We start from the raw sequence: 72,089 nt of genomic DNA, 5'->3' as shown, positions 1-72,089 counted from the left end.
CTATCACATTCTCTATAACAGTTACTGAATTTGCCTTATAACAAATTGATTTGATAATTAAATAAAAATGAATGTGACTTACAAAGCATAGCAAAAGAGCTGGGAGAAAATTCACCTTGCTATCTTATAAACTGAAGGAGAAATGCATAGAAAATGACCTTGCCCAGCAATTACCCACATCATATAATAAATTTATTTAAGATCTTAATATCTTTATAGGTAATCATTCATAGTTCTGTTGTATAGAAAATAAATATTGGATTACATTGTTGGTTGCATCAATGGTACACAGGAAGAGTCTTATTCTACTTACTAATCAATTTATAGATTGTTCAATTAATTCATTTGAAGGTCTTTCAGTTGTAAGATGTAGGGATTTGGGGGATCCAATGTACTGCCTGGCAGGGAAGCCTGACATGCTGTAGTTCATGGGTCACAAAGAGTCATACACGACTGAGTGACTGAAATGAATTGAATGTACGGCAGTATGATTATAGTTAACAGTATTATATAATAAAAGTAGTTTAGAGGATGGCTTTTAAATATTCTCACTACAAAAAAAAATGGCAATTATGTCAGATGACAGAAGCATTGTTGATGTGTTTTCTTTAGTTGCTCAGTCATGTCCAAACCTTTTGCGACCACAGGGACCATAGCCTGCCAGGCTCCTCTGTGCATGGGATTTCCCAGGCAAGAATTCTGGAGTGGGTTGCCATGCCCTCCCCCAGGGGATCTTCCCAACCCAGGAATCGAACCCAGGTCTCCTGCATTGTAGGCGAATTCTTTATGGTCTGCGACACCAGGGAAGCTCACAAACACTGGAGTAGTTTGCCATTTCCTTCTCCAGGGGATCTTCCTGACTCAGGGATCAACCCTGCATCTCCTGCATTGGCAGGCAGATTCTTTACCACTGAGCCACCGGGGAAGTTGATAAAGGTATTAGTCTTTGAATAAATGACAATTACATGCTGAATCCTGTTCTCTGAATTGGGAAACAGCAAGTAGATTAGTTCTTTATCCAAAGGGTTCCCAGAGTTTTCTAGACATACAAATTATTACCAAGGAATAATAATTCAATACTCAGCAAATAAAATAAAATATCCAAAATCAAATAATCATTAAATGGCAGAAGGGTGATTCTGTAAACCAAGGCCTCTCTCCTCTATCATTGCATCATTTGGTTTCCATAATATCTAGACTGACACATTTCTGAACAATTAAATATTTAGAATCTATTCATGTCACATTAAATAACCTGTACATGTATTGAAATGTTACATCCTCATTAAAAGCCCATGTTCAGTCAAAACTTAAAGTGAAGTCACTCAGTCCATGGAGTTGCAAAGAGTCATACCAGGCTCCTCCAACCATGGAATTTTCTAGGCAAGAGTACTGGAGTGGGTTGCCAATTCCTTCTCCAGGAGATCTTCCTGAACCAGGGATTGAACCCAGGTATCCCACATTGCAGGCAGTCACTTTACCATCTGAGCCACTAGGGAAGGCACTTAAAGGCATGCAAAATATAATGAATATGACGCCAAGGAATATAATTACATATAAATTATTTGTTCAAAAGACTCAAGTTTTGCAAATGTGCTCCATGCTCACACAAACATATGAACTCTCACAGATGCTGACTGGAAAACAAGCATCAAGTTGTTGTTTTCACAAGGATGTTGCCTAATGGAAATATTCATAGCAGTTGTTTTATTTATTTTAATTTTTATTTTCTAAATCCTTAATAATGGCTTTATTAATACTTCACTTAATGAAAAACTATGTAAACATATATAATTTTTCCTGAAGTATTAGGTGCAATTTCTCTTTTTTAATTGCACTGACATTTTAATGGCTAACTAAAGTGAGGTCAGTCCAAAAGATTCATTTTAATATAACAGAAATAAAGGAGTTAAATCTTATTAGTTTTCTATTAGAAGAGAAGTGGTGATTGAAGAAATATTAGAACTGATTTCATTGACCTTTATTATATAAATATAAACTTAATTACTTTGAGAACCACAAGTAGTATTTCCCAAAGTAATTGCACATTACATATTCAATGTATAATGTACATATATATGTAGAAAATATATTTAATGTAGCTGTCAATAAATGTGTTTTCATAAATTTTTCAGGTATAATGTCTCATGCTTTATTCCCATGGGATTAAAGTAGAAAAAAAACTGAAAATAAAGTCACTGAGCTGTTAATAATGCAGAGTGGTGCCTTTCAGATTGCATGCTCAGTGCTTTCAATTTAAAATGAAAGAAGCATCTCAGGAGAACTTATTTATATACTGGGAAGGATGAATGCAATTAAAATAAATTGGCTGGCATGGGTTAATTACCTTTTTCTTACATTTCTCAAGTCTTTTCCTTAAGCACAGTTTATCATTTAAGTCGACATAAGCCTCTGTAGAAACATCCACATGAGAACCAGATTTTCACTAGACATTATTTACTTGTGCCATTTTCAAACCATTGGATCACTTTTCACAAATCATTATTACAGTCCTCGAAATTCTAATTTAAATAATCCTATTTCTGTCTGGTAGACATTGAATCATGAATATGGAGTAACTTCACCTGACTTCACTTGAAATTCACTTAATTTTCAACTCTGTTGGCTGTGAGGTGAGTAGAAAATAATTTAGTTCAAAATTGCAGTACAAGGTGTTCTTCATTCCTAAGAAGAGAAATTCTTTATTCAGTGGATTAAATTGAGCTGTGATTTATCTTACAGATTCATATAAGATTGACTGCATTTAAATTATCAAAATATATTTTTCCCCTTTGTACATGTGTCATTGTTTTATTAATTTTATAATTATTTTATGATTGTTTGTGATATCACAGATTGGTCAAGTTCCTGTAACCTGACTTAAATCAATTTCCAGAGGTAGACCTGAGCATTCTTCCCCATCTCATCTCTCTCTCTCTGACTCTTAAAAGCTAAAGCAAGCATTACTTTTTTGATCCTTATCAATACATTGTTGATGTATTGATAGTTGTATCACTTGGTATCTGATTGTCTTACTATTTGATTATGCAATTCTGCTATCAAGAATATACCTGTTAGGAATGCCCATATATACGTGCAAAGGTCTTTATAAGACAGTAACCAACTCAATTTATTTATAATAAATTGAATTACCAATGCATTGAATTATAACAAATTGAATTATAAATAAGTTGACAATTTGAATATTCACACCAATAAGAAAATGACAAGCTGGATGATTTTATTTTTGTATTTTAGCTAATTCAAATAAGGAGATTAAAAATATAACTATTAATTAAATATATTTGTGATCTTTTTTTTATTGAATGAAGGCAATTTTCCAAAACATTTTTATAGTCAGATTTCAATTATGTAAATGCAGCAACAATAAGGAAAAGTATTGGTGTGTGTATGGGTTTGTATGAATATGTCTTTTGTTCAAATTATATAGAAATTGACATCAACTCTTTGAATCACTGGATAAATTATTTTTCCATGTTTATGTTCCATATTATATTTTTAAGCTACATATACACTATTCCTAGAGGCATGGTTTTGAAAAGCATTTTAAAAACTATATGACATTCTCCCATAGATATTAACATAATAGCTGCTCCTTCCACTTACAGATTTGCCTTATCCAACTAAAGATATTTCTTCTGACCTTCAACAGTTTAACCATTTGTACAATTCCAAATATATAATTGCCCTCTTGCTCCTATTATCAATTTTTCCATTAATATTTAAATCAGCCAATTCCTGTTACAAAGCAGATGCTCATGAAATACTGTAATGTACCCATTATATGAGGGAATGTCTTCCCTGGTGGCTCAGTGTTAAAGAAGTCACCTGCCAATGCAGGAGATGAGAATTTGATCCCTAGGTCAGGAAAATCCCCTGGAGAAGGAAATGGCAACCCACTGCAGTATTCTTGCCTTGGAAATCCCATGGACAGAAGATCCTGGTGGCTATATAGTCCATGGGGTCACAAAAGATGCAGACATGACTTAGTGACTAAACAACAGCAACAATGTGACAGAATGCTTTAGAAATTATACATAGTTACCTCCCCTGTAAATGAACCCCAAAACTATAATAATCACTATGTGTACTTGTAAAGATACTGCCCTAAAAGATATCATATCTAAAGTTAATCTAAATTAACATGTCCTTGAGACACTTAGCAAGATTTAGTAAGCAAAATAACTTGTTTTACTTGCCTGGAGAATTCCAAAGACAGAGAAGCTTGGTGGAATACAGTCCATAGGGTATCGAGGAGTTGGACATAATTATGTCGCTAATACACACAGATGAAGAAAATAGTCTTCATCTCAAATGAAAATAACTGAATGAAAAACACAATTATCAATTTAATTTGTATATAAAAGCAAGGAACTTGGTTTTATGAAACCATCAATATTCTTTAATAAACAAAATATTATATTGGCAAGTGTTTGAGTAATATATGAAAAATTGAAAGCAAATCTAGATTTTGCAAAATACATCCTTGATACAGTCATACACATTTATTAGGACATACAGAATCATTAAATTAATCATATTCATTTCACTTAAATTATTTCATTGCTTTAAAAGTGGAGCAATTAATGTACAAGGCAGATTTTGTACCACCGGTGCTTTCAAAATAGAGGACAAATACAACATTTTAACAGAGCTTTACCAGCTGTGCAGACTGTTAGCTCTCTGGCAATAACCTCAGTGTAGCACACACTCTAAGGAGCTTAACTTATCTCCTGTGGAGAGTAATACTAAAACAGCATGCATACTTGAAGTCCTACGTGAGCAATGTCTTATTTCAATAAAGAATAGCAGACAGTGTGAAGTGAAGTGAAGTTGCTCAGTCGTGTCTGACTCTTTGCGATCCCATGGACTGTAGTCTACCAGGCTTCTCAGTCCATGGGATTTTCCAGGCAAGAGTACGGAGTGGGTTGCCACTTCCTTCTCCAGGGGATCTTCCTGACCCAGGGACTGAGCCCAGGTCTCCTGCATTGCAGGCAGATGCTTTACCCTCTGAGCCACCAGGGAAGCCCCATAGCAGACAATAAACCCCCTGGTATTAGATTTTGTCCAAATGAACAGTTGCTTAAAAAGGCCATGTCCAGAAACCTAACCTTAAAAAAATGCATAATCTTTGTCCACAATCCAATGTCTCATGAAAAGTAGCAAAGTCTTCAGATAGAGAAGAAGTGATTTTAGGAGTATGCTCTACTGCCTTACCAAAAGCACAGGTAAGGCTGGTTGCAGCTCACCAGCAAGATCGCTGCTTCAGGCCAGAATCCTTCAGTGACTCAGCAGCTGGAAATGCTGCTTGCTGAGAGCTCATAGCTAACATCTTTACCTGGAGCAGTCTTTAACTTAAGGAGGTGCTTATAGGCTTCCCAGGTGGCATAGAACCTGCCTGCCAATGCAGGAGACTTGAGAGACACAGGTTCAATCCCTGGGTTGGAAGATATCCTGGAAGAGGGTAGGGCAATACCTTCCAGTATTCTTGCCTGGAGAATTCCAGGGACAGTGGAACCTGGCAGGCTATAGTCCATGGGGTTGCAAAGAGTTGGACACTAAACAACAACTAAAACATTTTAAAATTATATGCTTTGATGCTTTGGGGCATTTACTATGTCTGATGTTCTCTGAGCTTACTATATCTATGGTTTGGTATAAGACAAGAATTTGGGGAAATTCTCAGCCATTATTATTTCAAAGCTTCTAGTTGCTCCATCCATTCTTCTTTTTCTAGTATTCCTTTCACACAGCTGTGGGGAAATAACACCTATCAAGAGGGCGTCACTCGGGCTCTCCAGCCCTGCGTCCTCTTGCCCTCACCCCACATCCTGTAAACAATGACTTTGCATGGTGACCTAACAGCTGCGGTCACTTATAGAACTGCGCATGCACACCATGATGTACTCACTTAGCCAGGGGCCACATTTTTTCTGAAAACCTATAAAAGCCCCACCTGAGAAACCCCTTTTGCTGCTGTGCCAGTCCAGAGAGAATAAACATATCTGTAGTTCCTGTGGCTCCTCGAGTTTCTTCCAGCTTCCCTTCTCATGCCTTGTCTACCCTGGGTTCAGCGAATAGTGTGAACAGTGAGACAACAGCTTTTGTAGTCTTCCCACCGTTCTTGGATACCCTGGTGTTTTTTCCAGTGTATTTTTTTTTTTTTTTAATTCTTTTCAGTTTATAAGAATTCTTTGATATATTCTCTAGCTCAGAGATTTATTTTTCAGTTTTATCTAGTCTACTAATAAGACTATGAAAGATATTTCTGCTACACTATTTTTTCATCTCTAGCACTCATTTTTGGATTTTTCTTTGAATTGTCACTGCCCTCCTTTAACTATCCTTCTTTCATGCTGCCTACTTTTTTCCATTTAGAGTCTTCAACATGATCATCATAACTGTTTTAAATTCCTGGACTGGTAATTCCAATATTTTTGCAGCCAGGTCTGGTTCTGAAGCCGACTCTAGCTCATAAAATATGTTTTTCACATTTTGGTAATGCCCCATAATTTTTTCCTGATAGCCAGAGATGGAGATGATGCACAGAGTAAAAGGAACTGCCAAAAATAGGCCTTTAGTTGTGAGGTATCGTGAGGAATGGGCAGAGAGGGAGGGAGCATACTATAGTCGTATAGCTAGGCCTCAGCCTTACTGAGCCTGTGCCTCCAGACTGTGAGCTTCACAAGGGTTTCTCATTTTCTTTTTTTCTCCACGTTAGGTGGAAGAGGCTGATGAGAAAGAGCTGAATGGTATTTCCCTTTCTCCAGGTCAGTTAGGTTTTCAATACACTTCAACAGGTTGGGCTGTGGTTAATTAGTTTCACCTGAGGGTAAAACTCATTCTGAAGAGCAGAAGTATTCTAGTGTATTTCAGAATGGCTTATTTTCTTTTGCTCTGCCAAAAGCCTGAGGGGATTTTTCTCCAATATCTATTGTGAAAATTTGGTTGTTCAGTTCAGTTCAGTGGCTTAGTTTTGTCTGACTCTTTGCGACCCCATGGACTTCAGCATGCCAGACTTCCCTGTCCATCATCAGCTCCTGGAGTTTACTCAAATTCATGTCCATTGCCTTGGTGATGCCATCCAACCATCTCATCCTCTGTCATTCTTTTCTTATCCCACCTTCCATCTTTCCCGGCATCAGAATCTTTTCCAATGAGTCTGTTCTTCACATCACGTGGTCAAATTATTGGAGTTTCAGCTTTAGTATCAGTCCTTCTAATGAATATTCAGGACTGACTTCCTTTAGGGTTGGTAGATTGGATCTCCTTACAGTCCAAGGGACTCTCAAGAGTCTTCTCCAACACCACAGTTCAAAAGCATCAATTCTTTGGCGCTCAGCTTTCTTTATAGTCCAACTCTCACATCCATACAAGGCCACTGCAAAAACCATAGCTTTGACTAGATGGGCCTCTATTTGAGCTGGAGGTAAATCTCACAATATCGTGGGCAACCCATTCATAAGGAAAGAGTCTTTAACTCTCAGACTTGTCCACACTGAGCCTCCTTACATTCGTTAGTTCAGATTTTCCTACCCTGGCTCTGGTTCCTGAAGTGATTTCTCCATGTCTCTCTGTTCTGCTCAGCTGAGACTCCCTGTTTTTGCCTGTCTTTCTCTCCAGTCTTGTAGGAAGATGTTTGCTTTTACTCTTGTAAAATAAGCTAAATTAAGCTCTGCTTATATGAATAAACTAGCTTTGTCTGCTGAGGGAATTTTCAAGGCTGGCCTCCATTTGTTTATTATTTCTAACAGAAACAACAAGCCCCACAGAGGCTTAAAAGTCATCCATATTTATGAATTTGTATTTAGTAAAATACCATTTTATTTCAGGTATGTTCTCTGTGACTTAATTTATTAATTCTGATAAATATTACATGGCAATTATCATAGGATAATGAAAAATCCAGCATTTTGCAACATTAATAAAAATTAACATATAATATTTTAAACATTGTTACATGAATATATAACACTTGCTCTGGATGAAGAGATTAAATCAAAAGTCAGTTAACACTAGCTGAAATCCTTGACAACTTTATTTTCTAAATCTAAATTTAATGGATAATCTTCATATCAATATGGTTAAGATTAAAGATAGAAGTTTTCTGCCAATATAAAGCTGTATACGTATTTCTGGGGGTTAAGCATAGTATATATTTATTGTATATTTGAAAACCATGATTTCCTACATAGCAAAAATTATATGTAGAATTCATACAAGTTGCATATTCTTCTTTAGGGGCTTAGTTGCTAAATTGGACGGTAGTATTTTATACAAAGTAACTCTCATATTAAAAATACATAAAGGCAGGTTAACTTCTCTCAAGGCACATACAGAGAAAATTTGACCACTTTCTTAAGTTAGAGATGAAAGGACCCAGTTATGTTTGATGTCAGTCGTCAGTGAAATCCTGAGGCGGTTGAAGGGTCCCTTTTCTGCATTTTCAGCTCATTCCAAGTCTTGCAAAAGGATAGGTTTCAAGACCCTCACCTATTTGAATAAATAAGATGTCTGGAAGGCCATTCTTCATTTAAATGCATTTTAAATTATGTGGAACTCTAATATATGATCCGCTATGTGACTGTTATGTTTGTGGTCTCTTTGTTTCCTTTCCTCTTTTGTTACATTTCTCATACTTCCTACTCCTATACAATGATTAAGAAATAATAAATTTTAGAAATTTATCATATAATTTAAACACAGTTGGGATCTTTCTAACCTAGGGATCAAACCCAGATCTTCTGCATTGCAGGTGGATTCTTTACCAGCTTGGCCACAAGGGAGCCCCAAACACAATTGCCCATTAAGATAAAAAAAAAAAAAGATATTGTTGCATTAGCTGTTCAGTGTAGCAAACTGCTTGTATTTTCATTGCACTACCTTTTGAATATGCTATAATTATATACTTCCATAAATGTGTATAATATGACATATATTCCATAAAATAATTTCTCACTATGTATTAAACTATATTAATAAAAGTAATCTTGTGAAAAAACTAAGTTGTCCATATTAATAGCAGATGACAAATTTAATAACTATTTATTTTATTATTTTCTTTCAGAATTTTAAATGCACAATGCAAATATGTGCCATATGATTGAATTTAGTGGCTTAATGGCAAAAAAATCTGTCCACCAATGCAGAAGACATTGGAGACCTGGGTTTGATTTCTGGTTGGGGAAGATCCTCTGGAGGAAGAAATTGCAACCCATTCTAGTATACTTACCTGGAAAGTTCTATGAACTGAGGAATTTGGGGAGCTACAGTCCATGGAGTCACAAATAGTCAAATGTGACTGAGCACACACATACAATTGAATTTAGAAACACAAAGAAGTCAACTCAGGAATATGCTAAATTTTGAACATTACTATTTGAATTTTGTTGTATATGAATTGCATTTGCTTTCAATACTAAAGATAACTTGTGAGGGAGATGTTATTCCTTAGTGTTCTGCATGAAACACAGTTGAGTTCTCCTTTGTATATTGGAAAGCTATGGAAACACTCTTCACATTATCCCTTCACCATTTTTATCCATTAAAAAGATGAACATAAAAGGGGGAAAAAAAAGGTAAAAAAAGTCTAACAAAGCTGGACATCATTAAATTTAATGAATTTATTGAAATTTTGAAGCGACATAATATATGGCACACCTATCTCACATTTCCCTGAATTCTTTATATTCCTTCCTGAATTCCTTCCCACAGGATATAGGACTAAATTCTTGTTTCTTTCTTCCTTTTTTTTTTTTTTTTTTTTAATAATCTCTGGCTCAAAAAGACCCTACACAGTTAAATCTAGGTTCCACCATTGTCAAATTGAATATTCTGTAAATTATAAAAATAAGGATGTTGAAGTCTCAACCTTAAGAGTGGATTGCCTAGTTTCTCTTGAATTTCTGTTTTTTTTTGTTTTTTGCTTCATCTGTTTTAAATTTAAGAGCATATACTTTAAGGGTTATTGGGATGTTGACATCTTTATTATTATGCCAAATCTTTTTATTCCTAATATTTTCCCTATTCACAAAAGTCCTTTGTCTAAAATTAATATACTTATCCAGGCATTCTTTTTTATTAACATTAGTGGTGTACCTCTTAGAGTATAAAATGGCAACTTGCTCCAGTATTCTTGCCTGGAGAATCCCATGGACAGAGGAGCCTGGTGCACTACAGTCTACAGGGTCACAAAAAGTTGGACACAACTGAGCCGCTGAGCATAACAGTATTTCTTTCTCCATTTATTTAATTTATCTTTCCTTATAGTTATAATGGGTTTCTTGTGGAGAACATATATTTGGATCATGTTTGTTTAATCCACTCTGACAAAATAAATGGCTTATTTAAACTATTTATACTTAATGTGATTATAGATCTTTTGTGATAATACCTATTTGCAGCTGTTTCTTAGTCATTCTAATTATTTTTTAATTTCCTCTCCTTTTTGTTTTCTCTTAATTAAAGATTTTTTTTTACTATATTTTGTCTGCTTTCTTAGCATAGCAATTATTCTTATTTTTAAATTCTTGTAAAGTTTTCAAATACATTTTAACTAACGTAGTTGAATTTCAAATAACACTCTAGCAATTCATTTATAGTCCTCCTACTTTGTAACATAGCATTTCTGTGGATGATTTGCTGTCATTCATTTTACATATCTCCATGCTACAATTCACACTATAGTTGCCATCATTTTATGTCAAATAGATTGGAAAACATTGGAAACAGTGACAGACTTTATTTTCTTGGGCTCTAAAATTACTGCAGATGGTGACTGCAGCCATGAACTTAAAAGATGCTTGCTCCTTAGAAGGAAAGTTATGACCGACCTAGACAGCATGCTAAAAAGCAGAGACATTACTTTGCCAACAAAGGTCCATCTAGTCAAAGCTTTGGCTTTTCCAGTAGACATGTATGGATGTGAGAGCTGGATTATAAAGAAAGCTGAGTGCTGAAGAATTGATGCTTTTGAACTATTGTATTGGAGAAGACTCTTGAGAGTCTCTTGGACTGCAAGATCAAACCAGTCCATCCTAAAGGAAATCAGTCCTGAATATTCATTGGAAGGACTGATGCTGAAGCTGAAACTCCAATACCTTTGCCACCCGAGGTAGTGAACCGACTCATTGGAAAAGGCTCTGATGCTGGGAAAAATTGAAGGCAGGAGGAGAAGGGAACAACAGAGAAAAGATGGTTGAATACCATCACCGACTCCCTGGATATGAGTTTGAGTAGGCTCCAGGAGTTGGTGATGGACAGGGAAGCCTGGTGTGCTGCCGTCCATGGGGTCCCAAACAGTCAGACAGGACTGAGTGACTGAACTGACTGATACTACAATTGGGACTCACAGGTGGCTCAGTGGCAAAGAACCCAACTGACAATGTAGACATCTCTGGAGCTACCATTTTGATCCCTTTTGGAGAAGATCCCCTGAAAGAGGAAAAGGCAACCCACTCCAGTATTCTTACCTGAAAAAAAAAAAAAAAAATCCCATGGACAGAGGAGCACAGCGGTCTGCAGTCCATGGGGTGCATAGAGTTTGACAGGGCTGAGCCACTGAGCATGTAGACATGCTATAATTGCCCAATACATTCCTACTATTATTATATTGCATAGATAGTCATATCTTGGATCAATTAAGAAAAACAAAAGATTGTATTATAACTTTATTCTTTCCCTGATATTTTTTTCTTTATTTATACCTGAATTACAGACCTATATAATTTCACCTTAAATATGTTATTTTAATAACTATTGCAGGAAATGTCTGCTGGTGATGAATTTCTTCCATTTTTGTTTCCCCCAGAAAGTCTTCTACTTCATTTTGGAGGGAAAATTTTGCTGAGGGTAAAACAGAAGGCTGTTTTTATTCATCTTTCTTTCAATGCTTTAACCATTTCACTCAAATGTCTTCTAGATTCCATAGCTTCTGATGTGAAGTTTGATGTAATTCTTAGCCTTGCTACTAGGTCGGTAAGGTTGAATCCTCCAGCCTTACCTCCCCCTCTTTGGTTGGATTCTTTTAAGATTTCCTCTGGGTCTTAATTTCCTGTTATTTTAGTATGTATCACTAAGCATAGATTTTGGGGGCAACTATCCTGTTTGGCGGTCTTCCCAGTTGGCTCAGTGGGTCAAGAGTCCACCTGTAAAGCAGAAGATGCAGATGACACAGTTCAATCCCTGAGTGCAAGAGTTGGAGACGATTGAAGCGTTTGAGCATGCACTCACACAATCTGCGTGGTGTTCTTTAGAGAACAGAGTCTTGAATCTGTGATTTGGTGTTTTTCTATTTTGGAAAATTCTTTGACATTATTATTTCAGTACTTTTTCCTGTCTTGCTATTTTTTCTCCTGTTATGTCAAGTACACATTACCCTTTGGAAATTGTCCCAAAGTTCTTGCATTGTCTGTTCATTATTGTCCCCTATTCTTATTTTCTTTTGCACTTCAATGTGGAAAGTTTCTATTGACATTTCTTCCAGGTTACCTATCATTTCTTTGGTAGTGGTCAAACTGTTGATGAATTCATCAAAAGTGTTCTTCATGTCTGTTACAGTGTTTTTGATTTGTAGAATTTTCCTTTTAGTTTCTTTCTTCTTCCATTAATGTTCTTGGTATATGAAGCATGGTTTTACAATTTTCTTCTGGCAGCTCCATCACTTCTGTCATATCCGTTTCTGATGCTTGTTTTGTGTATTCACAGACATGCAATTTGGTGGTAATTTATTGTTGAAAATCAAATGTGATGTTTTGGATAATTGGAACTGAGGTAAACAGTGCTTTAGTGTAAAGATTATGCTACTCTGCCTAGAAGCTGGGCTATGGCTAACCTTTGCTATTGCTGTAGCTGCCAGTGGTTTCAGTGTCCTCTATTACCATTGGTTTTTACTCCCTTGTTGTCTTTGAATTAATTAAGAGCTATTCCTTAGACCCTGCACCTTGCAGCTCTTTTACCTGTGAACCACTGTTATTACTGGGGCCTGCTATTTTGATGATAAAGTCTGTGAGAGTAGAAATTTCCTGCAATCATAATTAATTACCAGACTTTTAGGGGCCCTATGACCTTTACTAAGGTTTCTTAGGTTTTTGCTCTGCTTAATTGAGACAAAAAAGCTGGAAGGGGCTTAAGTCAGGGGAAACCTCTTCCCTCCGGTGGGATCAAGTGTGTGTGCCAAGTCTTATGAACTGTAGCTGCCAGGCTCCTCTGTCAGTGGGGTTCTCCAGGTAAGAACACTGGAGTGGATTGCCATGCCTTCCTCCAGGGGATCTTCCCAGCCCTGGGATGGAGCCCAGGTCTCTTGCATCTCCTGCATTTGGCAGGTGGGTGGGTTATTTACCACTAGCACTACCTGAGTCTTTTTCTTGGTTAGTAAGCCTTTGTTTTGGAAAAAACACTGAGCATATTTATCAAAGTTTGCTTTCCTCTCTTTCTGCCACAGCCAAGAGGACAGTTATTGGCTCTTTATTTTCAGAAACTGGTGGGGTTCCCGGAGGTAAGATCCATGAAAGGGTGAAGATTTCTCTCAGAATGCGACCCTCAGGAGTTTCCCTCAGAACGTCTGCTTTCAGCCTTCAGGAATTGATTATAGTTATTTTTAACTGTTTCTTTGTTTATGGTTCTCTCTGTTTTGCTTCAGATAAGTTCATCTTGGGCTTCCCCAGTGACTAATTGGGTACAGAATCTGCCTGCAATCCAGGGGATGCAGAAGATATGAGCTGGATCCCTGGGTCAGGAAAATCCCCTAAACAGGAAATGGCAACCCACTCCAGTATTCTTGCCTGGGAAAGTTCATGAACAGAGAAGCCTGGTGGGCTAAAATCCATGGGGTCACAAAAGAGTGGGGCACGACTGAGGAACTAAACAGCAAAAAGTTCAGCTTGGGCGTGACTGTACTTACCTGCTTCCAGATTTCAAGATCTGTGTTTGCCCTGTGACTTCACTTCTCTGGCAGATCTTGGAAAAGTTATTGATTTTCAAATTATTCAATGTCTTTTCTTCTTTTTTAAGGACCAGACTGCTAACTTTCAAATACTTAACATGCTAAGAGCTAGAAACCAGATATTTTTTACATTTTAAAAATTCGGACGTTCATTTATTTTACCTGAATATTTTGACCCATTTCTAAACAACAGGATCAGTGACATTTTGGAATATTCAGTGTACTATCTCTGCTTATATACTGCCTGATCTGCCTGATCTTCTGTGATTTTTATGCTTTTTTTAATTAATGGTTAATTATTTTTCATCATTGTAATTTTCTCCTTCTCTAATTTCACAGATCTACATTACATATCATTTCCATACTTTTAGGGCATGTATCACTAAGCCACCAAATTGAAAAGTTACTGGTACCTATACACTCCTTCTGCATAAAAGTAATGTTTTGTAACTCTGTATACCTCCATTTGCTACCAGCTCAACTTAATAAGTATTTTATTCCATAGGTCTAAGTTCTGCCTTTCTAAAACTCCAATGAATACTTTATGTTTACACAGTTATGACTTAGACTTTTCAGATATTTAGTTCTTTCTATGCTCTTCACCACTGTTTGTATGTGGGAAAATCCTCATCAGTTCACTTGGGCAATGCATTGTTTGTCTACAAATTCAGAGATTTAATTTCTGGGTGGAGAGATCATTTATTGAACCACTATAACTTATTTTGATGCTGAATTTTCATTTTTGTCTATTTCTTCTCATAGAGCTTGCAAACAATTATCAACTTTCCCAAATTGACAAATGAACATAGACACATGCGGCTTCCATGTTTGTTTACTTCTTTGTGTTAGAATTTCATTCCAGTTGTGACTTGGTAAGTCATTACTTTCTGTCAGATATTATAGATTTCAAAAAGATGCCTTTCATGCAACTATTTATACTTAAAGCAGGAGAGTTGTCTGAATAACATAACTTGCCATTATCGGAAATAAAAATTATTTTTCCTCATTGATAAATAAGAACTTAAGATACAACATTAGTACAGATTCATTAATGTATATAGATAGATAGATAGATATAGATATGTATATGTACTTGAAGACCATCCATTATTTAGGAAAATTACCTCAGATAATTAAAGATAAATGAAATGATAATGATATTATTAGTAGCAGTTTAAGTAGTAACAGTGACAAAGCAGAAAGATATTTTGTGGTATTACTTAAACTTAGAAACTTCAAAAGATAACATACATAGCAAAAATACATATATTATAATACCAATATGATAGAAATACAATAAGAAATTTTCCATTTTCACAAGTGCTTCATTGATGATAAAATAATTAGTTTTATCTTCAGAATGGTACTCTGAGTTGGGTGCACAAGTTATCTCTATTTACTATATGGAAGGAATAAATTTTGAAAGTTAATGCATTTTACTCAGCATTACACAGCTAACTAATGTTGGAGTTGCCATAAGAATCTAGAAAATCAATGTCCATTGTGTGTTACTTTTGTAACTTGTAAAGACAAATGGAGAATTTTAATGGACCCATAAAACATTTAACATAATTATGTGGCAACACAATACTTTAATTCTATCCAACCAATATGGAGGTTTTATGTGCTGTATTTTCTGGCCAATTATTAATTAAATTCAAGCTTGTATTTTTTCTAATACAGGACTGAGAGTTTCCTCAGTTACCTGTCTGTGATAAGCTTTTGGTCATCCCAAGATTAGACTGAATTTATGATCCTAGTAATGATTATTTAATAGTATGGACAAACAACTATAAGTATTTGTAGTAGCAAAAAAGATTAGATATATTTTAACACAACTGTATAAGTTGTGAACTACAGAACACTCATGATTTTAAAAAGTTTCAATTCACTCATTTAAAAAATTTAAATATCAAATCAGAAATTAATCAGAAAGGATACTGTTAATGATTGAAATGTTCTTAATTTTATGTCATATCATTGAAATATTTTTAACCATGATTTTCTTCTATAGATGGATATATGAACTCTGTCCTTGAATATATACCATATACTTGAAATTGACAAGTATACAAAAGGGAGCACATTTAAAAAAAATAAAACAAAACTACTTTACTGAGAAATACTGAGTTGAAAAATTGAAATGATTATTGTCTCTGAGTGCTAAAAATCCAAGTGATTTGCAGTATCCCATAAATGTATGATGTTGTTGGTTCTATTTATAAAATGTACCATTTGATTCACTTTCTTTATACTTTCTTTATGATATTTATATCTCCTTAGGGGCAGACTTTTATAAAGCAATTTTTATGAAAGCTGTGAAGAGGTCTTTAACTTTTTTTCAATCATAAACTTTTAAAAGGTGGCAGCACATATGGCATTAAGTTTTTATAAAAGAAGTCACTTGGAAGATTATAATTTTCTCCTATTGAATAGGTTGTCATAAATTCCAAGGCAAGATGTATTCATTCATATTTTAAAAATCTACTTTATTTCATATTGAAGCATTTTAATGTTACATACACACATTGATACTAGAAATAAAACAATGACCAGAATGGTTTTCCATACTAAGTAGATTTTATTTTATATATAGTTTTCTAATTTTGCTCTTATTGGGTTCTCCTGAAATACAACACTGATAAAGTAAATTAAAAATCAAAGAAAAAAAATGTAGTTTGTTCTGTGTAATTTTTCTACCTCTCATTTGTTTAGACACAGCATAATCCCCCTTTTCCCCTTTGTTGAATACAAAGGGATAAAATTCTTTTTTCAACTCCTTTCACCAACATTTCAGGTATAGTCAAAAATTTCTTAAAGAGACAAGCCTTTCTAACAAGTTCTCTCTTTTTTTTTTTTTTTTTACAAGTTCTCTTTTTATAAAGCAATAATAACAGAGACAAATTTGGCTAGGTTCCTGTAATGATTTAAATAACCCTTTCTCATGTTGGGCACTTTACTATAATAAAAGCCTACCACTGTGAATCAATTTCCCAACTGGAGGGAAAATTTAAAAAAAAAAAGCCTGATTGAAAAGGACATCAACAACAAAACCAACCAAAGCTAAAACAATCGGGAAAACATATATTGAGAGCTTTCTTCTAATTCATTCTCAGTTGGGAGCATACATCATACTTCTTATGGGCAAAGAAGGATTCAAGATATACTTTTTTATCCTGATCTTTCTCACCCTACAAGGAAAAACAAAGATTATTTCATTCTACAAGCAATCAAATTTCTATATAAAGAAATTCAAAACAACAAAAACATGCTTGAATACATCATTTAAGAGAAAATATTCTATTGGTTTCAAAATGACAGCTTCATTTTCTTTCACTCAAATATGAGGCCATACACTGCTCTGTCTCCAGGCATCTTGAAGCTAAACATTCATGAAAAACTTTTCTTAAGTTATGAAGGGAGATAATTAAAATCTTTGGAGAACTTAGTAAAATATTTTAGATAGATACAGCTACCAAGATGTTTTCCTAAGCTGTAATTGTTGATGCAGCAATTATGAAGTTTTCATTTTATGAATCTGAGAGGGTATTTTGTTTTCTTGCTTTTATCTTTTAGATAATAAGTGATTAACTATTTAAAATCATTTGGTATTTATGAAAAATACTATCCTTTAGGCAGAAATGATTAAAGGATTTATATAAAAAAGGTCAAGAAAGCATAGCCAAATTCTTCCTCCTAAAACAATAAGAACAAAGAAATTGCAAGGTCCACCCTCACAATAACTATGACACATTTAATCTATGAAAATTAACATTTCTATCTATTTATTACAGATACAAAATGTTTAAGAATCTGGGACCTTTATTCTAGGATTAAGCTGTATAATCATATTTTAAATATGTGATTTAAAGGAAATTGATATAGACATTTAAAATTTAAAGACAAAAAGCTACAATATAATAACATAGTGCTACATCCCCCAAAATATTTTAAGCATTCTCAAAATTAACATAAGCTAAGTATATATTATTTTATATAATGCTTTTAAAATATTTATAGGAAATTGTACAATTCAGTAGAGAAATCATGTAATGCAATATAATCATCTCAAGTGGAGAGTGTAATTATTTGTACATATTTCTAAATATTTGTTTCCTGGTTGCAGTATGTACCAGTTTTAGACACAGTTCAATGAAACTTTAGTGAATGTTGCTATTATTTCAAATGAAAAAAATATTTTGGTAATTAGAAATAGAGTCAAAATTTTATTACAAACATGTTGCAGAAAAGATAACTCTAGAGGCCAACTCCAAGATCCTTTCTTTATAAGGATGTTTACAAAAAAGTAAAAACTAGATAATGACTGTTGGATTAGAAACAAAGGGAAAATATGTTTGAATAAAATATAATACCTGCAGTTGACAATTACTTGATTTGCTGGGCACTAGATTCTCAGACATCTTCTTCATACCATTAAATTTATCAAAATATTGCAAACTATTTCACAAGGATGACTTGAAATAATTGTTATTTGTCTGCAACCCTGTAAACAAAGATTTGCAAAATGGCAGGAATCATTAAATTCTATAGATGTCTAAAGATACATGCACCCCTATGTTCATAGCAGCTCTAGTCACAAAAGCCAAGACATGTAAACAGCTTAATTGTTCAACAGGTTAGTGAGTAAAAAAGATGTAGTGTATATACACAATGAAATACAGCTACTGCTGCTAAGTCGCTTCAGTCGTGTCCGACTCTGTGCGACCCCATAGACGGCAGCCCACCAGGCTCCGCCGTCCCTGGGATTCTCCAGGCAAGAACACTGGAGTGGGTTACTATTTCCTTCTCCAATGCAGGAAAGTGAAAAGTGAAAGTGAAGTCGCTCAGTCGTGTCCAACTCTTCGAGACCCCATTGACTGCATCCTACGAGGCTCCTGCATCCGTGGGATTTTCCATACTACTCAGCCATAAAATAATGTCATTTGCAGCAATATGGATGCAACTAGAGATTATCATACTAAGTGAAATAAGTCAGAAAGTGAAAGACAAATACTGTATGATATTTTATATGTGGAATATAAATTATAACACAAATATAAAATATAACACAAATGAATAGAAACAGAATCAGGGACATAGAAAACAGACTAGTGGTCTCCAAGAGTTAGGGGTTTTGAGGAGGGAAGGAATGGAAGGTTGGGTTAGCAGATGTAAACTTTTATATACAGAATGTAAAAACAACAAGGTCCTACTGTGTAGCAAAGGGGACTATATTCAATATCTTATGATAAAACATAATGGAAAAGTATATTTTAAAAAGATTGTATATATATATATATGATAACAGAATCACTTTTCTGTTTGTTGTAACAACATAACATTGTAAATCAACTATCCTTCAAAAAAGCTCAAGAGAAAAATAAAGAATTATAGACATCTAAATTCAGATTAAAATTCCCTCTGTGTGAACACAGCCCTACTCCTGCATGAGAGACTGAAATAGGGTGAGTCCTGGCACTTATTCTAGCTGCTGAAATACAATATTTTCTATCGTAGGAAGAGTGTGCCTCAGTATTACAACTCTGTTCAAATACCTCTGCTAAAGCATGACTAAGAAGTTGTCTTTGCAATTTTTAATAAAGAATTACACCTCAAAGTATGTCGTTATCATCTAAGAAGCTTTTGATTGTTTCAGAATACATTATAGGCCCATTGTTAAAAATTCCAATTTCAAATTTAAAAGAATAAGGCTTACACACACTTGAAAGAGATACATGTTTCTATTTGTGTATTATGTTTCAAAACATTAGTATTTTGATTTAAATATATTTTGCTGGTTCTCCAATCCATAATTATAATATCTTACTTATTACAGTTAGAGATCAGTTGCCTTTTCTAACATGGCTCAAGAAAGTTGGGAAAGGGGATCTTTTCCATTCCATTATGAGGATGACTGAGGTTACATCACTGACATGTGACTGATTGTTGGATGACAAGTGAGTTTACCTCTTCGATGCTGAAATTATTTATTTATTTATTATCTATTTATTTTTCCCCTCCAGCATGACAGAGAGTTAAGTCTACCAAGGCAATCAAACTCTCAAACCTGTTGCAAACTTACATGGCTATTCTTCCATCAAATCCTCCCCATTTTTAACTAACTTGAATATTTCTGTCTTGAATGATTCTAGTTCCATCTTCTCCAATCCCTTGAACCCCTTTCCCTTGATTGGCCAACACACCCACGGTTGTTCTTCAGGATATCACTGAAACACAAATTCTTCACAATCCAACTCTGCCCTGGGCAATGGTCTATATCTCACAATACAGAGGCTAGACTATAATTTTGAGATAGGAAGTGAATAATATATCTCTCACACGTTAATATTTACCACAGTGGCAAAAACCAAACAGTATAATATTTTAAAGAATCATCTCAGCAATAATTTTGTTTAGCATATGTGTGTTTGCACTCTATGTTCTAGACACTGGTGATAATCCTGGATTCTAGTAAATCATAGTTTAGAATATGAATTTATGTGTATATGCAGCTTGTTATTTAAACATGAAAAAGTGTTCACATTCCTTTGAAATCTGTCTATGTACATATGTACACACTTATATGTAAATCGGACACAAAAAAAGATAAAAGTTCAGTTCAGATGAGTTCAATCACTCAGTCGTGTCTGACTCTTTGTGACCTCATGGATTGCAGCACACCAGACTTCCACGTCTATCACCAACACCCAAAACTTGCTCAAACGCATGTACATTGAGTCAGTGATGCCATCCAACCATCTCATCCTCTGTCTTTCTCTTCTTCTCCTGCCTTCAATCTTTCCCAGAATCAAAATCTTTTCCAATGAGTCAGTGCTTTGCATCAGGTGGCCAAAGAATTGGGGTTTCAGATTCAGTATAAGTTCTTCCAATGAATATTCAGAACAGTTTCCTTTTAGGATTGAAAGGTTTTATATCCTTGAGAGTCTCCAAGTGACTCTAAAGAGTCTTCTCCAATACCACAGTTCAAAAGCATCAATTCTTTGGTGCTCAGCTTTCTTTATAGTCCAACTCTCACATCCATGCGTGACTACTGGAAAAACCATAGCCTTGACTAGATGGACCTTTGTTGGCAAAGTAGTGTCTTCACTTTTTAATATGCTATCTGGCTTGGTCATAGCTTGTCTTCCAAGGAGGAGGCATCTTTTAGTTTTATGGCTGCAATCACCATCTGCAGTGATTTGGAGCCCAACAAAATAAAGTCTTTCACTGTTTCCGTTGTTTCCTCATCTATTTGTCATGAAGTGGTGGGACAGCATGCCATGATATTCATGTTTTGAAAATTGAGTTTTAAGTCAGCTTTTTCACTCTCCTCTTTCACTTTCATCAAGAGGTTCTTCAGTTCCTCTTCACTTTCTGCCATAAGGGGGGTGTCATATGCATATCTGAGGTTATTGGTATTTCTCCCAGCAATCTTGATTCCAACTTGTGTTTCCTCCAGCCCAGCATTTCTCATGATGTACTCTGCATATAAATTAAATAAGCAGGGTGACAATATACAGCCTTGACATACTCCTTTTCCTATTTGCAACCAGTCAGTTGTTTCATATCTGGTTCTAACTGTTGTTTCTTGACCTGCATACAGACCTCTCAGGAGGCAGGTCTGGTGGTCTGGTATTCCCATCTCTTGAAAAGTTTTCCACAGTCTGTTGTGATCCACATTTCAAAGGCTTTGGTGTAGTCAGTAAAGCAGAAGTAGGTGTTTTTCTGGAAATTTCTTGCTTTTTGGATGATCCAAACGATGTTGACAATTTGATCTCGTTCCTCTGCCTTTTCTAAATCCAGCTTGAACATCTGGAAGTTCTTGTTTCATGTACTGTTGAAGCATGGCTTGGAGAATTTTGAGCATTACTTTGCTAGCATGTGAGATGGGTGCAATTATGCAGTAGTTTTAACATTCTTTGGCATTGCCTTTCTTTGAGATTGGAATGAAAACTGACCTTTTCCAGGCCTGTGGCCACTGCTGAGTTTTCCAAATTTGCTGGCATATTGTGTGCAGCACTTTTACAGCATCAACTTTTAGGATTTGAAATAGATCAACTAGAATTCCATCACCTCAACTGGTTTTGTTCCTAGTGATGCTTCCTAAGGCCCACTTGACTTCAGATTCCAGGATGTCTGGCTCTAGGTGAGTGATTACACCATCTTGGTTTTCTAGGTCATGAGGATCTTTGGAGAATTTTAAACCTCATTTTGCTAGAGTTTGAGCTGAGTACAATCATGTTGTAGTTTGAACATTCTTTGGCATTGCCTTTCTTTGGGAATGGAAAGAAAGCTGACCTTTTCCAGTCCTGTGGACACTGAGAGTGTTCCCAATTTGCTGGCATATTGAGTGCAGCACTTTCACAGCATCATCTTTTAGAACTTGAAAGAGGTCAGCTGGAATTCTATAACCTTTTCTAGCTTTGCTCATAATGATGCTTCCTAAGGTCCACTTGACTTCAGATTCTAGGATGTCTGGCTCTAGGTGAGTGACTGCACAATCTTGGTTATCTGGGTCATTAAGATCTTTTTTGTATGGTTCTTCTATGTATTCTTGCCACCTTTTCTCAATATCTTCTGCTTCTCTTAGATCCATACCATTTCTTTCCTTTATTGTGAGATGCAATCATATATTTATTTTATTATTTTCACCCTCAAAGTTTATCTAATGTATTTATTGTATTTTTTCCTTATGCATGCAGACTTCTAATAAGATTATCTTGTGAATGATAGAATTTGCATTTTTGTATAAAATAATAGTATTATTAAAGATGGCATTGTTTTATGACTTCCTGTAATTCATCATTTTCTGATTATCCTTAGTAAAGCTAAAAGCAAACTGGTATATTTATGCCACTGAATTCCATAAAGCAGGTCATTTCTTATGTTATTTAATAGTGACATTTCTAATATTAAGCAATTTTGTTTTCAATTTACACTGAAGTTCTATTTTTAAACTATTCAAATAAGTCATAGCTCGAATACACATAACTATGTTTAATAGTTCAACAATTTTTCCAACATTGTATACTCACATCTGTAATTCCTTAGTGATCCTGGACAACATATGTTTCACACAGATCTCAAAGCTTTAATGTTCTTCCCTCTCACACATTTTCTTCTTGCCTGTTTCTTTCCATTATAAATCGTATCTACCATACTCAGTAAACTTGTAAACCTATCTTGCCTGTATTCATAAATCAATTTTCTTAGTATACCATTCAATTTAATTGGATCTCTGACCTGTAGCCAGAGAGCTTTTTCTAAAATAAAATGTTATTACTACTTCTCTAGTTATCTCTAACACTTTGCCAATTCTAGCCCAAGGCTTGTAAGAGTCATTTGTAACAGTTATGGTATAGGTTGTGTGTGTGCCTAGTCACTCAGTCATGCCCGACTCTTTGCGACCCCATGTATTGTAGCCCATGAGGTTCCTTTGTCCATGGCATTGCCCAGGCAAGAATACTGGAGTGGGTTGCCATGCCCTCCTCCAGGGGACCTTCCCAACCCAGGGATCAAACTCCAGTCTCCTGCATTGCAGGTGGATTCTTTATCATCTGAGCCACCAGGAAAGCCCATGAATACTGGAATGGGTAGCCTTTCCCCTCTTCAGGGGATCTTCCTGACCCAGAAATTGAATCAGGGTCTCCTGCATTGCAGATGAATTCTTCATCAGCGGAGCTACTAGGGAAGCCCATGGCACCATGGTGTAGACTATGATGTTGCATTAAATGTGTGTGTACTAAGTCACTTCAGTCATATCTGAGCCTTTGACAATCTATGGACTGTATCCTACCAGGCTCCTCTGTCCATAGGATTCTCCAGGCAAGAATACCCAGGATTGCCATGCCCTCCTCCAGGGGATCTTCCAACCCAGGGATTGAACCCACATCTCTTGCATCTCCTGCATTGGCGGGCAGGTTGTTTACCACTAGCACCACCTGGGAAGTGCCATTGCATTAAATAGATTCCCCCCATCCCAAACAAACAACAAAGAGTAGTTGAAATGGTAGACTTATATTTCACTTAGTTCTGGACCAGTCCTTTTTAAGGTAACTTGGTCTCTTTCATTATCCTGTACAAATGTTTCTCTAAGTTTTCCCTTATCTGCATGTTTCAAGTAAGTTTCAGAGAGATGTTCCTATTCCAGACTGATGTTCTTATTCCAGATGTGAAGGAAAGAAATTCTAAGGTTAATAATTTTGAATGTATGGAAATCGTCTGAAATTGTTCATAGTTCCTTTCACATCCCATTATCCTAAACTCAGCCTGCAACTGATAGTTAAACGAAATGAAAACAATGATATAGAGTGTGTAAATGGAACTCTAGCTAAGAGTTGGGAAATTCTTTGTATGGAATTTGTATGGAAGCAGATTGGATATTAAATGAGAGTTAGCAATCTTTACCTGGAGGAGGACATGGCAACCCACTCCAGTATTTTTTGCCTGGAGAATCCCCTTGGACAGAGGAGTCTGTCAGACTACAGCCCATGGGGTCACAATGATTCAGACATGACTGCATGACTAAGAACAGCAGTCTTTACCATACCATCAAATTCAATTCATCTCTCTTTTTCTCATATTCTTTGTTTCAGCCATTGTGATTCACATCACTTTGCCCTAATTATTTTCATCTTTTCAATTCCTCCTATTGGTCATGTTCTCTTCCTCAGAAAAATCCTGTTTACTACTATTAGGTTCTATTACTTGTAACCAGGGGTCATTTCTAAACCATAGTGTTTCAGAAGGAAAAGCTATAGTCTTTTTGATTTATGATATGCTTAATTTCTTATTTTAAAGTCCTTTCATTATAAATATTTCTCTTTCAATAATTGAAGTATTTTAAATTATTGATAGTTTTACAAATTATCAGTATGAATATATGTGAATAACTTTTTTCTCAAAGCTAAAAAAGAATGTTGGCCTTTGTAATTCAGTATTCTATAAGGGCTGGAACATTTTACTATATCCTTTGCTAAACTTTGTTCCGGTCATCCTGGTATTTATTTCTGGAATGAACAATTCTAAAATTGGATCTCTATCTTCTATCTTTCACAGATATGGCAATACTTATCCTCATATCTCTATTCTTTCCATTTGATTTTGTCAGATTCGCCTTTCAATTTTATCTTTCATTTTCTAGTTTATGAATTCCTTAGTAAGATTTAAATTGAGCTGTAGTAAGATTTAAACAGTTTTTCTGGAAAATCTGCCTTCTTATTTCTCTAATAAAATATTTCCAAAGTTCTTTTCTTACTTTGATAATTCAAAGTCACATTCTTTTCTTTTGTCAGAGGAATTTTGTTCTATTGGCCTTGAACCACAATTTCCAACATTTTACTTGTATTCAGTTGAGTCTTTGTGCCCTCACAGTCTTTGCCAATAGATGGACATGGAATTACCATTGGAGTCTCTTCCTATTATATTGCTGCTCAAATTACTTATTAAATATATGGGAGAATTAACAGAATGAAGTCCATAAATTGTAGCTCAAGACTCTGTCCAGCAAACATAGACTATTATAGCTTTCCTTTGCATCTATTTTTTCCTTTACAATCCAGTTGTTGTCAACAAAAATATAGATGATCTGAAATGTTAAAATCTATAATCTTTACTTCTACACAATTCTTTTCCATTCCCTAGACATTAACACAATTATTTTGGTGAGGAATGTTCTTTCTTTTGTTCAGCATGACAAGGATGATATCTGCTCTCCACCATCTTCCCAACTACTCCTTCAGACGCAGGTGTACACATACATTCATACACACACACACACACACACACACACACACACTCACACACACATACTCTCTAATACACAAACACATGCACTTGCATACCAACTTTCCATAAGTGTCACAGTTTCTCTTTGGACCTTTAAGAAAAGATTCTCAAATTACATGTATTGGGTCAAATCATGTGCTAGATACCATTCAAGATAGTTTGAGTACAACAATGAATATAATAGTCAAAGACCTTTTTATCTAATATACCTCATAGTCTAGAGATCTGATAGAGACAATAAGTATAGCAAAGACTATTATAAACTAGGTGAGAAGATAATACATTTTCTAGAAACTGTAGACTGGGGCATCATATTTCTGAGACTTTGTCAATTTAGAGGCTGGACTGTATATTTTGAGAAAGGCCAAACCCAAACTGGAAGGATTTGAGGGAGGTATACATAATATGGGGCAGGGGGGCCTTTCAGATGGAGGGAAGGCCAGTGCAGAGATCGCCTATACATGAGGAAGAGCAAGTATGTCAGTGAGGATGCAGTGAGCAGAGGCAGAGAATAGCAGAGGTGTTGTCTGAAAGAGACTGGAAGTTAGGTTTACTAGAGCCTTATGGGCACCATAAAGATTTTAGCTTGATTTTGAGTTCAGAGTTTTGCACACTGGAGAGACGTGATCGGACTTATGCGCCACCAGGATCCCTCTGGCTACTGCATTGAAAACAGAAAATAGAGGACAGGGATGGGAGTAGTGGAAATATTCAGAAGACAACTGCAACCATCCCCATCAGGGATGATAAAAACTCAACATTCACAAGAGGTTGGAACGAAAATTGTGAAGCAGGTTGAGTTCCTAACATACTTTGAAAGCAGAGATAACATGACTTCCTGAAATACTGAATGAGATGTTCTGAAAAAAGAAGGAAAGTTAAGAATGTATCTAAGATTTTGAGACCTAATGACTGGAAGTTTAAAGAAGCTGTTGTCACTGAATGGAAGATGATTGGACACAGAAGTTAATTTTAAGAAAACATCTGGAATTCACACTGGAGCTTATTGGATTTAAAATTTGTGTGAGACATTCACCGTAGGTAAATAACTGAATATGTGAGTACAGAGTTTATAAGTGTCTGGGCTAGTTCAGCCTATAATACCACAGACTTGGTGACAATAGAAATTTCTCACAGTTCTGGAGGCTAGAAGTCCAAGACCAAGGTGCCAACGCTTCTGAAGTTCTTACTGAAGACCCTCTTCCTTTTCTTTAACAGCTTTCTGAACATGTATCCACATGGCAGAGAAAGAAACTTCCCTTGTGTCTGTTTTTATAATCTGACCCACTCTCACAAGCCAATTTTCTCCTAAAGGTCCCATCTCCAAATACCTTTATATTGGGGTTGTGTATTCAGCTGGACTCCTTGGACTACAAGGATATTGAGCCAGTCAATCCTAAAGGAAATCAACTGTGAATATTCATTGGAAGGACTGATGCTGAAGCTGAAGCTCCAATACTTTGGTCAGCTGAAGGGAGGAGCCAACTCGTTAGAAAAGACCCTGATGCTGGGAAAGCTAGAAGGCAGGAGAAGGGGATGACAGAGGACAAATTCTTTGGAAGGCATCACTGACTCAATGGACATAAGTGTGACCAAACTCTGGCAGATGAAGGACGGGGAAGTATGGCGGGCTCTAGTCAGGGGGTGGCAAAGAGTCGGACAAGGCTGAGCGACTAAACAACAGACAGCCACTAGATCTTCATTTACTGAACAACAAAAATGGGTTCAATATATTACTTTTGAAAAGGCATAATTCAGTCCATAGCTATGAGTATAGGGAGGAGATATAATGTGAAATTTGCTATGGCTATTCCTCAAAAATATTCCCTATATTATGAACCACGTCTGTCTGCATTTATAGTCTTGGATAAATTCCTCCTCTTTAATCTGACCTGGTCTTGTGGCTTATTTGTAACCAACAGAATGTAGCAAAAGTGATGGTGCATGACTTCAAGCCTAGATGAGAAGTCTTATAGTTTTCACTTGGATTTATTATAGCATTGGCTCTGGAGGAGGTCAACTGCCATATGAGAAGTTTGACTGACTTAAGTTTATTATGTCATGAAGTGCGAGGTTGACACATGGAGTAAAAGCAAGGTCTGCCCGCCCTGAGTAGGTCCAGCCATACCAGCCCAGACTCCAAACATGAATGAAAAAGGCTTTATAGGTGAAAAGCATAATTAAGCCTTCGAATGACACCAACTAGTCCTACTGACAGTTAACTGCAACTACATTAAAAACGTCAAAATACAACTATTTAGTTGAGTCCAGTCAGCCAGTCTGAGCCAAGAGAGACAACAAATCTTATTTTTTTCTTTTTTACCAGAATATTTTGAAGTGATTTGTTACATGCCAAGTTATCAGCATACAGATAATACATAAATTCACATGTTGGAATGCAATCTACAAGACAATAAATATAGAAAGAAACAAGTGAGCTAGGTACAGGGTCCCAAGCAATCTAAAAGAAAGTTATGGGAAAAGACAATGATTGGCAATAAATTAAGATGCCAAGTTTTAAAAACTTTGAATCAAAATGAAAACAATCAAAAAAAAATCATCAACTGTACTTTCTTCTGCTAAACAAATAATTGTATTCTGATTTGGAATTAACAACTGGACAATTACTTTGTGGTTGAGAAATGAGTAGCCTTGAAAAGAATGGCAAAGTGCTTAATTTATTTGGTTTAAGTAAAAATAAAAGAAAATGATTTGGGGGCAAAATTAAAGGAAAAAAAAAACATTTTACAGAGAAGTGGAAAAAGTGAAGATCTGAATGAGGGTTCTATTAGTGTAATATTGATTGAATTTCAGGAAGGAAAGAATGCTGATCTATTTGGTGATCAACAATACCAAGAAGCTGCTGTTACTCCTATTGCTGAAGATGCTAAGGGATGAAAGAGTGCACTTTAAGGCCAGAGTTACGTGGAATCATCAAAATTGTGCCAGAATATCAGCACCAATGTAGAGAAAAGGTGGAGAATATTATCAGACTTTTTTTCTACCCTCACTATTGTGTTCCATTCCAAAGTTGCCTGAGACATGTCAGTATGGGCCAACTAACAAGATGAGCAAGCCAGGCGGGGAAGGGCAGGGCACCAGGGGATGGAGTGGTGTAGGATTCAGATGGGGAAAAAAATAAATATTAATACATAAAGGAAACAAAAGTTTAATTAACTAAAGGAAGTAAAGCATGACCATTAACGACGACAAGCAAGATTTGTATGCTTTTCGAGCTCAATAATTGATGCCAACTCGATATGATAACCAAATGATTTTGAAAGCCCTACATTTTTTAAGGTCTATTCTAGGGGTGCTGTGAGACACTATTTTTGAATGCAATTTTTGAAATAATTATTTCTTTACTTTTCTTACCCTCATTAGTCACGAGAATATGTGTTGCCACTTTGACAAGTAAAAATGATATGACAATGTGAACATAATGCTCAGTTTTCTTTTTTAATTCCGAATAAGAAAAGTGCCTAAGGGAGTAAGAAACTGCACTTTTGTTATAATAATACATTAGCGTCAGACTAGAAGTCAAGAAAGAAATCTACCTAGGGAATCTGGGAATTGTGTTTGGGCTCCATAGAAGCTGAGAGGAAATATAAACTGTCGGTTACCACAAGAAGGTATTTTTATGAGTGCATATAACTGTGTTAAGTGTATGGCACACAACTTGTTGCCTTTCATATGGACATAGCACATCAACTGTGTGAAGGAAGCAGGTTTACACGAGATTTTTCATTAACAAATTCAAGCCATCATGTTTTCTTTTCAATAGAAGCATGAAAAGTGTCCAAGAATTTGGAGAGCCTTAGTGGATTCTTTACTGTCTGAGCCACCGGGAAGCCCAGTAAATGGCCCCAGTGAAGCCTAACTTCTTCCTTGTACCTGTTCATTCATAAAAACATCTTAGCCAAACACTGAATATAGCTCTGCACAATTATGATGGGACTTTCCTGGTGGCTCAGACAGTAAAGAATTCACCTGCAATGGGTGAGACCAGGGTTCAATCCCTGGGTGCGGAAGATCCCCTGGATGAGGGCATGGCAACTCACTCCAGTATTCTTGCCTGGAGAATCCCATGAGCAGAGAAACCTGCTGGGCTATAGTCGATGGGGTTGCAAAGAGTTGGACACGACTGAGCGATTAACACTTTCACTTTCACTTACACGTTTCTGCTAGTTATCTCCATATGCTTAACTCTCACATTTAAAGTAGGTTTCTTTTGGATTTTGTTTTTAAATAATAGAGAAGCAAAGTAGCAGTTTAAAGGGATGTGTGTGCATTTACAATATAGATTTCCTGGATTGGAATTAACAGTTATGCACCCTCAAAATAGAGAAGTATTTACTTAACTTTATAAAGAAAAAAGAAGTTTGACATGAGGATATGTTTAAGAAAATTTAAGGAAATAGGAAAGTCTGAGTGAACCAAGACAAGATTAATAAGAACAAAATGTTTTTGCACCATATATTTTGTAGCTTATCTTAAATTCTGAATTGATGGCACTTTTCCATAGTTCACATGAACCAAGAAGTTTTAGAAACTTACACTTGTTTTAAAATGACCACCATTATAGGGATTTTTCTCTTAGACTTATGAATTCTAAAATACAAGTTATGACATTTCTTTCAGGCTAGTACAGTGTAGTATTTAAACATACTGCTATTAAGTATAAGAATAACTATTTTTACTCATACTTAAGAGTGTGAAATAAAAAATGTTTCAAATAAAAAACATATGCAAGGTACTGACAAGGATTGATTTGGTTTGTAGAGAAAAATATGCAGCTCTTCTAATGTTTCATTTTCTAAAAGAAAACACAATGATGTCATTTCTTTCTATTATGTAGAAATGCAAAATGCTTTTTTTTTTTTTTACAGATAATCTACTTCATGAAAAATTTATTCAATTTGCAAATTATCAGAAACAATTATGTTTAGAGGCACTGTATGCAATGACTAACTTTTAAAATAATGTCAGAAATCTCAGTAGGGAAACCTAGTACTATATCTAATACCCAATTATCCATAGCAGTGAAAAAATTACTAACCAAGTGCAAACAACTTGATTTCTCTTATCTCAAAGTAATACTTTTATTCATAAACAGCGTGTTATATTTAAAGACAGAAAGCAGGCTTTTAAAATAAAATCCCTGTAAAGGTGATAGAGCCGTTGAAATTATTTTCCGTCTTGTATATGAAAAAGGGAAATACGAGGAAATCAGAAAATGCTATTATGCCAAATAGAATGAGAAAGCTCAAGTTCACACCCATGGGTTTTAGTGCATAATGGCATGACAATGAATTAAGAGGGCTGAAAAAATACTTCAGTCAAATTTGAATGTTATTTAACAAAGGTAAATTGTTTAGTTACATGTTTTTAGCTAAAAATACTTTCCATCCCTGACTAGAGCTGGCAACCCTTGAAAAACATAGTAGAAGAAAGAAAAAATTGTAAAGCATATAAAAATTATGGGCAGTCGTTCTTTTCAAAGACAGAATGTTTTCTTAATATATGCAGACATCATTCTTTTTCTATTCTCTAAAACTAGTATTTTAGGGATGTCAGTAATCTTTCAATAGTCACTTAAAAATCTGTCACATAACAATGCTAGTATACATTTTATTTGACAGACCAAAATTTATTTGCAGGCTTTTAAAATTCCTAACTATTTACCTTTCTGTTCCACAAACAAGTATATTTGGATAATTATGGTCCAGAAATAGTTATTCAAAAAAGTTTAAATAATCATACTGTTTATGTGTCCAGAGTTTTGGCATAAGCTGTGATTAAATACGTAAATATTTTAACAATGAAAATTTCATAAGGGATATACCTCACTTATGCATCTTTCCTTACCACATTACTGGAGGAAGTATCAGCTTTATTTTCTATATTTCATCTACCTTGATTCTGTGTAAATTGTAGTTCTTTAACATAAGTACATACATCACAGTGGATCAATTGTTTAAATTATTAATCTTTTTAACATAAGTTTAACTGGCTCTTCAAAAAACTTGATTTAATTTTGAGTCACTGACATAATAAATACTTTAGTTGTTCTCAATGTTATTAGCTAATGGTTTTAAAATTTATCTAGAAATTTTAAAATTTCTCATGTACTTAATAATTTCCTGAACATGAATATTTACACAGTAATTTTTGGTTAAAAACATAATGGGGAAATATTATTTTGATAAATAAGAACTAATTGCATCTATTCATTATCTGAATCATTGATCTATCGAAAGTAGGCTGGGGCAGGAGAGAAATAGTTGAGGGAGACTAAGGTACAAACTTTTAGATACACTGTAAATGAGTTACAGGTATGACATGTAGAGTGTGGGGAATATAGTCACGAAAAATATAATATCTTTGTATGATGAAAGATGACGCTAGACTTATCATGATGATCATTTGAAAATGTATAGACATACCAAATCACTATTTTGTGTACCAGGAACTGACATGCTGTTATAGGTCAATAATACCTAAAAACCAGCCAAACAAGCAAATTTAAAGAAAGAGATCAGATTTGTGGTTACCATAGGTGGGGAGTGAGGGTAGGGAAATTGGAGGGAGTCAGAAAGTACAAACTCCCAATTATAAGATAAATACACACCAGGGATGCAATGTATAACATGATGAATATAACTAACATTGTTGGACAGTGGATATGAAAGCTGTAAGTAAATCTTGAGTTTTTATTTCAAGGGAAAACTTTTTTTTTTCCTGTTTCTTTGATATTGTGTCTATATGAGATGATGGATGTTCACTAAACTTACTGTGATTATTTCATGATACAAACTAATATGCTGTACATTTTAAACTAATACAGTGCTATATGTTAATTATAGCTCAATAAAACTGGAAGAAAAAATACTTGAATGAAGGGGAAAATTTTGGAAATGAGAACAAAATAATGAAAATAAAAGACTATATAGTAAGCAACAAAGATGGAAATTTCTAGTAAATCAGGGAGAAATATTAAATATTAAAGAAGATGGCATAGTATATTGATACCTTTTAAAAATCTATCCACTAATATGTAATGTGCAAAATAAACACAAGTATGAATTTAAAGTTTCATCTGTTTACTATTACTGGGGGAAAGAACCAAACAAATCACCTTAATTTTTTATGACATGATACAACGAAAGGGCATGACATTTTGAATGGAAGAACAGTACAGAAAGAATCTAAGGGGAACAGCACATGTCTTGACACCATAAACCTACTAAGCCATGTGATTGATGTTTATGAAATGATAGAAGGTATCAAGGTAAGAATAAGTAACAAAAGGAAAATAATACATCTAGAAAGCTGAAAAAAACTCCTTCGTTAGATGGAAGGTTGATTTAAGCAACAAATAATATCTTGAATTCTTGCAACTTTATAGTGAAATGACTACTTTAGAAATGCAATGGACACAGTGAGGGAAGGACCAAATGGGGCAAATGGAGAAAGTAGCATCAGCATATATACGCTGCTGCTGCTGCTAAGTCGCTTCAGTCGTGTCCAGCTCTGGGCGACCCCATAGATGGCAGCCCACCAGGCTCCTCTGTCCCTGGGATTTTCCAGGCAAGAACACTGGAGTGGGGTGCCATTGCCTTCCCCATATATACACTACCATGTGTATAACGGATAGTTGGTGAGAAGTTGTTGTATACCACAGGGAGCCCAGCCTGGTGCTCTGTGATAAACCTAGAGGTGGGAGGGCTGGGGAGGAGGGATGCTCAAGATGGAGATGAAACGTGTACAATTATGGCTGATTTGTGTTGCATGGCAGAAATGATCACAACGTTGTAAAGCAATTTTCCTTCAATTAAAAAATACATTAAAAAAAGAAATATGATGGAAAGTGTAGGCATAAAAAACCTTTTTCAAGCTGACTAAAAAACATATGTTGATTAAAAAAATAAAACAGCAAACAAACTGGCAAGTAGGTAAGGTTTACTTAGTTCTGATAAATATTTTGTTTCCCTTGAAAACAATCTCCAGAGTAAAGTATGTGAATGATAGACAAGTAACAATAAAATAGAATGTGTCCTTAGAGCTGGCCCCAGATGTTCGGTATTGTGTTTATAAGGAAAGGGTCTCCAATGCAAACACGTTTCCAAAGGTGTTACATTCTACAGTATGTTCTTAAACTGGTTCTAATACTTTAATATGAAAATCTTCCATATGCTTTCTAAGCCCATAACCTTAATTTTGTTTCCATCCAAGTATATTTGATAGTCAAGATTTCTCTACTTAATGCTCTCCCGATTACATGGTATAGTTTTTCATCCATTTTATTGTTATTATATTTGAAGTTGTTAATTAAAATTATCTTCTCTATATTTTAGGATATATTTAACAAGTACAGCCATCATAGCAGCCTTTAAAATGTAGTCCATAAAACAGAAAATTAGTGTAATAATTCAATATCCCTAAAATATTGTGAAGCAAGAAACTTGATTCTACTCACCCTTACAATTCTGAGTACCCAGGGAAAACAGAACCAGGCAAAATAAAGGATAGAACCAGTGGATTCACATGGACATTTAGGCCTATTTATTATAATATTTTTCTGATGCTTGTTTTGCTGCTGATAGCAGGGTTTATGGGACAAATCCATGGACATCCATGAAATTATTAATGTCACTGCCTTTTCCTCTAATGTCTCTCAAGATCTAGGTTTAAGTCTGGAGTGTTAAAAAAAACCCATATTTGCTTTAGACATACATTACACCATGCTAGAAAGCTTATTAGCTTACCAATACTAACCCAGATATTATTTCTTTTTCATTTGACTACTTCTGTCAAGTGCTCAGTTTGGAAGGAAAGAAAGTTTCAATCTCAAAATTAAAACCAAACAGGACTGCCCTGGTGGTCCAGAAGTTAAGACTGTGTTTCCAATGCAGGAGGCATGGGTTTGACCCCTGGTTAAGGAACTAAGATACCACATCCTACATGCTGCAGGAGTGCCAGAAAGAAAGAAAAGAAAGAAAATTAAAACTAAGATTTTTGGTTGGCTCATGCATGCACACAGAAACACGTGCCAGCTTAGGAATATTTTCTCCTTAGCACCATCTGTGCCTATGAACAGTATTTGTGTGGCTCTGGAGAAGGCAATGGCACCCCACTCCAATACTCTTGCCTGGAGAATCCCATGGACGGAGGAGCCTGGTGGGCTGCAGTCCTCGGGGTTGCTACGAGTCGGACACGACTGAGCGACTTCACTTTCACTTTTCACTTTCATGCATTGGAGAAGGCAATGGCAACCCACTCCAGTGTTCTTGCCTGGAGAATTCCAGCCACGGCGGAGCCCGGTGGGCTGCCGTCTATGGGGTCACACAGAGTCGGACAGGACTGAACCGATTTAGCAGCAGCAACAGCAGCAGTCCTCAGGCTAGCATGAGTGAGTTAGGAGAAATAGTAGAGAAAGTACAAGAAAGTAAGAACCAAGTAAAGGAAAAAGGGGAGAGTAGAGTGACCTTGACTCCAGCAGGAGCTGTGATCCAAGAGTTCAAATGCTTTGCTTACCTAGTTGGTTTAACTTTCATGAAAAAAATATCATCCAGGCAGAATGTATCTTACTGGGTGTATGATATGTTCAACATATTTTAGATGGGATAAATCTTGCTTTTGCCAGATTCAGTTCTATCTAATATGGGACTCCTGGGACTATTTGAATATTAAGAAATTTCTGCCTATTGAAAGTCTCACTAGCTGCGTCTTCTAAAGGGACTAATGTATAGAGCTGCATTTTAGATATACTTCCCTCTAGGACTAGGCAAGTTTCAAAGGTCATTTCAAACCTTGTTTAAAGCGTGGACCATACAATGAGGTGATTTTAGGATAATTCCTTTCTTCTTTTCATTGAGCTGAAAGTATACTTAATTTGGAAAGTTATTGAACATATGAGAGTGAAGCCACATAAAAGGGCCACCGGCATTAATTGTGCAATGCTGACCTTTAATCACCGGAGGAAAAAAGAGGTTAAAATGGTCACAGAGGAACACACAAGATGCATGGCTTCCCAAAGCTATTTCCTGAAAACTCTTATTTCTGGTGTGGGGGGGGGGGGGAACTATTGTAAGGAGGTGGAGCAGGAGATTTTCTCCACTTAGAAGAACAACTGACACTTGCCCCCTAATTCAATGCTGTGTCACTTTCCCTAGAATGATACAGTTGCATCATGAATCTTCCCTGCTTAAGAAACCTGGGACTAAATGGAAACACGAGAGATTTTGTTGTTGTTGACTTGTGTTCCATTGATTTGTTTATATGAATGATCATAAGCTAATTTTGGCGTCAAAGATCATTCCATATTAAGCAAAATTATACGATTCTAAATATTTTGACAAAATTATACGTATACAAAATTATACGATTTTACGTATTATACGTATACAAAATTATATCGTATACAAAATTATATGATTCTAAATATTTTGACAAATATAAGTGATACAATTTCGCTTTAATAACAAGATATTTGTCAAGGTCCTATCGACAACCTCAGATGTGCAGATGATACCATTCTAATAGCCGGAAGTGAAGAGAAACTAAAGAGCATCTTGATAAAGGTGACAGACGTTGAACATCTTCAGCCAGTTTTTTTATTAGTAATGGCACAAATCATGACCTTTAGCTAATTAGTCAGAAAAATTACACTTAAAAAAAAAAGTAATGTGCACATAGAGAAAGTGTTAGTCATTCAGTCATGTCAGACTCTTTGCAACCCCATATACTGTAACCAGTCCTTAGAATTCTTCAGGCAATAATACTGGGAAGGGTAGCCATTCCCTTCTCCAGGGGATCTTCCTGACCCAGGTATGGAACCTGGGTCTCCTGCATTGCACATGGATTCTTTACCATCTGAGCCACCAGGGAAGCCCAATGTGTACCTAACAGGATGATTATTCAATAACTCAGTGTTGTTATACATCAATGGGGATTGACTAATAAGGCATGAAAATTAATAATATAAAAATATCAGATAATTATAAAAAGAGAAAAATTTCTCTCTGAAAGAATTTCATACCCTATTGGAAAATTAGAGAGAAATGTTGATAAATAGAGTATATGGGATCATATTCACATAATTACATGATTCTGATTAAACATTGAAACAATCTCATTTTTGAGGAAAGAAAACAGTATTATTTTTTCTTCCTGGAATGCAACATAAAACTTTCCATTTGCATGTATTTATAAGCAATCTCTCCTTGACCACAATCTAATCATCAGACCCTCATCTTGATTGGTCTCAGCTTGCCTTGTATAGATTTAAAGACTAACATAGTTTCTAACGGCTCAAGTCCATGTCACTAGGATGACTCTAGCCTGCCTGAGAAACATTCCAGACTGCCAAAATAATTTACTGTTTGTTCCAGCCAACACCTGATGCTCACGATCTCTGTCTCCCACTCCTGAGAGTGTGTGAGCTAACTTCAGTAAGCAACGGTCAGCAAGCTCAGATGGGTTTCACATGCACAGGCTCTCTTTGCTGCTGCTTATAATTTTTCCCTTTCCTGATTCTGTTCAAGGTCTGGGCAATCTCCCTCCCTGCTGTCTCTTTCTCAATTAATTAACTAATCAATGTTATATTTAATATGTAACCCTGTGTATGTTTAAGGTGTGCAATCTGCTTATCTGATACACATATATAGTAATATGGTCATCAATGTAGAGTTAGATAATATGTCTATCACATCACAGAATTATTTCTTTGTTATGATAACATTTCAGATCTAGTCTTATAGCAATTTTGAAGTATATGGTAGAACACCACTGAAGCTAATCTATATGTTTGTGAAAGTCTCTCATGATGTCCGATCTTTGCGACCCCATGGACTGTAGCCTGCCAGGCTCCTCTGTTCCATGGAATTCTCCAGGCAAGAACACTGGAGTGGGTTGCCATGCCCTTCACCAGGGGATCTTCCCAACCCAGAGATTTAACCCAGGTCTCTTGCATTGCAGGGAGATTGTTTACTGTTTGAGCTACCCGGAAAGCCCCCTAATGTGAATAGTTACTGAATAAAGTCTGTTTTCACCTCTTTAGCTAATGTCCAGCTGTGTTTACCTTTGACAATACCCATTATCCAGAGCCCTTCATAATACACAGAAAATGAAACAATTAGCAGTCTTCCAAGAGCTTCAGTAAGTGGTCAAATTTTCCCATCCTCCCAGCTCTGATGCCATCAGTCACAGAGCATTGTTCTCACTATCTGCAAATGCTGTTGCTTATGACTTACATTTCAAGTGACTCTAATGATCACTTACAACACAATTTGATTGTAAACTACATCATGTTCCAACTGGTTAAGAATATTTGTAAAGTGTTGGCTTAAATGAGTCTACTTTTTGAAGTCTATTTCTATATAGTGCAGACTACATTCATTAACCATCCAGGTTAGATTGGACTGTGATTAAAAATTATTCACTACTTCTCCCTGGGAAACAATGATAGCTCTCTCCTCCAATAATAGTTTCAAGATCTTCATGTAATTTCCATCAGCCAATTAAATATGGGCAGGAATGTGACATTTCTGAACAGAAACTTTAAGAGTCAGGGCTCATTTGGTCTTATTTTCACTATGCCTGGGCAGTCTCATCATCATGTGTTCTTAAGTGAAGACAAGTTACAGTTGACTTGGGATAAACATGTGGGATAGGTGGGAAACACCTTAGTTTTGTAACCCAAGAAGATTTGGAAGTCGTTTGGTATACGGGCATAACCTAGTCTATCCTAACTAATGCACCAGGTAAATCAATGGGTTAGCATAATGTTTGCCTTTGCCTGGGTACAGGCTATACCACGAGAAGAAAATGAACACCTACATAGATGAGCTCTGAGATAGCAATAAGAAAATATTGCTACTAAATGCATTTCAGTAAGTCAATAAAAGAAAAGTGTTAGTTGCTCAGTCATGTCCGACTCTTTGCAACCCCATGGATTGTAGTCTGCCAGCCTTTCTGTCCATTAATTCTCCAGTCAAGGATACTAGAGTGGGTAGCCATTCCCTTCTCCAGAGGATCTTCCCAATCCAGGGACTGAACCCAGTTTTCCTGCATTGCAGTCAGGCTCTTTACTATCCAAGCCACCAGAAAAGACCTAATAAAAGAAAAAGAAGACATTTTATCTGTCTCCCTATTCCTTAATTTGCATGCACACTTAGCCATTCAATCATGTCCAACTCTTTGTGACCCTGTCGACTGTAACCTGCAGACTCCTCTGTCCATGGGATCATCCAGGCAAGAATACTGGAGTGGGTTGCCCTTTCCTACTCCAGAGGATCTTCCTGGACCAGGGATTGAACCTGCATCTCCTGTGTCGACTGTATTGGCAGGCAGATTTCTTTTATCACTCAGGTGGCTACCTGAGAAGCCCATTTGTTGATTTAATTTAACTTAAATGCATTTTTGTTCTTTTTTTTTTTTAAATTCAGAATGTGTTTAAATGCTTTCATTGTAGTCCTATTTAAACAAATTAAATCGCATTCCCCTTGCTGGATATATTTTTTGGGGCCTATGATGGTCTTTCTTTTAGACAACTTCATATATGGTTACATACATATGTACCCATGATTACATATTATCTTGTTATGTAAATTTAAAATATTGCTGATCTTATGAAACTTTATTGATATATGCATATCTATTGTATTCATTTTAACCACTGTTAGAGTGGTATAGTAGTATATAGTATGTGAAAACTATACTTTTTCACATAACAATGAAAATAGTTTTTCTAACTATTCACTACTGTGATCAAAACTACAATGGGTATTCTTATGCTTTTTATGCCCTATGCATATGTATATGATATGAACTTGTAATGGAGTTGCTTGTTAATTCTTCCAATATTTGCCTCCAAAATGAGTATCAAAATTTATAGTTCCACCAGCAGAGACCACGTATTTCACAGACAACTTTGCAAACATAGGACTTTCTTATCTTTAAATTGTTTTAACAAATGTAATGGTAAAACTTGATACCCTATTCTTTTTATTTTCATTGCTCCAATCAGTAGCGATTTTGACAATTTCTTAACATATTCATTGTTATTGTATCTCCATTATGATTTTTGTGAATTTATTAATGGCATGTTTTCTCTTGTGTATTCATCTTTTGCTGCTGCTTACAATTTATTCATGAAAAATCTCTGGTGAAGATCACTGATTACTCTCCTGACTCAAGGCAAATCAATTTCACAGATCACTGCAAGATCTTTTGGTGTTTTCTTGTTTCTCTGGGCCTGCATTTTACCGTCGAGATATGTGTGAATTCCATGTGTCCTTGTAAAAAATATAGTATTGGTTTCAGTGTTTATGTGCTCTAATAAACATAAGTTATATGGCTCTATAGATTCTGTGTCTTTCATGTTTCATTGAGAAATTCACTTTATTTTTTCTTTCTTGAGAAATTCACTTTAAAAAAGTGAGTGTATGGTAATATGTCTACCTCTAATATACTGTTTCTAAATGTTGTACAATTCTAGGACATACAGCTACCATTTTTTACTGCTACAAACCAATTTTCTCTGCTATTCTTATATATGACATATATGGTCCAGAATGTAACTTTCTCTAGAGCAAATACTTGAGGTTGAAATTTCTGAGCTGTAAGGTGGATACAGACTTAATTTCATCAGTTATTGTCATATTGCCCTCCAGACAGAGTTCTTGCTTCAACTAGCAGTTCCCAGTGGCACAGGTTTCTGGCATTTTCAATAATGCTTTATTTTACTGACGCTCCTCTGCCAAAATTCCATATTTTATGTTATTAACTATTGTATTAATCTATGGTACTATGATATTAGCATATACTTTCTTTTTCTTTGCCTTTTTTTTGTTTGTTGGTTGGTTTTCACTTAATCTTGATTTCTCTAAGAAGGGATTTCTTCTCCAAACACATTCCAAGCCTCCATCCATCCCCTTGTCTTTTCTTAACTGGGAAAATAGACTAACTTACTTTAGTAAATTTGGATAAAATACCAAGAAAGAGTATATTCTGTTTCTATAAGGTATCTGAATCCATCAGGTCCATGTAGAAGAAGAGGAGAATATTGAAGAGGAATTTCTGTCTAACCCTGCTCTGGACTCTCAGTATCAAATTAGTGTTTTTAGCCTCAACTATGACTCCGCAGTTTTATATTACAGATAGGGTAGGGAATATGGGTGCTAATATCCAAAAGTCCTTAATGTCCTCCACAACAGGCTAATGCTGATTAAAAACAAACACACAAAATAGTAGAATTCACAAAAGCACAGTATTTACATGGAGAGAATTTGGTGAAGCCTGAAGTCTGGCACTGGTGTTAGAATTTTATATTTTGACAGATAGGTATTTTTCTTTGGTATTTTGAGAAGCTTATTTTGCAACAAGGGAGTTTTTTTCTTAGTGATTTTTTTCTTTTTTACCCCAGTATTAGAGTAAAGGTCTTTAACCTGATCACAGGGTGTTTAATCTTGGTGGTTCATTACAGAACAAAGAATATTTGTCTACAAATGATTATAATTTAAGGTGCAAGGACCAGAGAAACTTTAACAAGGGAACTATCCTTAAGGGCAAAGAGGATCTCAGGGTGGAGCCTGTCACATCTTATTATCTAGGCATGGCTTTTACAAAGCTTGCTTGGCTGAAGCAAAGCTTCATTGTACAAGAAAGAACTAACTATGTGCCCCCTTAAATATCAGTGTGCAGAATGGTATCTGATGCTTTAAAACTGCAAAGCAGCTTACTTTCTCCTGCTTCAGAGCAAAAGTGAAGTCCTTATTTTTAGAATATACATGGTGAACTAAGAAAATAAAATGAAAATAGTGCCATGCCAAACTGCTATAAAAGAGAACATTAGAGAAAGGACGGAAGATTTCACTACTATATGGAAATCATCTTTAAAGACTAGTAACAACCATAACCGGTGGTTAGAGAAAATCTATACAAATTTAAGATGAAGATTGTTGCTGTTGTTCAATCACTGTCAAGTCTGACCCCACGGACTAGCCTGCCAGGCTCCTCTGTCCATGGAATTCTCCAGGCAAGAATACCAGCGTGGGTGGCCATTTCCTTCTTCAGTGGATCTTCCCAATCCGGGAATCAAACCCATGTCTCCTACATTTGGCAGGCAGGTTCTTCACCTCTGAGTTACCAGGGAAGACAAAATGAAGTTTAGTAGAAAATAGAGTGATATTAGGTGTTCTCAAGGGAATAGAGTCACTGCAGCTGAAGATGGTGATATACTGCTGGGAGTTTGAGTGATTGTTGGGGAAATTATAAAAGTAAGCCTTAGAAGGGCATAAATACATGAAAGATACTAAAGGTGATTCAGTCAAGATAATTATCTACTAAGTATATGCCTGGCTGCACCAATGGAAGAATATTTTTCTGTGGAATTGTTAAAGGAGAAAAAGGTAGATAATATTTATTTGAATAATAAATGCTTCTGGGAGAAACGTGAGGATTTGACTTCATGTTTCTATGATAAGAAATGCCAAAATATCAACTCTGTAAGTGAATGTTGGGGGGAAAGGTGCCTCAATCAGATAAAAAAGGAAAAAAATAAAGAAAGGAAGTCATTCAATTTGAGCCACCTACAGGACTCCTGGGACTCAAGCTTCAACATTTATCACAGCTTCAACTCTGGAATCTATTGAGGACGAGTCTACAGTAGAAATAAATGTGTGGATAAAGAAGAAACACTCCTTGTGTTTTACAGACATAGGAATTCTCTAACAAAAGGCAGTGGAGACATCACAAAGGGCACAGGACTCAAAAATGCTCTCTGAAGAGATGGTAAAGGGAACGTTGGCGAATGGGTCCAGCACAGAACAGCTCCTGGTCCTCGAAATCAGGGCATAAGAGGAACTAGAAGTTTTGATCATGAAAGACAGTAAAGACAGTTGTCCCTCAGAACAACTGGTGACAATACTAATCTGAAACATTTGCTAGATGGTACCTGTGTCTAACTTTACTCCAAGAGAAAACAAAGTGAAAGTGAAAGTCGCTCAGTCGGGTCTGACTCTTTGTGACACCATGGACTGTACAGTCCATGGAATTCTCCAGGCCAGAATGCTGGAGTGGGTAGCCTTTCCATTCTCCAGGGGATCTTCCCAACCCAGGGATCGAACCCAGGTCTCCCCCACTGCAGGTCGATTCTTTACCAGCTGAGCCACAAGGGAAGCCCAAGAGAAAACAAAGTTTGCTTAATTTTTTCTATATAAGTCTTACAGTATACCATGAATTTTTACAAAAGGCACATTTGGAATTTTGATCCATATCACATCAAGCAATCTATATAAAATTTATGAGGGTAGCCTTAATATTAAATATTCCAACTATTTGTTTGTTATGTGTCTCCAACAACTTGGGGCTGTTTCTTTTTTTGGCTGTGCTATGTGACTTGTGGGATCTTATTTCCCCCCCGGTCTTGGTCATGAACGTGCAGAGTCCTAACCACTGGACCAGGAAATTCCCAGCTTACATAGTTCTTAATTTCTCTTAGCAATATTTGTAGTTTACAGTGTAGAGAATTTAAATATTTTATTACACATACTCCTATTTTATGGTGAAATAATACTTCAATTGGCTTATTTTTTTCCAGTTGCTTGTTGCTTGTATTTCAAAGTATAATAATGTTTTCTGTTTTGATTCTCATACTGCAAACTGGCTCTATTTGCTTATTCTAGTGGTTATTTTGCATATTATTTTAGTATTTTTATATAAATAGCTTACCTTTGAGTAGGAATAATTTTACTACTAATTTTACACAATGTATTTTTTCTGCTATATCCTTTATATTTTATACATATATTTCTCTTAAATATCTTAAAGTCTAGCTCATTCAGTGCAATATTGAAAAGAGGTAGTGACAGTAAGAGGGTGGAAACTATTATCTTTTTTTCATGCTTACTGGGAATTAGCTTATTTCATCATTAGGTACAAAGGTACATGCAGGATTTTCATGCATAATCATGATCTATTTGAAGATATTCACTTTAATTCTTACCTTCCTAAGCATTCTTTTCATTAATGAGTTTTTTACTTCCTCAAATTTTAATATCTATTTAAGAATTATATATTTTATCATGTGTTAATATATAAATAGATTTGATTAATTTTCCAAATATTAATTTCAACTTGTATTTCTGGAACAAACATGATTTGTGCATGATGTACTAAACATTTTAGATATTACTGAGATAGAATATATTATATTGAGTATAAATGCATCTGTTACATGTATGAGGGCTATTGATCAGTAATCATTGATCAATAATTCCCTGGTGGCTTCCCTGGTGACTCAGTGTCAGGAAGCATTTGACAGGAGGCTTCCTGTGTGCTGTTTTGGATCTGCTGTTTTGAATCCTCTGTTTCTTATTAATTCCTGAATATTCAGGTATATCCATCAGAGCTTGGGTCCAAGAGTCTTTCTTTCTTTCTCTCTCTCTCTCTCTCTCTCTCTCTCTCTCTCTATATATATATATATATATATATATATATATATATATATATATATTTCTGGCTGATTCCCTACAGCGTGAAAGCGAACTGTGTAACCCAGGGAATATTAGCCTCTTTCCTTCTTTCACTTGCTCATCGTTGACTCCAGACCACCAGGTTCTGGTCCAATAAAAGACCAACAAGTGGTGCCCAAACAGGGACTCTGGTACACGTGGCAGATTCGGATGGAGTGACCCTAGACGGCCTATTGAGGCCAGTAGGTACTAAGACATGGGTACCTACTTTACTTTCCTCACTTTTCTACTTTACTTCATCACTTATTTAAAGTTCAGGGATTTTCAGTTTCATGACAGCGAATAGAGGTCTGCCTTCAGACAGTGGTTGAATGTAACCCTTGGTTCTCTGATGAATGTAGTTTTGATTTAGAAATTTGGCATTGGGTCAAAGAAAATGTTGAACGAGCCATCAGACAGGGAAAAAATATTCCGATAGATTTCTGGCCCCTATGGGCTCTCATTGAAGCTGTGATTCTGCCATTCCAAGGTAACTCTAACCCTCCTAATATTCAGCAACAAGCACAACACTTATTACATAAATATGAATTTGACGATGAAGACTTACAAAAGGCCCAGTTAGAACAACATAAGATATTTCAGAATTTTCCTACTAACCCTGCCCTGGTTGCTCCAAGCGCTCCTCCCCTACCAGTGGACACAAATCCCAAAGTCTCTCCCTTGATAGAACCTAATGATTCTGGCAACGACTCCCTTAAGCCCATACTGTAATCAAAAAAAAAAAAAAAAAAAAGAAAAAGAAAAAAGCTAAAAGACAACTAAAAAACAAAATTACTTGTTTATGAAAATGCAAATCAGAAATGTCAAAGGGCTATATAGCCCCAATTCGTGAGACAGGGACTACTTTTGATTATTTGAAGGCTTGTTGCAATATAGGATCAGAAACTCAAAAGATGTAAATTCTAGCTGAAACAGTGGTTGCTGCCTTAAGAAAGGGAAATGAAGGATGCTTTACATGTGGAGATAAAAACCATTTAAAAAGGGACTGCCCTAAGCAAGCTAAAAAAAAAAAACAAAAAAACAAAAACCTCCAAACGTCTGCCCCCGCTGCCTTAGAGAAATGCATTGGGCCAAAGAGTGTAAATTTAAATTTGATATTGAAGGAAAACCTATTCCAGAAAACTCCAAGCAGGAGACCCCACAGGTTCCCTTCAACAAAAACCAGGGGCAAATTCCATCTTTTCCCTCAAACCCCCAACATCCGGGAGTGCTGCCATCCATACACCAGCCCTAAATGACTTTTTCCTTTACCCTCAAGCAGTTCCCTCTAGAATACCTACCAGACTTTTTGGGCACTTGCCCCCACAAACCTTCAGTCTTTTACTTGGCTGATCTAGTTTGACTTAACAGGCAGGAAGGCCAACAGTCTCCAAATGGGGAAAATAGGCTACAAGTGTCAGACATTTTTCTCTCTCTTAAGCAGCAGGGAAAAGCAAATTAGCGATATTTCTTTTTTTTTTTTTTTTCCTTCTCTATACAAATTTAAAAGGAGATTTCTCTTATTCTGTGTTGCCATAATGACACCTGGTTTCACTTAAAGTTAACTATCCTCAAACCCTGAGTTAACCAACGCATTTTTCTTATGGGAATGTTTGTCTTAAGCTACGTGAATGTGCTATACATTTACCCCAGATCCGTCTTCAAGTCGGTTCCGCCTAATGGTTCAGAACCTACTTGACAAACCAGTATGTTATACTCAGACATTGTTCCCCTAATCTATGTAAACAAAGCTATTTGTATGGTAGCCTGCCTTTCTTCAAGATTCATGTCAATCATCTTATGGCCCGGGACAACTCACCTGGTGCCAAGGTTATCTCAAAATACATGTTGTAGGTGAGGGGTCTGGTGCTATTCTCTGAATTTTGAGACATTTCCTTTCTCTAATTAGCAGACTGCTAGTAGTTATATGACATCTGGCTAAAGACTAGCAGGGGGGCATTCTCTCTGCCCCCTTCTGATGTCTGTCAGAAGCTTTCTCTATCTCCTTTACACTTTAATATAACTTTATTGCAAATAAATCTCAATTTGAAAACAGATTACAAACTTCTACTGATTTCCAAATAGCTTTTCTAAAATATTTTGGAGAAATTTCATTTCATTATCCTTCTGGTAACCTGTGAAATTTCTTCAAAAATATTGAATTTATTATTTTCCACATTATCAGCAACAGCCTATACCACAAGCTGAGCGTTGTTATATATATATAAATATATATAATATAGATAGATAGATAGATAGATAGATAGATAGACAGATAGATAGATGGGACTAAAAACGCCAAAGCTTCATTTTGGTCATTTAAAGAATATAAAGTCTTTTATACTAATTTCAATCTGCTCAACAAAATGAATTATATGCTCTTATTCAAGTTATTTGCCTACATCCTTACCCCATTAATATAGTCTCTGATTCTATATATTCCATTTTTGTATTACAAAATATAAAAACCTCAACCATAAACTACAATCAACCTATTATTCAACAACTCTTTTTGAACTACAATTTGTTATTAAAAACCTCACTTCTCCCATTGATATTAAACATATACGAGCACATAACACACTAAAGTTACAAATTAAAAAATTTTAAAAGGGGGCAATACACAGGAACACTACTGTCTTCCTTATCTAAAGCAGACTTTACTAGATTCCAACATAAGATATTTTCTAAACCTATAACTATTGTTAATACAGCTTTACTTGTTTTACCTTTTTTAAACCCACCACAGGGAAATATTTTAACAAGGGTGGAAAGACATTTTGAAGGAATTGAAGGACACTTCTCTTCCTCTGCACATTTGCTATCAAGATGGGTTCAATAAACAATGGGAATCTGGGAAATTAATCTTACAGGGAAAGGGATATGTTTGCATTTCCCCAGATGGATCCAACAAACTTTTTCCTCAGAAAATTCAACCCAAGGAGGCCCCTGGCATTCAAAATGAAGACAAAACAACAAGAACCCCAGGAGGAAAAAATTCCAATACGGGCCATGGCGGCTCTAAAGATCTCCAGGAAGTGCCGCCCTCAGCATCATCAACCCTATGATCTGCCCACTTGGGGACAAATGAAACCCTTACTAATCGAGGTGAAAATTTGGCCTCTCAGCAGGGAATGCCTTGGAGTCCTGAATACATTTTCCTGGGAATGCTCAGCCTGCTAGCCTGTGCCTCCCAAACTTAACTTGGTTTATTTACCCAATCCCCCTTTATTATAGGTCATAAAATGGGTGGAAAAAAGACCAGTCATATCAACCAATGACTCCACCCATATGCCCCCTCCCTGGAACCCTCACACCCTGGGGAGGAAGGAAAACTAATCAACATTTCTTTAGGCTATGAAGTCCTTCCACTGTTCATGGCCCAGCAAAATTATGCATAAACGTTAGCCGACAAACTTGGGCTCTCATCCTGCCTCCAGAAGACTTTCGGACATTGCTGCCCTTTGTCTATGGACCTTGTTTACACCACTGAAACTTTAGGGAAAGAGTTAGGGAAAGAACAAAAAAACATTTTATATTATGCTGCTTAAGTGGCTTAAAAGGTTACTAACACTATGTTGAAACATTACCATGACAAAGAACTTCTTGGCTGGCTTGACAATGGAATGGCATCCCCTCATCCTCCATAAACAAACTGGGCCTGAACTGTGGGACACATAAAAACTTGCTGCGAACACCAAAGAACTTGAAACTTGGACTATGCATTTCACAGAGACCAGTCATGATCACAGTAACTATTTCTTTTGCTACAATCAGTCATATTTTATACAGGCCAGTGTCCCACTTCCTTTTGTTATAACCATAGGAAATTTACAATTTAATAAGACTTTACTTTTTGTAACTTGTATTAATTGCCAATTTTATGTTACTCCTGTTCATTTCAATCATAGTGCCTACAACTGGGAACAAATCAAATTTCATTTACATGATAATGCCTCTCTGAATGTCCAATTACTGCAAAAGAACATCTTTGAAACTTTTTCTAAACGTCTGCCCTCTTCCACTAATTTGAAAACTTAGTGAGCTAAACAGCTCACTGATCGATTTTCTGGGCTAGACCCACAAAGATGCTTTCAAAGTATTACCCACAGCATCGGGTCTGGAACTGTAACTTCGGTGACTGTCTTGGTGATTATATTTGTTGTTTATCATTGCCTTTCTATAAGGTTGGTTAATACTAACCAAACTCATTTGGTCAAGACCTTTTTTTTTACAAATATAATAAAATAGGGGGAATTGTCAGGAAGCATTTAACAGGAAGCTTCCTGTGTGCTGTTTTGGATCTGCTGTTTTGAATCCTCTATTCCGTATTAATTCCGGAGTATTCAGAAATTAAGAGGAGGGGAAAAAGCCTCTCCTGGGACTGAGGAATCCAGGCATTTCCTTCATTAGTTTTTCAATACGGTGATAAGTACCCTCTTCCTCCTTATGAACCATATGATAAAAGTGATTGTTTACAACTCTCTCTCTTTAATATGGATCGCCTTATGTTTTGTAAGTCTGAAATTTTAATCTTCATCTTTGCTGAGACTAACTACCTTGTAAGACAATAAATATGCCCACACTATGTTGATTAAAACACCTTAGCTCCATCAGAGCTTGGGTCCCCGTGTCTTTCTTGCTCTCTCTCTCTCTCTCTCTCTCTCTCTCTATTTCTGACTGATTCCCTGGAGCACGAAACCCAGCTGTGAAACCCAGGGAATATTAGCCTCTTTCCTTCTTTCACTCTCTTATCGTCGACTCCGGACCACCAGGTTCCGATCCAATAAAGGACCAACAACTCGGATGGTAAAGAATCTTCTTGCAACGCAGGAGATCTGAGTTCGATCCCTGGGTCGGGAAGATCCCCTGGAGAAGGGAATGGCACACCACTCAAGTATCCTTGCCTGGGAAAATCCATGGACAGAGTAGCCTCGCAGTCTACAGTCCATGGGGTGGCAAAGAGTTGGACATGACTGAGTATCTATCACTACTACTACTATATATAAATACAGTGCATATGCAACTTTATACTTTACATATATATGCATATACATATATGCTAAAAACATATATGTACATGAATAGAATATATATATATATAAATGGAATATATATATGTGTGTGTGTATATATATGAGTAGAATGCCTTGGACTAGTATTCACTTTATTTGATTGTTCTTGAGTTATTAATATCTTTCCATTAATTCTTTTAAAAATAATTTTTCCATTATATCTAAGTTGTTCATATAATTAGCTAAGTATTATTCATAATTTCCCATTATTATGTGTTTAATTTGTGAAGGATTTGTAAGTAGTGTCTCTTTTATTCTTAATAATGATAATTAGTACTTACTCTAGTTTTGTTTTAATCAGTCTTGCTAGGATGTATCAATTTTATTATTTTTTTGTATTTCAGTTTTAAAGTGGGAGTGAATCCATAGCTTTGGTATAGCTATCGTTGTAAAAGGATGATCCTTCTGGGGTTTTGACAGAATAATAAATGTTTTCCAAACCTTTATAATGGGATTATAGTGAATCTCCAAATATTGTTCTCAGGAGATGAGATCTCTGCTCACCTTTCTTCATCCTTCAGCTAGCCATTACTTTCTACTTGGAGGCATAAAGTCTCTACTACGATTGTGGATGTCTACCTGATTTCTGTCAAGTCTATACCACATTTACTGGTTATTCCTTAGAAGACAAAAATATCAATATAGATTTCATGCAATGATTATTTTTTATTTTGATCAGTTACTGTCATACTGCTGTTCAGAAAGGGTTCCTGCTTCAACTAGCAGTTCCCAGTGGCACACTTTTCTGTCATTTTCAATAATAGTTTATTTTACTTGACCCTCCTCTGCCAAAATTCCATATTTTATGTTATTAACTATTGCATTAGTCTATGGTACTGTGATATTAGCATATGCTTTCTTTTTTATTTCCTATTTACATGGCATCTCTTTGCCTTTTTTTTTTTTTTTTTTTTTTTGGACTTATTCTTGATTTCTCTAAGAAGGATTTCTTCTCCAAAAACACTCCTGGCCTCCATCCATCCTCTTGTCTTTTCTTAACTGGGAAAGTAGCCTAATTTACTTTAATAAATTTGGAGAAAATAACAAGAAACAGAGTATATTCTGTTTCTATAGGGGATCTGAATACATCAGGCCCATGTTGAAGAAGAGGGGATTGTTGAAGAGGAATTTCTGTCTATTCCTGCTTTGGGCTCACAGTATCAAATTGATGATTTTAACCTCAACTATGACTCCACAGTTTTTTAAAGAGATCAAATTGCCAACATCCACTGGATCATCGAAAAAGCAAGAGAGTTCCAGAAAAACATCTATTTCTGCTTTATGGACTATACCAAAGCTTTTAACTGTGTGGATCACAATAAACTGGAAAATTCTTAAAGAGATGGGAACACCAGATCACTTGGCTTGCCTCCTAAGAAATCTGTATGCAAGTTAAGAAACAACAGTTAGAACTGGACATGGAACAAGAGCCTGGTTCTATATTGGGTAAGGAATATGCCAAGGCTTTATATGGTCACCCTGCTTGTTTAACTTATATGCAGAGTAAATCATGTGAAATGCCGGGGTAGATTAAGCACAAGCTGGAATCAAGACTGTAGGGAGAAATATCAGCAACCTCAGATACGCAGATGACACTGCCCTTATGGCAGAAAGTGAAGAAGAACTAAAGAGCCTCTTGATGAAATTGAAAGAGGAGAGTGAAAAAGTTGGCTTAAAACTCAGCATTCAGAAAACTAAGATCATGGCATCCAGTCCCATCACTTCATGGCAAATAGATGGGAAAACAATGGAAATAGACATGTTGGGACTCCAAAATCATTTCAGATGGTGTCTGCAGCCGTGACATTAAAAGATGTTTGCTCCTTGGAAGGAAAGCTGTGATCAACCTATACAGCATATTAAAAAGCAGAGACATTACTTTGCCAACAAAGGTGCGTCTAGTCAAAGCTATGGTCTTTCCCATAGTAGTGTTTGGATGTGAGAGTTGGACTCTAAAGGAAGCTGAGAAGGGAAGAATTGATACTTTTGAAATGTGGTGTTGGAGAAGACTCTTGAGAGTCCCTTGAACTGCAAGGAGATCCAACCAGTCCATCCTAAAGGAAATCAGTCCTGAGTGTTCATTGGAAGGACTGATGCTGAAGCTGAAACTCCAATACTTTGGCCACCTGATGTGAAGAACTGATTCATTGGAAAAGACCCCGATTCTGGGCAAGATTGAAGACTGGAGGAGACGAGTATTGCAAAGGATAAGATAGTTGAATGGCATCACCAACTCAATGGACATGAATTTGAGTAAGCTCTGGGATTTGGTAATGGTCAGGAAAGCCTGGTGTTCTGCAGTCCATGGGGTCACAAAGAGTTGGACATGACTTAGCAACTGAACTGAACTGAACTGAACCCACTGTATGCAACTCTACCACTAATAGAACCAAATTTCACTAGATACAATATTTGGTAGGATGAAGAATCTGACCTGGATGGAGAAAGGAATAATGCATTTTTAGTTTTAGTAAATTCTCATTTTGTTTCTAGAGAAGGTATTTATGATTGGCATAAAATATCAGCAAAGACTCTAGAAAATTGGGTAGTAACATTCTACCATTTAAGAGGTAGGATTCAGAATTCTTTTCACATTAAGATTATAATGAATATTGCTTTGTTGCTTTCAGAATGTTTGAAACTTGGGGAGATATTGAGATACAAATGTAAATAAAAACATCAACAAAATGCCCACTAACTTAGTCAGATAGTAAATTGAACCAAAGTTGCCATTTGACAACTCACAAATCCAAACTTTCCATTTCTAGTATCTGCTGCAACCCAGCTGATCCAAACAATAAGTGGTTCCTTAGTATAGTTTTTGAATGCTCTTAGACCACAGCCATTGCCTTGAGGAATATACTTTAAAGGTTTACCTTTTTTAAAAAAAATTTCCTTAAGCTATTCAAAGAGTTCCCTTATCTCATTGCTTTTTTCTTTTCTTTTCCTTTTCCATTTATTTTTATTAGTTGGAGAATGTTCATTCAGTCTCTTAAGTATTTTCGTTCTTTGTACTTCTTTTCTAGATGATCATACATTACAATTTTTTTTTCCCTCCCATTGTGGGCCAAGATGCTTGAAAATCACCTGAAAAGACAAGCAGAATTTAAATGTTTTCTTCTTTTTTTTTTGTAATTGAGGCATAATCGATATACAATATTATATTGGTTTCATGTGTACGGCAACATTATTTGATGTTTGTATATATTGTGAAATGATCAGCACAATAAGTCTAGTTAACATATGTCATGATAAACAGCTACAGAATTTTTTTTTTTCTGATGATGAAACCTTTTATAATTTAATCTCTTAGCAACTTTCAGATATACAATACAGAATCGTTAACTGGTGGTTAAGATGGTAAAGAATCTGCCTCTGAGGCAGGAGACCCAGGTTCAATCCCTGGGTCAGAAAGATCTCCTGGAGAAGGATATGGCTACCCACTCCAGTGTTCTTGCCTGGAGTAGTCCAAGTCGCAAAGAGACATGAGTGAGTGACTTTCACATACAGCTATTGTCACCCCGCTGTACGTTGTGCTGTGTTATGTTTAGTCACTCAATCATGTCTGACTCTTTGCAACCCCATGGACTGTAGCCCGCCAGACTCCTCTGTCCATGGGGATTCTCCAAGTAAGAATTTTGGAGTGGGTTGCCATGCCTTCCTCCGGCGGGTTTTCCCATACAGAGATTGAACCCAGGTCTCCCACATTGCAGGTGGATTCTTTACCATCTAAGCCACCAGGGAAGCCCAAGAATGATGGAGTGGGTAGCCTATCCCTTCTTCAGGGGATCTCCCTGGCCCAGGGGTCAACCCGGGGTCTCCTGTATTGCAGGGAGAGTTTTTGCCAGCTGAGTTATCAGAGAAACTCCATGCAGTACATTACATCCCCATGATCCATTTGTTTTATAAGTGGAAATTTGCAAATTCTGTCTCCCTTCACGCTTTTTTCTCACCTTGCTCCCCCATCTACACCTCTGGCAAACCCCAAACTGTCCTCTGTATCTATGAGCTTGGTAAAACGCCTTCATCTTTAATGTGAACAATTAATAATGGATTGTTTCCATTTCCCTGAATTGCTCACAACTCCTTTTCTTGACAATTTTTGGAACAGTTGATATTTATTCACAAGGCCCAAAAACTGACTGTGTGATTTAAGTCCGAGAATTGCTGCTTAGTTCACAGAAATCGATGAGATATTAGATCTGGTGGAAAAGAACCTAGACAGAAGCTGGATTTGCAGTCAAAACCATGTGACAGAAACTACAGAGATCTACTTTTTGTGAAAAGCTAAAGGAACACTTTCACTGTTGCTTCCATTGCAGCATCAAGCAATAGCTACTCTTTCCCGTGGAAAATGCATGTGCCACCTCCAACAGAATGTATTCTCCACTTGTTCTGCATGTCTGTCTCTCTTACTTCATGAGAGTTTTCAATAGGCTGAAGTTATGTGACACATCCATACGTTAGGTAGGAGAGCAAGTGTATTGATAACTTCCTTCTGATTGTGCTACAACAACCATCACCCCTCCCCAACTCTATCAGGGTAACATATCTTACTTTACAGGCCGGCTTTGCTGTTAACTGAGATTCTACTCCTTACCTGTTCTCGTTTTAGGACTTAGAGTGAGAGGGCAGAATGATGTGATGTCTATGAAGGTTTCTGCTTTGACACTGCATACAGTTACTTCTGCCCACATTTCATTGATAGAAGCAGGTTACACGGCCAAGTATGGTGTTAATGGGGCAGGAAATTAAACTCCTGCCATAAAGGGGCACTTAATTTGACAAAAGACAAACATGTAAAATCCTTTTATACTAAAGGCAGTGGATAATGGGAAACCATAATAAAATCTATTGAATTACTATATTTTCTTTCTATATTATGAGGTGAGTCTCATCAATCCTTTCTGGGTAGCATTTCACTAAACATATTAAGGTTTCATTTGCTTATGGCAATTGTTCACGATAGTTTTTGGATGTACTCCTTTAAAGATATATAGTGTTTTAACTCTTCGGCCTCTTTTTGTTACTCTAGTGTTAGTCACAAAGGTACCCAATTCAGGGTCTCCTGAGTACCTTGGTGACTCAGACATTAAAGAATCTCCCTGCAATGCAGGTGTGTAGTGGTTTTGTTGCTAAGTCATGTCTGATTCTTGTGACCCCATGGACTATAGCCTGCCAGGATCCTCTGTCCATGGGATTCTCCAAGCAAGAATACTGAAGTGGGTAGCCATCTCATTCTTCAGGGGATCTTCCTGACCCAGGTATTGAACCAGGTCTCCTCATTGTAGGCAGGTTCTTTACCAACTGAGCTACAGATGAAGCCCAAATATAATTGCTATAATTAATATAATTAATGTGTTATTGTGCAACATGTCTGATAGGGTAACATCACCCATGTACATTTCTGTACACTAAATTTGAGAGAAAGAAGCAGCTATGGAAGTGTATTCATATCATTTCTGAACAATGAAATTATATTTTAAAAAACGTATTGCTAAAAAAAAAAAAAAAAAAAAAACAAAAAAAAAACGTATTGCTATATTCCATCCAAAATGCATTTACATTTCATTGGCTATTTCTTAAACTTGGAATCAAAGCAATGCAGGGGACCCAAGTTCAATCCCTGGATCAGGAAGATCCCCTGAAGAAGGGAATGGTTACCCACTCCAGTATTCTTGCCTGCCTGGAAAATCCCATGGGTAGAGGAGCCTGGCAGTCTATAGTCTGTGGTTACAAAGAACTGGACACAACTGAGCACTAACACTTACCTATGTTCAGGGTAGCAGATTTACATTTCTATCTGTTTTGATAATGCATGAATATACATGATGAAAGTTATCTCCTAAGAGCCCTACCCTATTCCCCTTAGAAATATTTGCTTTATATAATTTTTATGGTAATACCCCCATGGATTTGGCAAACTGTTCTATAATGCCACAGTAGATGTCTAATTAGAGGTAGATTAGATATGATTTGATTAAGAAATACAGTCTAAATATAGCTTATCCTTGGGACCAAAATTAAGCTAATAATACACTGTTTGAAAAACTGGCAGAATTTCTTGAATAGACTATCAAAATAACTATGATCAGCCTCCTACTGTTAATTGTTTGGGGAATAATTATACATTTGGCTGAAATTCAGCAATAAACTCCAGGAAGAGATGTCCAGGAAACTAAATCAGTGTACTTTAGAGGGAATGCAGTAAAATTCCACCAAACTTTCTTCTAAGTGAGGGAAGGGTTTATATATACTTGTGGGAATTACAAAGGCTAAAGTTCACATGTCCCCAATTGATATAATACAGAAAGAGAGTTTAATATGCCTCAAATACCAGCTAAGATGTATCTCGTGTAGATCGAGAGCCTTGGAAATGAGTAATGTCAAAAATTAACATTTTTAATACTTTATTGATGAAGTACTAAAACCTTCTTTTCAAATTTGCCTTGCAATTCAATAACAAACACATAAAACACTTTGTAGTCTGGAAAAAATAAAGAAAGATTAAGAAGTTGATTTTTTTTTAAAAGTATAAAAACTGAAGACAATAGTGGTTACAAAAAATTAAACAATACTAAAATAATATCCTGGAAAGTCTACAGGTCAGTTTATTTATTTATTTTCAGTTGAGGGCAGGATAATATAGGTTAGGTTGCTTCAAAATAGATTAATATGCTAAATAAAGAAAACATAGCTTAATCATCATTGAAGTGACAAAAAGGTACTTTAGTAAAACAAAAAGAGCAAGCCATGAGATATTTAACTGAACAAAAGGGTCTTTTCAAAGTAATGGGAAGACATTTGGCCATTCAGTAATCACTGTTGGATACATTTGTTCATGACTTAAGCAAAAGCTCAAAAATAGGAAAATATGTAGAAAGAAGGAAAACAAGAGAACACAAAGCAAAACAAACAATTAATCAGCTAGATTCCTGCTGGGAGGTGAATACAACTCCAGTAAAGGGAACATTTTTTATCTAAAAAGGATTTTACTTAAATTTTAAATTTTAGTAAAAGGTTGACAGAGTACTTCAAGGAGTACATAAGCTGAAATTTCACAAGACAATTACATTTCTAAGGCTGACAAAGAATGAATAAGGATATACTTAGAAATTCAAGCCAGGGATACCAACTCAACACTGATTTTCAGACAACTAAAGAGAATAATGGCCTCCAAACAAGCAGCAACCACCTGGTGAGAATGAGAAATGCTAGAGTGTTCAGGTCACCTCTGGTCTGTAAGAGATGTCCTTTGATTGACGATGGATATGGAAGCTCTAGTCTGTGAACCACAGCAGGTCTGAGGAGCTGCCACTGCTGGCTGATGGAGAACCTTGCCAGTGAGTGCCAGCTTGACTTATCTATCTGGACTGCTAGACAGATAAAGAACCTTTGATGGAAAAAGCAGAGACATTACTTTGCGGACAAAGGTCCATATAGTCAAAGCTATAGTTTTTCCAGTAGTCGTGTATGGATGTGAGAGCTGGACTATAAAGAAAGATGAGGGCCAAAGAACTGATGCCTTTGATGCTTTTGAACTGTGGTGTTGGGGAAGAATTTTGAGAGTCCCTTGGACTGCAAGGACATCCAACTAGTCAATCCTAAAGGAAATTAGTCCTGAATATCCATTGGAAGGACTGATGCTGAAATTCTAATACTTTGGCCACCTGATGTGAAGAACTGACTCCTTAGAAAAGAACCTGATGCTGGGAAAGATTGAAAGCAGGAGGAAAAGGGGATGACAGAGGATGAGATGGTTGGATGGCATCACTGACTCGATAGACATGAGTTTGAGCAAGCTCCAGGAGTTGGTAATGGACAGGGAAGCCTGGTGTGTTGCAGTCTACGGGTTGCAGAGTCGGACACGACTGAGCAACTGAACTGAACTAAGTTGCCTCAAAACAGGAGGTCAGGATAGACTGTGGTGCTGCCACTGAGAGCTGTCAGGGAGAGCTCTGGAGGGGCAAGAAGAGGAAAGAGGAGATGATGTGTCCTACCAACTTCCTAGAAATCCTCCTACTGGAATCTATCTTGGCTGAGAGCTGCATGCACCACCAGAGAGGACCCTGAATCAGGCCAAACATGGGCACAAACAAGATGCTTGGCCAGAGGCAACCTGGAAACTAACTTCATTGCCATGAAACCTGAGACTGAGCCAGAGGGTAGAGCAGTTCTCTGAGGGCTCCCTTACCTACTGGGCTCTGCCCCAGCATCACTTCCTAGTCTTCTGCTTTGTCAGCACGTGTGTCTACTTAAACAATTCATTGTAGAGTGTTAGACAAAAGTCTACTCGTGGGCCCTGGAAGAGGTGTCTCTTCCTGCAACAGGATCACTGCAGAGAAAGTTACCAGTGACAACACCTGTTTCAGCAGAGTCTATGACTACTGTGTAGAAAAACAGCAGATTTCAAGAGACAAAGAAAGAAAAAGAAAACACATTCTTCCTCCTTCTAGCACCCTCTATCAGCAAAGCCAAACATCAAGTCAACTGGTTAAGGGAAAAAATGTCTATAAAGTCTGTCTTTAATATTTCCATATTTTTCTGAGTGGCTTGCTTAAGATTGAAATATTTCAAAACTAGAAACTTGGGAGTTATTTTTTGTAAATTAGTAAATATATGGACAGATGTTCAATCACTTCAATAATCAGACATATAATGAGAACCTAAAATATTAATTATGAATTATAACTGTCATTTAAAATTGTCCTATTATAAAATTTATTGTGAGCTCAGGGGGAAAAATGAGGTTGAACATATAACTATTTAGAATGGTACAGATATTTGAGAAAAGAATTTAAAGCATGACTATTATTTGAATCAACCATTAAACTTTTGATAGTATATTCCAAGGATGAGTCACACATGTGTGCAGGATATAGGCATAAAAGTTTCCATAGGTCTTTCTTGCTTTTTAATATCTAAATATAAAGATAACCTAAATATGTATCACATGTGGGTGGTGTGTTTAGTAACTCAGTTGTGTCCAACTCTTTGTGACCCCATGGACTGTAGCCCACCAGGCTTCTATGTCCATGGAAATTCTTCAGGCAAGAATACAGGGGTGGGTTGCCATGCCCTCCTCCAGGGGATCTTCCCAACCCGGGGATCGAACCCAGGTCTCTCACATTGCAGGCAGCTTCTTTACTGTCTGAGTCACAAGGGAAATTCATGTATCATATTGGCATTGGTTAAATAGAACATGGCATGTCTATGCTCTGGAATATTACATAGTCATTAAACTCCATATTTTAACAAGCAAGGGAAGTAGTCAATGAAAAATACAGTTAAAATGGCCAGTTGAATAAAAAGATAAAGAATATTGTTGCTATAAAATTTATGTATATATAGGATTGTTGAGTAATATTTGGAAGAATACATCCAGACCTATTAAAATTATTACCTATAGAGAGAGCAAATGAAGCTATAACTTCTTACTTTAAAACTGTTTTTTTCTTTATGATTATCATTTATTATTCAAACTTTAAAAAATGTGTAACTAATACTATTAAAATTATACATAGTATTTATTTATAAGTATATGTAAAGCATATGTGTATATATATATATATATATATTCAACAAGCAAAGTCACAGAGCAACTTCTATGAAGTCATACAGTTTAAATGTTACTTATATCCCATTAAATTTGTAAATATGATTATATTTTAGAGAAACAAAGTTACCTTTGAGTAATTTTTATTCTGTTTACTCACTGGGAATTATCTTGCAAAAGAAATTGATACAACATGGGCAAATACATATCTATCAATAAACTGAAAATGACCCAAAAACTGATTAGTAGAGTTGTGTTTACTATATATATTTATCACATGCAGAAAATACAATTCTCTGTTTTACATATAGCTATAATAATATACAATAAAACAGGTTAAAATTACTATTATTGTTTAGTAGCCAAGTTGAGTCAGACTCTTATACAACCTCATGGACTGTAGCCTGCCAGGCTCCTTTGTCCACAGGGTTTGCCAGGCAAGAATATTGGAGAGTGGGCTGCCACTTCTTTCTCCAGGGACCTTCTCGACCTAGGGATCAAACCCATATCTCTTGTGTCAGCTGCATTTGTGGCGGATTCTTTACCACTGTGCAATCAGGAAAGACCAAAAATTGCTTTAGAAAGCCATAATAGTTAATATTGATATAATTATGACTGAGAAGTAAAAAGAGTGATATAATAAAGTTGATATGCATATGAATCGCTTTTTATAAAGTTGATATAGACCTTTTTATATAATACCAAAACACACACATGCCTAAAAAGCAAAAAAACAAATAAAAACAACAAAAAAATACAGATCAGTTTAACAGAAATGAACTTGAAAAAAAGATAGTAATTGATTAGAGTTGGTAGTGAATCGTAAAATGTGGTAGAATTTCAACTTGCATATCATTTTTAATGAAATCTCTTCCCAAAATGCATTAGGAAATTAGAATTAACATAGTTACATATTTTTATTAGGAAAAATCAAGTATGCAAACTTGATCAGTGGCAAATGAGAATAGCAAAGATCTGTTCTTCTGTGATGATTGATTTTTAATCATTTTCCTCAACTTTCCATGACTGAATGGTTTTGGATTCCACATTCCTCCTGAGCATTTTCTCATTTCTACTCAATAACTTGTACTGACTTTTTCTTTGGTACTGTCCTTAACAATTTTACTTTACCTTCCCCACATTGTTTCATTTAGTTTTGCTTCATTCACAGTTTAGACCTGCTCTATCCAACATGATAGCCATAAGCCTTTACACTGAAGTGTAAAAGAAATAATTACTCACATTTCAAATCTTAATTGCCACATGTGTCTTCTGGGCACGTTTAAAGCAGCCTAGATTTATAGAACATTGCAGAAAACTATCAATACCAGTGATATTTATGTTACTCTTTTAGCAAACCTTACACCTTGGCTTAAGAAGATGTCATGCTTACCTTTTGCTTTATCTTAGATTGTAATCATGGGAGACAATATATGTAAAGAAAAGAGTAAAGGTTGGTAAGAGAAAATATTTTATTTTATACTGAATATGTAAATTACAGGTGATAGAATTTTATTTTTCAATGCATTGTGATTTACTTGAAACATGTTACATAATATATGAGTATTTTTTTGTCCTCTTGCCATGCTTCACGTTTCAGTCTATTCAAAATCTTCAAAATGACTAATTCAGGCATATTAAAATAAATATAAGCTTATTATTAAGCTTGGGGTGCTTTCAGAATTGAATAAAAGCAGATTTTCTGACCTTACAATTAGATGATACTTAGGCATAAAGTACAATATTAAAAACTAAATAATAAGACAAAGGGTATAAACATATTTAAATCTCTAGAGATATACCAGAAGTTACTATTCACAGCTTCTAATTGATTTAATCAGCAACTGTATGCAGTGCCTTTTCACAATATTCTTCAGAAAATTGATTAATTTGAGAATTTAGCTGACAGAAATTAAATATATTTTATTTCTGTAAATCGTTGTTGAACATATTCTCATATGTTTTAGACATTAGCATATCCTCTTTGGCCTACATATCCAGATTCAATGACTCTTTTTAAACTCTATTTTTTTTAAATAACTCTATTTTGACCATAAAGCAATAAATGTACATAATATTCTTTATTGTTTTCTTTGAAACTCTAGGGAAAGATTCATCTAAGCAAGTAAATCATGAGGAAATTTTTACCAATAATTAAGATCCTACAATTGTGTGGCATTTTCTTCTTTACACTTATATGTATTAGAAGGAAGGAACTTACTATCCAAAAATACCTTCCCTGACACCTTATTGTCATTTCTTGTTCTCACTATAAGGGTGACAAAATTAAGAAGCAAATAAAATGGAGGGATTAATCAATATCAATTGGCAATATATCTGAAGGGATTAATTTACTTCTTTCCACAGTGATACTTAGGTGACAAGGTATTTGATTAGAAACAGAGAGGTAGACCAAAATATAGATATTGGTTTTTTTCAATATAAATTATAATTGTGCTATAGGTCAGCAAGGAGACAGAAAAATGCACGAATCCTTAAAAAATGAAATATTTGCTTTCTCACACTTGCTGTTTTGGAGTTGAGGCAATTACCATATAAAACCCAAAATATGAACACAAAGAGGCTTTTACATAATTCTCAATAAATTTATAAATAGAGGATAAGTATCAAGATCATTTATTAATAGGAATGAATAAAAAAGGTGGTCTATGTATAAACATAATTTTCTCCTATTCTCAACAGTTATATAAAGTAATATATACATTACAAAATACTTCAGGCATATGATCTGTTTTAATATACCTAAAATGTTGTGAGTATGGCATAATTATTTCTCTACCTTTAGGCTCTGAAAGAAAGGCTTCATAAACTATGCAAAAGAGTCAAAGGGTCACAAAATGAATAAACAACCAGGACAATATTTCAAACAAAGTTCCTCCAGCTCCAATACCATACCATGCCCTTGGCACAGCAGAATGCACTAGACCCATGAACGTGAAAGACAGACAAGAAACTAAGAAAACCTCTGACATAGAAGAACAATAATGTCTCAAAATATCTTAAAACATGTTTTTCAAATGCTTCTTTGACCAAATATTGATTTTCTTCTGATCATATATTTTTTATCCATTTTCACTGTCATGGTATTAATTCAGAACCATCAAGTTACACTTTGACTTTCAGTTCACTTCAGTCACTCATTGGTGTTTAACTCTTTGAGACCCCACGAACTGCAGCATGCCAGGCTTCCCTGTCCATCACCAACTCCTGGAGCTTGCTCAATGTCATGTCCATTGAGTCAGTGATGCTACCCAACCGTCTCATCATCTGTCATCCCCTTCTCCTGCCTTCAATCTTTCCCAGCATCAGGATCTTTTTTAAGGAGTCAGTTCTTTGCATCAGGTGGCCAAAGTATTGGAGCCTCAGCTTCAACATCAGTCCTTCCAATGAATATTCAGAATTGATTTCCTTTTAGAATTGACTGTTTTGATCTCCTTGCAGTCCAACGGACTCTCAAGAGTCTTCTGCAACACCTCACTTTGACTTTGACTTTAGCGGTAGTTGAATAATGTCTCCCAGTCTCACATATATGGCTTTACCCTTGCTCACTTGTATCCTAGCTCCCCAGTGTCATCAAATTACCTCTCTAGAACAAAAAATATGATAATTCCTTTCCGCTATAAAATTTTAGAGTCTGTACCATGCTACTGGGTCTTCCCAGGCGTCACTAGTGGTAAAGAACCCTCTGCTAATTCAGGAGATGTAAGAGAGGCAGGTTTCATCCCTGGGTCAGGAAGATCCCCTGGAGGAGGAAATGGCAACCCACTCCAGTATTCTTGCTTGAAAAATTCCATGGACAGAGGAGCCTGGCAGGCTACAGTTCATGGGTCTGCAGAGTCAGACATAATGCTGCTGCTGCTAAGTCGCTTCAGTCGTGTCCACTCTGTGCGACCCCATAGACGGCAGCCCACCAGGCTCCCCCGTCCCGGGGATTCTCCAGGCAAGAACACTGGAGTGGGTTGCCATTTCCTTCTCCAATGCATGAAAGTGAAAAGTGAAAGTGAAGTCGCTCAGTCGTGTTCAACTCTTTGTAACCCTATGGACTGCAGCCTACCAGGCTCCTCCATCCATGGGATTTTCCAGGCAAGAGTACCTGAGTGGGTTGCCATGGCCTTCTCCAGAGTCAGACATGACTGACTGATCGACTAAGTGTATGTGTATGTATGTATAGTTTATTGTTACCTGAAGACACTGTTCCAGTTATAACTCTGTCCTGTGACACAGTTTCTTGAATCTTTCTCATCCTTTTACCTGATAAAATTACTACGCATACTGAGTACTTCATTTAACTGTTTAAATCAGCTGAAGAAAATATTAGGAAAATTTATATAAACCCAGGAATTTATAGCTTCACTAATACAAACGTTTGCCCCTTCTTGTGTAGTCAAGGGTGCCATTACCAGTGGATTATAAGCAACATAAAAGCCAGATTTCATTGTTTGCTAGTTTTTTTTGTTTACTATATTATATCGCCTAAAACAATACCTGCTATATAATTCACAATAGAATATATGTTGATTTAATGACCAAAGAAATATACAATTAAAATGTCAAAAATCGAACCTTACATAACAAATGAAAATCTCACAGAATCATAATGAGGCTGAGAAAAGGCAGCTGACTAAATAATAGTATCAATGACTGCACAACGTAATGGATTGCTCATGAGAGGTATTTAGCTAGCATTTATAGAGTTGTTACTATAGAAATTCTTATTTGCAAACATTCCATTGAAAGTTTCCTCCTTTGTATTAGCTCTAACATGTCTCAAGGTAAAAGTTACCCTAAATTCCTTTGCATCTGTTTGTATCTTTTCCTCGCATTATACATGGTATTTTATGTATCTTTCAAAATGCAAATTGCTCAAGAGCTGTGTAGAGACTTAAGTGCTCATTCCTTTTGACCTAGAATTCACGGCATTCTGAAAAAATGACCAGATGCCTAGATACCACACACTTGTAATGCCAGTGAATATTTCTCTTTTTTTTCCAAAATAGAAAACACTCTAAGTGTAATGATAAGATGATATTTTTTGTGTATAATAACATGATAGAGTTCTTATGCATCAAATTAGCAGTATTTTAGAAGGATGAAGTGAAATGACAGTCACTTAGTTGTGTCTGACTCTTTGTGACCCCATGGACTAGAGCCTGGCCAGGCTTCTCTGTCCGTGGAATTCTCCAGGCAAAAATACTGGAGCAGGCTGCCAGTCCCTCTTCCAGGGGATCTTCCTGACCCAGGGATCGAACCTGGGTCTCTCACATTACAGGCAGATTCTTTTCCATCTGAGCCACAGAGGAAGAAGCCTTTTATCAGCATAGTCAATGACTTAAAAACTACTTGTGCCATGTTCTGTGCTTAGTTGCCCAGTCGTGTCTGACTCCTTGTGACCCCGGGGACTGTAGCCCGCCAGGCTCCTCTGTCCATGGGGTTTCTACCGCAAGAATACTGGAGTGGGTTGCCATGCCCTCCTCCAGGGGATCCTCCCAACCCAGGGATCGAACCCAGGTCTCCCTCAATACAGACAGATTCTTTACCATATGAGCCACCAGGAAAGCCCACTTATGCAATAATATTAAGTAAAAATTTTGACATGCAGTGTTACAGATTGTGTATGTGTGTGTGTGTGTGTGCGTGTGTGTGTGTGTGTTAATCTGAACTGTAAAGTAAAGCTCTGAAAGAAGACTAAGGGAAATAAGTTGCTGGCATTGTATGTTTTCTTTCTTCAGTTCATTTATGTTATTCCACACTTTTCAAATATTTCTTTAATAAACATGTGCTACTTTAATCTTAAAACTGAAACAAAAGCCAAAGCCTATTTTCAAATCTTACATAAATGAAGTCAAAGGAAGCAAATACCACATTAAAAACTCAAAAAATGCAGTGATATAAGCGTGTTTTTAATGATATAAACCTATCTTCTGTTGACTGTAAAGTCCTAGGTCTATGACCTTGATAAAGATATTTAAGGCTCTTTAACTCCTTCATAATTATAGATTATGAATTTATAATTACACTTACTATGCTGAATCATTGCATTAATTAAATGAGAAAATGCAAGTACTTAACATACTATTTGGAACAAAATAATAATTTTACAGATATGAGAAACAGCAACATTAAAGTCAGTCTCTCTTATGTAGCTTCATAATCAAATTGTCATCATGTAATTTAGCTCTCCTATAATATTTTGTGTATCACTGGTACTCAACACATATCAATAATAAATAGAAATATTTTAAAAGCACAATTAGCCCTGGAAAAGTTAAATTGATTTATACTTATAACTTCTAAATGGCAGTTAGACAAGTCAGGACGTTCAATTTGTTTGACATTACCAGATCAATTTTATCTCTAGTTACTTTTACATTGATTATAAACATTTAAAGAAGTGCACTTTAGCAAATCAAATATTTATTTAATTTATTATTGAGTTTTAGATTTAATAAATATTCTAGAAAGACAATGCTACCAAAAGCAAATATTTACATTTGATATCTAGAACTTTTTCCTTTATAAGGAGACCATCAATAGAGTCGGGGTAATAAATTTTGGAAACTGGTAGAACCAAGCATGCTGTAAGAATAAGGAAATAAAAATTTTCTTCTTAGTTGCATCATATCAACATTCCATATCTGCTGTGCTGTGCTATGCTAAGCTGCCTCAGTGGTGTCTGACTATTTGTGATCCCCTGGACTGTAGCCCTCCAGGCTCCTTTGCCTATGAAATTCTCCTGGCAAGGACACTGGAGTGGGTTGCCATGCCCTTCAGGGGATCTTCCTGACCCAGGGATCAAACCCATATGCTTTCATCTCCTGCACTGGCAGGAGGGTCCACTAACACTAGTGTCACATGGGAAGCCAAACTTTCCATATACAGGACACTAATTTCTCATAAGGGATTTGTTCGAGGATCCCCCAAAATGTCCCAAAATCCTCGGATGCCCAAGGTGCTTCTACAAAATGTTATCAGTTCAGTTCAATTCAGTCATTCAGTCATGTCTAATTCTTTTCAACCCCATGGACTGCATATAGCTCATGTCCATCAAGTCAGTGATGCTATCCAACCATCTCATCCTCTGTCATCCCCATTTTCTCCCACCTTCAGCCTTTCCCAGCATCAGGGTTTTTTTTCCAATGAGTCAGTGCTTCACATCAGGTGGCCAAACTTTTGGAATTTCAGCATCAGTCCTTCCAAAGAATATTCAGTACTGATTTCCTTTAGGATGGACTAGTTTGATCTTCCAGTCCAAAGGACTCTCAAGAGGCTTCTCCAACACCACAGTTCAGAACAACCATTCTTCAACGCTCAGCTTTCTTTAAATCCAACTCTCACATCCATACATGACTACTGGAAAAACCATAGTTTTGACTAGACAGACCTTTGTTAGCGAAGTAATGTCTCTGCTTTTTAATATGTTGTCTAGGTTGGTCATAACTTTTATTTTAAGGAGAAAGAATCTTTTAATTTCATGGCTGCAGTCACCATCTGCAGTGATTTTGGAGACCAAGAAAATAAAGTCTCTCACTGTTTCCAATTTTCCCCCATCTGTTTGCCATAAGGTGATGGGGCCTAATGCAATTATCTTAGTTTTCTGAACACTGAGTGTTTGAGCCAACTTTTTCACTCTCCTCTTTCACTTTCATCAAAAGACTCTTTACTTCTTTTTTGCTTTCTGCCATAAGGGTGGTGTCATCTCCATATCTGAGGTTATTGAGATTTCTCCCAGCAACCTTGATTCCAGTTTGTGCTTCATCCATCCCAGCATTTCACATGATGTACTCTGCATGTAAGCAGGGTGACAATATACAGCCTTGATGTACTTCTTTCATGATTTGGAATCAGTCTGTATTTCCATGTCCAGTTCTAACTGTTGCTTTTTGACCTGCATACAGATTTCTCAGGAGGCAGGTCAAGTGATCTGGTATTCCCAGCACCTTAAGAATTTTCCAGGGTTTGTTGTGATCCATACAGTCAAAAACTTTGACATAGTCAATAAAGCAGAAATAGATGTTTTTCTGGAACTCTCTTGCTTTTCTGAAGATCCAATGGGTGTTGGCAATTTGATCTCTGGTTCCTCTGGCTTTTCTAAATCCAGCTAGAACATCTGAAAGTTTATGGTTCATATACTGTTGAAGGCTAGTTTGGAGAATTTTGAGCATTACTTTGATAGCGTATGAAATGAGTTCAATTGTGTGGTAGTTTGTACATTCTTTGGCATTGCCTTTCCTTGGGATTGGAATGAAAACTGACATTTTCCAGTCCTGTGGTCACTGCTGAGTTCTCCCAATGTTCTGGCATAATGAGTACAGTACTTTCACAGCATCATCTTTTAGGATTTGAAATAGCTCTCAACTGGAATTCCATCACCTCCGCTAGCTTTGTTCATAGTGATGCTTCCTAAATCCCACATGACTTCACATTCCAGGATGTCTGGCTCTAGGTGAGTGATCACACCATTCTGGTTATCTGGATCATGAAGATCTTTTTTTGTATGGTTCTGTGTATTCTTGCTACTTCTTCTTAATATATTCTGTTTCTGTCCTTAATTGAGCCCATCTTTGCATGAAATATTCCTTTGGTATCTCTAATTTTCTAGAAGAGATCTCTAGTCTTTCTCATTCTATTATTTTCCTCTATTTCTTTGCATTGATCACTGAGGAAGGCTTTCTTATCTCTCCTTGCTATTCTTTGGAACTTTGAATTCAAATAGGTGTATCTTTCCTTTTCTCCTTTGCCTTTAGCTTCTCTTCTTTTCTCAGCTATTTGTAAGGCCTTGTCAGACATCCATTTTGCCTTTTTGCATTTCTTTTTCTTGGGGATGGCCTCTATTACTGCCATCTGTACAATGTCATGAACCTCTGTCCATAGTTTACTCTGTCTATCAGATCTAATCCCTTGAATCTACTTGCCACTTCCACTGTATGATCGTGAGGGGTTTGATTTAGGTCATACCTGAATCTGCTATTGGTTTTCCATACTTTCTTCAACTTAAATCTGAATTTGGCCCAGGGTACAGAGCCAATAAAATGGTATAGTGCTTTAATATAACTTGTGCAAATCTTTCTTTAAGTTTTAAATCAAATCTAGATTCGTTACAACACTGCATTGTAAATGCTATGTAAAAAATTGCCTATCAAAGATAAAATTCAGGTTTTGCTTTTTTGGAACTTTCTGAATTCGTTTTTAATGCTTTTAATCTTCAGTTTGTCGAGTCTGCAATCCAGAACTTGCATATTTGGAGGGTTTACTGTAACTTGTTAAATTAACTGTCATCTAGGGCCAATGATAAAGATACAGAAAAATAGAATGATTAATTCATGCTTGTAAGTATCTAATGATCTACTCAAACTTGTATGTACTAAGTTATAGAACAATGAATACTTAAATTTCATAAGGCAAGTGTGGCCACTTCAATTTTGAATAGGTGACAGTTCATGAGATAGGATTTTAATATAGTGGCAGAACAGGGCATTACTGTGACTTTCTCCCACTACCCGCAGTATCTTGTCCTAGATTGTGCCTAGTAGCTCAGTCATGTCCAACTCTTTGTAACCCCACGGACTGTAGCCCACCAGGCTCCTCTGTCCACGGGGATTCTCCAGGCAAAAATACTGGGGTGGGTTGATATGCGCTCTTCCAGGGGATCTTCCCAAACCAGGGATCAAAACCAGGTATCCCACATTGCAGGTGGATTCTTTACCATCTGAGCCACTAGGGAAGTCTAAGAATACTGGAGTGGGTAGCCTATCTCTTCTCCAGGGGATCTTCCCAAAAGGGTCTCCTGCATTGCAGGCAGATTCTTTACCAGCTGAGCTACCAGGGAAACCCCTCAGTAGCTTATTAGCTTACAAAAAGCAGTGGCTCTCTTTATCACAGCTTCTTAACACTAAGATTCAGGTTTAAACAACAACTTCCATCTGAGGCATACTGTCCTTGTGCAAGAGTGGAGGATTATTTGTAGGGCATATGCTAAGGCACATCAGTCATGTCTGACACTTTGTGACCCCATGAACTGTAGCCTGCCAGGCTCCCCTGTCCATGGGATTTTCCAGGCATGGATACTGGAGTGGGTTGTCATTTCCTTCCCCAGGGGATCTGCTCAATCTAGAGATTGAACCAGCATCTCTTATATCTTCTGTATTAGCAGACAGGTTCTTTATCACTATAGTCACCTGGGAAGAGTGGGAGAAGTGAAGACAAAACTTTCTGATGTTTCATAGGGCTTCTGTGGTAATTACCACTCTGTTCATATTTGACTGGTCAAAGGCAAATCACATGATTAATCTAATGTCAGTGGTGTAGTGGTGTGTATTCTTCCCATGCAGAAGGGGACTTCAAGCACTATGACCCTAGGAGTTTTTGTATGAGCTTCTTGTGAAAGAAGAAAATAATCTGAAACAATAATACAATTCACCAAAGGCACTTTTCCTAAGAAGATAAATAACTCAATCAATGTCATGCGGCTACCTGGAGGCTTAAATAGAGTTCACCTCAAGCAATGTGGTTCCAAAGTCTACTTTATTATGTCTGACACTATTTTGTGTCATGACACTTCTTTATTCAAATATACTTAATCTTATACCCCAGAAAGAAGACCATAATTACACTCTGCATTTGCATTTAACAAGTGAGCAGAAAGGATCTCGCTCTTTGCTGGTTCAAATTCCCTAAGTGATTCATACTGAACATACACTTATGATAAGCAGAGCATCACTAGGCAGATCTGTGAAAGAATAAGTATCTGCATTTCAAAGTATAAGTATTTTATACTTCTGGAAATATCATTCCAAAAATCAAATTGCAACAGTTTCACTCCCCAGGAGCAAGTGATGGAGACTCATTTGGTCCTTTGAAGAAGCGTGTAGATAATGAGCTGAAATACAGGGACTGGCAATTTCTGAAGCATAGTACACCTATAATTGCTTTATTTTATATCAGCCTATTGCTTCAAATCAGCAGGCTGTCTTGAAATAACTTGCTACTTAACAAAGAATATTAAATATATGCATTAATGTTATAGCTTGTTTTTCTTTCTTAAGGTAATGAACTGTCATGTTCTTTGAAATATAAATAAAATGGTCCATTTTATAACATAACAATTTAAGTCTGTAATGATAATCACATGATACACCATTTACTGAAAGCCTGAAAATAGTATGTAAATAAGTCTAACAGCCCACTAAGATAGCATCATTATTCTAGAGAAAGCCTACATGTTGTGTATCAATAAGAAAATAAAACAATAAAATAGTTCATGCTCTAACATCCCTTAAATGATTTATTCAGAAGGGAAAACTGATGACATTTAAAAAGTAATAATAGCAAAATTTTCATGAAATTAAATAAAATGAAACTTCTTTTTGAAAAGTAATGTTATGCAAAGTATGTATAGTAGGCTAAAAAAAAGTCTCCTTAAAAATACCAGGTCCTAATACCTGAAGCCTGTAAATATCAATTTATTTAGAGAAAAAAAATTACGCATGTGTCTAAGCTAAGGATCTTAAGTCATGGATTTGGGTTTGAAAAGCAGTCACATATATCTTTAAAACAGATGCTAAACGAGATTTGAAATACACAAGGTATTGTGAAAATAACAGAGTAGAGTAATATAATACAAGCCAAGGAATGCTGGCAGCCACCAGAAATTGGAGGAGGCAGTCTACCAAATTTCCCCTAGAGCCTTTGGAGGAAAAGAAGCCCTACTGACACTTTGATTTTGGTCCACTAACACTGACTTTGAACTTACAGCCTCCAGAAAAATGAGACAGCAAACTGTTATGTTATTTTTGATCACCAAGTTTGTAGTGGTTTAACAATCCATAAGAAACTTATATAGGTTTAAGTACATAGATATGGTATTGTGTAATAAATACCTAAAATATGGAAAGGGTTTTGGAATCAAATAATGTATAGAAGCTGGAAGAATTCTGTGACACGTTAGAGAAAATGACCATGCACTTAGGCAAACTCTTGGTTAAAAAGTGGGTTAAAGGCAAGGGCTCAGAAGGAAGTAAGCAGTACATCATTGGAAACCAGAGGAAAGGCAGATCTTGGTATATAGAGATAGAGATAGAGAACTTAGCTAAATTATGTTCTCCAACTGTTTGAAGAAGAAAAACTCATAAACAAGAAATTTTGATATTTAGCTTAGGATATTTCTAAGCAAAACATTGAAAGTGTTAGCTGATAATAGCAAAACACAAGCAGGCAGATATAAAATAAGGAAATCAGCACTTAACGATTTGGGAAACAACCATTCAGATGGCAAAATATGATAAAATTAGGATAATAACTGTTAGAAGACTCTTGAGAATCCCTAAGACTTCAAGGAGGTCAAGCTACTCAATCATAAAGGAAACCGATCCTGAATATCCAATGGACAGACTGATCCTGAAGCTGAAGCTTTAAAAATGTGGTCACCTGATGTGAAGAGCTGACTCACTGGAAAAGATCCTGATGTAGGGGAAAATTGAGGGCAGGGGAAATAGTCAACAGAAAATGATATGGTGTGATAGCATCACTGACTCAGTGGACATGAATTTGAGCAAACTGCAGGAGACAGTGGAGGACAAAGGAGCCTGGTGTCCTAGAGTCTGTGGGTTCACAAATAGTTGAACACAATTTAGTGGCTGAGCAACAACAAAACTGTTAGGAAAGCATACTTTGGAGGGAAGGCCAATGGCATGGCTGGAAAACTGTCTTTATTGTGGAAGAGATTATATAAGTGATTCATGAATTCACTCAATCACAGAAGTCTGAAATAGAGATGGGTTACTAAACAAAGATCTCTGGAGGATGCTCTGTTTAAAGGTGTGAATCTCTGTGATGTACATGGGCAACCCACAAAGGTTTCTGAGAATGTCATACACCATAAACATGACCAGCTTGGAGTGGAATGAATAACACAATATAAAATGAAAAAGGCCTTTGGACTACAAAATCTCTACAGGCAGAAAGTAGGGTGAGAAAACTACTGAGAAACACATATGTTCACTCTCAAGTAAAAGGAAAGATGATGCTGAGGGCAGAGACTTGGGCTCAGAGGCCATAACAGTGGGCTCAGAAGAATTTAAGTCATCGCATAATAGCTGAAGATAAAGTTGTGCTGCAGCTATCAGAGTCTTGAGCTACAAAGGACCATTCCCAGGCCTTGAAACTTACTGAAATCT

This window comes from Muntiacus reevesi, chromosome 14 (assembly GCF_963930625.1).
Source record: "Muntiacus reevesi chromosome 14, mMunRee1.1, whole genome shotgun sequence".
NCBI lineage: Eukaryota > Metazoa > Chordata > Mammalia > Artiodactyla > Cervidae > Muntiacus > Muntiacus reevesi.
The sequence above is the reverse complement of the archived record's forward strand: the minus strand, read 5'-3'. Positions refer to the sequence as shown.